The sequence below is a fragment of the Somniosus microcephalus genome, unplaced genomic scaffold (genome assembly GCF_052327205.1).
Source record: "Somniosus microcephalus isolate GS21.2 unplaced genomic scaffold, FLI_Smic_1.0 unresolved_chr1, whole genome shotgun sequence".
Taxonomy (NCBI): Eukaryota; Metazoa; Chordata; class Chondrichthyes; order Squaliformes; family Somniosidae; genus Somniosus; species Somniosus microcephalus.
In genome coordinates, this window is record NW_028225179.1 from 87,448,986 (window position 1) to 87,521,074 (window position 72,089).

Consider the following 72,089-nt stretch of genomic DNA (forward strand, 5'->3'; position numbering starts at 1 on the left):
CGGAGTCTCTGCCTTGGGTTACACTTGGTAATTTATTGGAGGAGACCACCAGCTCAGTGTACCCTTGGGGACAGCCAGTGTGTCCTTTTCCTTTATACCAAGTTTCCTTTAAAATGATAATATCTAGGTCTTTAGTTTCGTCTATGAACTCTGGGGTCCTACTCTTCACTTCTCGCACTGAACAGACCCCCCCCAGTATCACAGACCCCCCCACTATCACAGACCCCCCCCCAATATCACAGACCCCCCACTATCACAGACCCCCCCACTATCACAGACCCCCCCAACTATCACAGACCCCCCCACTATCACAGACCCCCCCCACTATCACAGACCCCCCACTATCACAGACCCCCTCACTATCACAGACCCCCCCACTATCACAGACCCCCCCACTATCACAGACCCCCCACTGTCACAGACCCCCCACTATCACAGACCCCCCCACTATCACAGACAATTCACAATTCAAATCGCTTTATTGGCATGATAAGTTACATCTTATGTTGCGAAAGCATCAAAATACATTTATGGTTGAGCACATAAACGCAGTTCTATTCATACAGTGTATAAAGAGGTATATCCCTGAGTGTATAAATATACATTCGCATTGTTTATATATATTCTTTTCTTAGTTTACTGGTTGTCCCTCTGTTCATGGCAAGCTGTAACATAGTGTGCCGCCAGTGTTACACAGCTTCTCTCCTCTCCCAGTAGGAATGGGAGTTTTTGGTTGTCATTCAGATTTCTGAATTCAGGGCATAATTGTGAGAATTTTTGGTAGAAATTCTCCCTGATGCCCTGATATTTTCCACAGGCTGTGAGGAAGTGCATCTCTGTCTCCACTACTCCCTGACTGCAGTGAGAGCATATCCTGTCTTCTCTTGGCAGCCTGGTCTGCCTGTGTCTGCCTTTTTCGATCGCTAGGCTATGTTCGCTAAGTCTGTACCTTGTCAAGGTTCTTCTCAGTTTGTTATCCTTTACCATGGTCAGGTAATCAGCTATGTTGTATTGTCTGTTTAGGGCCAAGTAGCAAATGAGTTTGCTTTGGGTTTTTGTTGTTTCTGCCCAATATGTCAGATATTTTTCCTTTTGCTGAGCGACGATTGTGTTGGGTCGAATTCTTTGTGTTACCCTGTCACTGTCCTGGGGCTGGTTATTGTTAGTATTGTTAGTAGTTACTTCACTGAGTCCCAGGACTAGTTGACTGAGGGTATTCTTCTTTATGGTCAGCTCTTGGCATTTCAGGGCGTCGTAGTGATAGCATTGGGGGTTGCTCATTTGTAGGTGATTCCAAAATTTGGTGGCTCTTTTTTGGATAGTGATTATTAATGGATATTGGCCTAGTTCCGCCCTGCATGCATTGTTTACTGTTTTCCTTTGAGTCCGGAGGATACTTTTACAGAATTCTGCATGTCGGATCTCAATTGGGTGTTTGTCCCATTTTGCAAATTCTTGTTGAGTTAGCGGTCCCCATACCTCACTGCCATAGAGTGCAATTGGTTCAATTACTGATTTGAAAATTTTGAGCCAAATGCTAATTGGGATTTCTATTTGGATTGATTTTTTGATGGCATAGAAAGCCCTTCTTGCTTTCTCTTTCAGTTCATTCACAGCCAGTTTGAAGTTTCCCGTAGAACTGATTTTTAAGCCCAAGTATGTGTAGTTAGTGGTTTGTTCAATTTTGTTTGTTCCTACTGTGAAATTTATTTTGGGTCCCTGATGTTTGGATCTTTGCTGGAACACAAGGACTTTGGTTTTTTGGGGATTTATTGTCAGGGCCCAAGTCTGGCAGTACGACTCCAGCAGGTACAGAACCCCCACTATCACAGACCCCCCCCCACTATCACAGACCACCCACTATCACAGACCCTCCCCACTATCACAGACCCTCCATGAGGATATAGAATGCAAAAATAGGGTAACAACTCGCTTCGCATGGCCAAGGACCCTGTCAATCTAAAATGGAGGATCCTGTTAGCCTAAAATGGTGGTGCAATGTCGACATCGCTGAGTCACTTGCATATTGTAAGAGATGATCATGTTAACTCGGGAAAAGCTAAACTGATCTGTGGCTGCTAATATGGCTGGCACCCACAATGTCACACCTTGCTGGTGGAAACAGTGTAGGGCGGAGTGCAAAGGGTATACTGACAATAGGCGATCCGAAAACACATTACCACGCATTACCATAATGATTAGGTGATCGTGAAACCATTACCCGCATATTTCCTAAACTATAAACTATTCAGTGAAATGTGACTTCTTTATTTCAAACTGCCAGGCCAGGAAATCAATTTAAATGTGTACGTGCCCAGCTCAGGATTGGTGCAGACTGTAAGATGTGTTAGTGTCTTCTCAAAAGCAAGTATAATAATGTGGTACTCTGTATGAAAGATTACTTGCTCTGGTGGAACCTGTCGAGACTCTGCTGGAGTCAGAACTGTGCTGTATCAGAGTAAGTCTCCTGGGACAACAGAATAAAACAACTGTTGAACTCAACCAGTATTCGACTCAGTGTTTGTACTGAACCAGATTGAGGGCAAAAGAATCCGTTTCAACATTTGGTGTCAGAAGTGGGATCTCAACGGACGATCACCGAGAATTCGCGAAATTAAGAGCCGAACTAGTTTTGGACGTGAGAGGAGGAAATGGGCCCCCGGAGTGAGTATGTTTAAATTTACCACTTCGGTTTTCCTCTGATCCGTAAGTCCGATAAAAGTTTTGCCACTCGCTAATTCTTGTGTGGTGTCCCGACGAGATCTGGGTCAATCTGGCGAATACTGTGTAAATTTAGGAAATAAGTATCCAAGTCGGGTAAAGCGCCGGCCTCGTATTTCACTTGGCCCGCTCAGGCTCCGATTGGACTAAAAAGTAGATAAGTGATTTTAGAGAAAGAGAAAAAGAATACTTGAAAGAAAGTAAAAAGAGAGAGTCGGGGACTCTAGAGGTATAGCAACTTGTACTCGGGGAGTGCAAGATAAGGGTCGTACGATTAGAATAATTAGGCTAAGAATACCTGTACCAGGTGGTGACAGAGGCTAAATTTACGATTTGAATAATTAGGCTAAGAATACCTGTACCAGGTGGTGACAGAGGCTAAGAATACCTGTACCAGGCGGTGACAGAGGCTAAAATTACTATTTGACTATAGACGACTCACTTTTGTTAAGTCTAAGTGTTGTACTGTGTTTTTGTTAAGTCTAAGTATTGTAAGTATTGTAGTGTTGCGTTTCATTTTGTGTGCCGGTATCCGTGAAATATATAAGACACGTGCAAAAAGTAACTCGAATCCTGAAAAAGAACCCTTAGTGTAAGAGAACCATGGGTAATTACCTAGATACCACAAGTGATGAGGGCAGTGCCTTACAAACCTTATGTGACCAATACCCGGACAAAGCCAAACAATTGAGACAACTCTCAGGGGGTTTAAATAAAAAGTTAGGCAGCGAACAATGGCCACTAGGGGGTCCCAAAAGCTTAGAAACGGTTAAACAAGCTCAAGAAGTGATTTGGAAAAAGAATATGGGAAGTAAGACTAAGAAACTAATTGGACTCTGGCGACAGTATTGCCAAGAAATTAAAGACAGTTTCCTATTAGCCAGCTGGCAAGAGAACGCTGTTAAGTTAGGAATAAAGCTAACTGAAGGAGGGAATCCTAAACCCATTGAAATACTTAAGAAAGAATGTGCAAAATGAGAAAAGGTCAAAATCTGAAATGGCGCCAGATAAAAAGGATAAAAATGAACTACGTAGTTCAATGGTTGGCCTTAGGTTGACCGAGGGAGACGGAACAGATGAGGACTTAAACAATTGGACAATTAGAACTCCTACCGCGCCACCTCCTCAGCCACCCCAATATAATAACATTTATCCCGACCAACCTCTTACAAATCAGACTGGCTTGATCCCTATTACGTCCGTTACCAGTCCACCGACACCCTCCCTTACTGTCCCAAGTCACTCCCCAATCACGCCGACTTCTGATGTTTATGTAGACCCTGTTGCTTGTCGAACCCGATCGAAAGATCCAACAAATCCCAAGAAAGACGTGAAACCGGGGAATACCCCTAGTCTGAATTGGCAGAAGAAGAAACGTAGACCCAGACAATTAGTACAACATAAACCAGCAAAAGCAGATGACACTGACTCATGTAGTGACCTTACTGATTCTGAAGACAACCTTTCACCCTTAAACAGTTCCGACTCAGAACCCGAAATTAGCCTTACTAAACCAAAACGAACGCCAAGAAATCTGCCGGTAAGAACAATGCCAAACCCGAATGCAGCGACTGCCGCAGCCAACCCCACCATAGATGTATTTTTCCCTTGGAAACCTAATGAGATAATGGCTATCCTAACCGGTATGCCAGACAGGAAAAAGGCGCCAGCTAGGTTTGTGGACTTTCTTCGAACCACGATACAGGTGTACAATGCAGACTCCCGAGATCTATGGGCTTTGATTCAACAAGTTTTAACTCCTTCCGAACACACTAGATTCTTGGAACATCTGACTCACCCCAATCATGCCGCTTTAGAGACCGCCCACGTCCTCACAGCCGACAGGGAGCGACACATGCTTGCAGCACTCAATGCTACACTTCAAAAACCTATCAATATATCTAATGTCCTAGATACTAAGCCAAAGAAAGATGAGGGACCTGAGGAATTTTTGGAGAGATTCTGTGAGGTTTATCAGGGACAGTCGGGGGACACCAATTATCGAGGAGGAGCCAATTCACCCCAATTCTGCGCCATTCTGATGAACTGTCTTCCGGCTGCTGTGGCGACAGCCATTAAAACCAATAATATGAACTGGGCAGAAAACAGTCCGACTCAAATGACTAGAGCTGCGAAATATTACTGGAAAGAAAGTAAGAGTGCAGAAAGTCAACCCCACGTTAAGGTCAAGGCGGAATATGTAATGAAGCGAGAGGACGTGCCCATACAGCCAAAAGTAGGGCCAGACCTAACCGGATATCAAATGGAACCCCAGTATTGTGTTCCAGGATGGGTAGACTCCCAAAACTATGGGTATTACAATCACCCAACTGGACCCGATGCTGCTGCTTATGGCCGGCCATATGCGCCCCCACAACAAAATTATGGGGGAGGAGGAAGGGGCAGAGGACAAGGACAAGGTCTATGCTTCAATTGTGGTCAGCCTGGCCACTGGAGTAAGGAGTGTCCGGCCAGACAACAAGGAAGGGGAGGTCAGACCCGAGGAAATAGAGGCGGTTGGCAAGGAGGTCGAGGAAGGGGAACATACACTGATTTCTCCCAAACCAATCCGTTTCCACATGTTACAACATGTTACAACCAGATCGAGAACCCCTATTAAGGCTTCAGATTCGAGATCAATGGTATCCCTTTTTGGTCGATACAGGGGCCGCTATGTCATCTGTTCAATCAGACCTTAATCTCCCCAAATCGAAAGAAACTCAAAGCTTATCCAGCTTTCAAGGACAAGTATCTCAGTATGCGATGACGGAAGCAGTCGGAGTAACATACAAAAAGGAATCCGTGATTATGTATACAGATGGCAGTTCTTCAATTGATGAGAAGGGAAAACGAATTTCTGGTTATGCAATTGTGAATCAGGAAGGTGTCACCTTAGAATCAGCAGCCTTTGAATCCCTTTTTTCTGAGAACTGTTTGCACTCATACGAGCTTGTACTTTGGGAGAAGGATTACGAATTAATGTATATACAGACTCTAGATATGCCTTTGGAGTAGTTCACGATTTTGGACAATTGTGGAAAAATAGAGGATTTCTAACCTCTTCGGGCAGTCCGATCTCACACCGTCAGTTAGTTTCAGACCTCTTGCAAGCCCTTTTACTCCCCAAACAGATAGCTGTGATTAAATGCTCTGCCTATACCACTGGCCAAAACCCAGTAGATATAGGAAACCGCCGCGCTGATGAGGCAGCCAAAATTGCTTCTAGGAGTCACCAAATGATTGTGCCCGAATTATGAGGCAGACTAAAAATTTCAAAAAGAATCAGTCTACCTCGGAAAAACTAATGCCAACCATCCAAGAGGTGATTAAGTTGCAGGAGGACGCTCCTGATAGTGATAAGCATTTGTGGAGAGAATTGGGATGTGTATATAACCCTTTATCAAAACTCTGGACTACTCCCGTGGAACAGACTTGCATGTCTGATGAGTTAGCTCTTTGGGTTATTGAATGTGTACACTTTGCTATGTGATGGTTAAGAACTGGACTCGTAAAAGTCTAGATCCAAGGTGGGAAGGTCCATATCAGGTCTTACTAACAACCCCGACTGCAGCTAAGGTCGAGGGAAGAAGCGCATGGGTGCACTTCCACCACTGTAAATTGATTGGAGAAACCAATCAAAAGAGGGGGGGGAGATAATCAGTAGATTTCAGTACAGTATATAGTAGATTTTACGAACAATCATTAATTTTATTTTAATTGATCAGCCATTGATAGGAGACTACAGAACTCGTGCTCGGCCTTGATAAAGGTGACTGCAGTTTTACGAGGTCTGGTGTTGTGTTTGGATTGTTTTGGCCTGCCGAAATCCTACTTTTATTATACTTATTATACGATTTTAATTTTTAATTTTTAAAATTTTAGTTTTAAGTTTTTAACTTTTGATCTTGTGTAAGCACTTTGTTTTCCAGATTAATAGTTAATAAGTAGCATTGATTGATCACCAAGAATCAAGATGAGGACTTTATTACTGCTTCTGAGCGTTATCCTGCTCGCGGGCGGGGCGTTCAATCGACTGAAGAAATGTGCCGAAGAGATATTCTCCAGTGCAAAGACAAGAATCTTAAAGCTTTCGGATCCTGGAACGTGACTAAATGGGACTTCTGTAATGGACTATTAAAAAAAAGGAAATCATCAGAAGAAGAAATTGAATTACTAAATATAGAGGGTGAAGCAAGGGAGATGGTAAAGGAGCAAGTTGAGAAGGAATTAATGGAGGAGGAGTATAATAGACTCAATAAGATAGAGATGGACCAGTAGGATGAAGCCAAGAATCACTGGGTACCTTAGATGGTTATCATGGAATGATAAAAGGGGGGAATGAGTGTTAAGTCTGTGAATTATTTAGTTAATTAAAACAGACTAATGAGTAACAATAAAAACAGGTCTTTACTGGTTGGAGGTAGGGACTATACTGAATACAAGATTACTGCACAGTGCTTATATACCGGTGTGTTCACCTCCGGCATTACATCTACAGCAGCCTGAGAAAGTAGTACATCTCTTAAGGTGGAACAGGCTTAAGCTCTCTTAAGGTGGAACAGGTTACATACACAACACTCCTCCCTTCTTAGCTTTATAGTCATCCCCCCATTTAACATAACGTAATAACATATATACATATATAACTTCATGTTTAACGTAACATATCACAGATTCAGTCTCTGCGGAAAACAGTTCACAGATTCAATCTCTGTGGTGTAGTCGGTTCACGTTACTCATTCAATAGTCCTTTCATGGATTTAACAGCTTGAACTTCCGAACTGATTTGGCTCCGTTCGGAGGGACCACGTGTGTGATCTGGTAGAGGTGATAATGGTTCAGATGGGTCATCTTCTGTTTTTACTTTTCCTTTTCTGCTTCTTGGAGACTCTCTGGGCTCCATTGTCAGCTGCCACAGCTGCCAGCTGCATGCGCAGTTCCTCCTTCTCTTCCTCCTGTTTCCGTCATAGAGCCAGCTTCTCCCGATGTTCCGTAGACTTTTGGTGCTCCTCCATGATTTCTGCACTTTGGGAGTTGAAGTTACAAGCTGGGCAGGACAGGACATCGTAATATTCGGTGTCATCCACCAGGTCATAGTAATATTCGGTGTCGTCCTGAGCTAGACCAGTGAGAGGGTCGTCTATTTCCTCCATACCCAGCTGGACGTTAGCCAGCTCTTGTTCCAAATCCAGACATCTTTCCTGAAGAGACTTCTTCATGTGTACCTCTGCATCCAGCTTTTTCTGGGCTTTGAGCAAGTCGTTTACTAGTGACCTCATTTGTGATTTTAATACTTCAACTTCCTTTGGAGATTGATTGATCGGACTATGCAATCCCTCTACCGGAGCAGCTGTTTCAGCGGTCTGTTGTTCTACGTTGACGTGAGTCAGCGTACTTTTGGCATCCAAGGGCTGCTCTGTTGCAGTCATCTCAGTCTGTGTTGCCACCTCAGCTCTTCCAATAACCTTTGAGAGCTCCGAACCCCTTTCGTTTGAATATTGAAGTTCGTGTTCAAGTTTTTCCCATTTCAGAGTCCTGTCCTTCAGCATATGCAGGAGTTGGCTGACCGTTAACTCCTCTGACATCAGACGTTTTGTGTGCTCCTGCTCCATTTTCTCCATCAGCTGCTTCTGTTGTCTTTCCAGATTCTCCAACTCTATATCAAAGAACTCTTTCGTTGCATTCAACTCTTGCTCAAAACGGCGAAGCATTTGTTCTAATTGCTGTTGTAGTTTGAAATGGAGTTGAGTTCGAGCCCGGTGTCCCTCAGAAATGGGCACATCAGTAGACTTGCCAGACTCAGAATCCACAGTTAACTATGTTGTTGTTGCTCAGTGGAATTCTGTGCTGAAACTTTGTCTTTTGCACCTGAGTTGGGCTTACCATCATCCGTTCCAGAGTCTGGGCTGACTATCTTCACCGAGTTCTCACTCGTTATTGTTTGTAGGAAATGCCAGTCCATATTCATTTTCCTAATCCACTCCCGTCCGAGTAGTGGAGGACCTCCTTCAGATATCACATATAAGTCCATTATTTGACTGTCTTCGCCCTTGTGGACCACTGCAACCTCTATTTTCCCGATGGGGTACACTCTTTGCCCCGTGTATGTTTCCAATATAATCCCCGTATCCTGTAGGGGAATATGTTGGAATAACTTTCCGTAATCTTTCTTATTTATGACCGTCAATGCCGATCCAGTGTCCAATTCCAGTTTTACTTGGACTCCTTCTATCTGAAGAGTGACCCAAATTGTCTGGAGGTCTGCACCCTTACCAGCGTTGAGTACTCTTAAGCTAGCCAGTTCATTACTGCTAGCGTCTGAATCGGACTCCTGTTCGGTCACCTTGTGTACCTTTGCGTATTTTCCTTGCGGTGACTTCTTGTTGCTGGTCTTCTTCGCTGACCTGCATACTCTAGCTATATGTCCAAGCCTACCACAAGTTCTACATTCTTGGTTTTTAAACCAACACTGGTTCTGATCATGCGTTGTCTTTCCACAACGATACCATTTGCCAGAACTCACACCCAATTTGTGTGCACTGAGCTCCGGTGACCGTAGCTGCATTACTGCCGTGCCTCTCGCTGCGGCTTCGTGTGCTGCTGCCATAGTGACCGCCTTCTCAAGCGTCAGCTCATTCTCCTCGAGCAGTCGCTTTTGTGTATCCTGTTTAAATAAACCACACACAAATTTGTCTCGAAGTGCCTCTGTCAGTCCCGTTCCAAACTGGCAATATTTCGCTAATTTACGCAATTCCAGCAAATATTCAGCATTGCTTTCATGCTGTAGCTGCCTTCTGTCATAAAATTTAAATCGTTCCGCTAGCATCAGCGGCGTGGGGTTTAGATGATCTTTCAGGACAGTAACAATCTCATCGAACGTCTTATCCGCCGGTTCATCTGGTGATAACAGGTGTTTCAATTGCCCGTATGTCTTCGCACCCATTAAATTTAATAATGTTAGAGCTTTATCTTGGTCACGAATTTTATTGGCCTTATAATAATTTTTTACTCTTTCAACATATATGGCCCAATCTTCGAGGTCACTATCAAAGGTGCTAATATTCCCGTGTTTAGGCATTGTAGATTTGCAATTTCTCAGATTTTATTTTCTTTACTTGTTATCAAAGATGGCAGCTTCCCGCTCTTGCCGTCGTCCTCCGCCCACAAAATGGCGGTTTTCCCGCGCTTGGCAGTCTTCACCCGTCCCCGATGCCGTCTCCCTTCAGCCCCCGAGTGCGGCCCTTATCAGCGGATGCGATCGATGGCCCGGCTGCGCCTCGCACTTGAAAGCGGCCCGGCCCTTATCTGCCGATCGCTATCGCCCTATACCTCTCTCTTCCCCAATCCTGTCTTCTACTCCGGTTCACAAGCTGATGGAGGCTTCAGGGTCCTAATGCCTGTCACTTCCAGTGGGGTGGTGAGTGGTGAGGTTTGAAACCTCTCTTCAACCGCCGTGGAATAACTGCCGCAGGGTAAGAACCTGACTCGTCGCCAGTGTTAAGTCTGTGAATTATTTAGTTAATTAAAACAGACTAATGAGTAACAATAAAAACAGGTCTTTACTGGTTGGAGGTAGGGACTATACTGAATACAAGATTACTGCACAGTGCTTATATACCGGTGTGTTCACCCCCGGTATTACATCTACAGCAGCCTGAGAAAGTAGTACATCTCTTAAGGTGGAACAGGCTTAAGCTCTCTTAAGGTGGAACAGGTTACATACACAACAATGAGGATATAGAATGCAAAAATAGGGTAACAACTCGCTTCGCATGGCCAAGGACCCAGTCAATCTAAAATGGAGGATCCTGTTAGCCTAAAATGGTGGTGCAATGTCGACATCGCTGAGTCACTTGCATATTGTAAGAGATGATCATGTTAACTCGGGAAAAGCTAAACTGATCTGTGGCTGCTAATATGGCTGGCACCCACAATGTCACACCTTGCTGGTGGAAACAGTGTAGGGCGGAGTGCAAAGGGTATACTGACAATAGGCGATCCGAAAACACATTACCACGCATTACCATAATGATTAGGTGATCGTGAAACCATTACCCGCATATTTCCTAAACTATAAACTATTCAGTGAAATGTGACTTCTTTATTTCAAACTGCCAGGCCAGGAAATCAATTTAAATGTGTACGTGCCCAGCTCAGGATTGGTGCAGACTGTAAGATGTGTTAGTGTCTTCTCAAAAGCAAGTATAATAATGTGGTACTCTGTATGAAAGATTACTTGCTCTGGTGGAACCTGTCGAGACTCTGCTGGAGTCAGAACTGTGCTGTATCAGAGTAAGTCTCCCGGGACAACAGAATAAAACAACTGTTGAACTCAACCAGTATTCGACTCAGTGTTTGTACTGAACCAGATTGAGGGCAAAAGAATCCGTTTCAACAGGAACACAAGGACTTTGGTTTTTTGGGGATTTATTGTCATGGCCCAAGTCTGGCAGTACGACTCCAGCAGGTACAGAACCCCCATTATCACAGACCCCCCCCACTATCACAGACCACCCACTATCACAGACACTCCCCACTATCACAGACCCCCCCCACTATCACAGACCACCCACTATCACAGACCCTCCCCACTATCACAGACCCCCCCACAATCATTGACCCCATTATCAAAGACCCCCCCACTATCACAGACCCCCCCCACTATCACAGACCCCCCCCCACTATCACAGACCCCCCCCACTATCACAGACCCCCCACTATCACAGACCCCCCACTATCACAGACCCCCCACTATCACAGACCCCCCCCACTATCACAGACCCTCCACTATCACAGACCCCCCACTATCACAGACCCCCCACTATCACAGACCCCCCACTATCACAGACACCCCACTATCACAGACCCCCCCACTATCACAGACCCCCCCCCCACTATCACAGACCTCCCACTATCACAGACCTCCCACTATCACAGACCTCCCACTATCACAGACCCACCACTATCACAGACCCACCACTATCACAGACCCACCACTATCACAGACCCCCCACTATCACAGACCCCCCCCACTATCACAGACCCCCCACTATCACAGACACCCCCCACTATCACAGACCCCCCACTATCACAGACCCCCCCCACTATCACAGACCCCCCACTATCACAGACACCCCCCACTATCACAGACCACCCACTATCACAGACCCTCCCCACTATCACAGACCCTCCACTATCACAGACCCCCCACTATCACAGACCCCCCACACTATCACAGACCCCCCCCACTATCACAGACCCCCCCCACTATCACAGACCCCCCCACTATCACAGACGCCCCCCACTATCACAGACCCCCCCACTATCACAGACCCCCCCCCACTATCACAGACCCCCCCCACTATCACAGACCCCCCCCACTATCACAGACCCCCCACAATCACAGACCCCCCACTATCACAGACCCCCCCCACTATCACAGACCCCCCCACTATCACAGACCCCCCACTATCACAGACCCCCCACTATCACAGACCCCCCACTATCACAGACCCCCCACTATCACAGACCCCCCACTATCACAGACCCCCCACTATCACAGACCCCCCACTATCACAGACCCCCCACTATCACAGACCCCCCCCACTATCACAGACCCCCCCCACTATCACAGACCCCCCACTATCACAGACCCCCCCACTATCACAGACCCCCCCCTATCACAGACCCCCCCCATCACAGGCCCCCCACTATCACAGACCCCCCACTATCACAGACACCCCACTATCACAGACCCCCCACTATCAGAGACCCCACCACTATCACAGACCCCCCACTATCACAGACCCCCCACTATCACAGACCCCCCACTATCACAGACCCCCCCCACTATCACAGACCCCCCCACTATCACAGACCCCCCCACTATCACAGACCCCCCACAATCACAGACCCCCCACTATCACAGACCCCCCCCACTATCACAGACCCCCCACTATCACAGACCCCCCACTATCACAGACCCCCCAATATCACAGACCCCCCACTATCACAGACCCCCCACTATCACAGACTCCCCCCACTATCACAGACCCCCCCCACTATCACAGACCACCCCCCTATCACAGACCCCCTATCACAGACCCCCCCCTATCACAGGCCCCCCACTCTCACAGACCTCCCACTATCACAGACACCCCACTATCACAGACCCCCCACTATCACAGACCCCCCCCACTATCACAGACCCCCCCACTATCACAGACCACCCCCACTATCACAGACCCCCCCACTATCACAGACCCCCCACTATCACAGACCCCCCACTATCACAGACCCCCCCCACTATCGCAGACCCCCCACTATCACAGACCCCCCACTATCACAGACCCCCCACTATCACAGAACCCCCACTATCACAGACTCCCCCACTATCACAGACCCCCCCACTATCACAGACCCCCCCGCTATCACAGACCCCCCCCGCTATCACAGACCCCCCCATTATCACAGACCCCCCCCACTATCACAGACCCCCCACTATCACAGACCCCCCCCACTATCACAGACCCCCCACTATCACAGACTCCCCCCACTATCAGAGACCCCCCCACTATCACAGACCCCCCACTGTCACAGACCCCCCCCCACTATCACAGACCCCCCACTGTCACAGACAATTCACAATTCAAATCGCTTTATTGGCATGATAAGTTACATCTTATGTTGCCAAAGCCTCAAAATACATTGATGTTTGAACACATAAACGCAGTTCTATTCAGATAGTGTATAAACAGGTATATCCCTGAGTGTATAAATATACATTCACATTGTTTATATATATTCTTTTCTTAGTTTACTGGTTGTCCCTCTGTTCATGGCAAGCTGTAACATAGTGTGCCGCCAGTGTTACACAGCTTCTTTCCTCTCCCAGTCGGAATGGGAGTTTTTGGTTGTCATTCAGATTTCTGAATTCAGGGCGTATTTGTGAGAATTTTTGGTAGAAATTCTCCCTGATGTCCTGATATTTTCCACAGGTTGTGAGGAAGTGCATCTCTGTCTCCAATACTCCCTGACTGCAGTGAGAGCATTGTGGTAAACCACTGTTATAGTTATCACTGTATATTGTTCTCACTGTTCTCACTGTCACATCACTACACGAGGTCGCCTCTTGTCGCACTGTTATACCTGGGCTGACCACCTCCGACTCCGCCCATTACCTGCCCAGGTATAAAGGTAGCTGACTGGCTAGTATTCCTCCCTGTTGGATCGGATCACCCACGAGGGTGGGCTCTGTTATTTAGCCAATAAAAACCTTCAGTTACGTTCTTAACTCGTCGCCTTTTATTGGACTAATTGATAGGCATATCAATTTTATTGGCTAAATTTTAAAGATGTCTGATAATGAACAGCAACAGCAAGGAGCTCACCCAGCAGCACAGCAACAGCAGCCTCCAGACAACGGGCCACACCAGCCGGCTTGGCTGCAAGCCTTGAAACCACCATACCTGGATCTAAACCCACAGGCACCAAACTCAGCCAACGACTTCAAACACTGGCTGGACTGCTTCGAATCGTACCTGGAGGAAGCCGTCGTCCCTCAGAGATCCAAACTAAGAGTCCTGAAAGCCCAAGCGAGCCCGAGAGTATATACACTCATCCAGGACATGACTACGTACGACGACGCCATCAACCTACTGAAACAGCAGTACCGGAGCCCGGTAAACTACATGTACACTAGGCATCTCTTAAGATCTCGCCAGCAACAGCCAGGAGAATCGATAGCTGAATTTTCACGAGCGCTGAGACAACTCGGCAGGAACTGTGACTTTAAAGCGGTGACGGCTACTGCGAACATGGAAGACAATGTCCGCGACGCCTTGGTGAGAGGCCTACGTTCCGACTACACACGGCAAAGACTGCTTGAAGCTAAGGACATAGACCTGGACAAGGCCGAAGCCCTCGCCCTCACCCTAGAGGCCACCCAGCAAGACCAGGAAGCGTTTGCCAGGTACTATTCGCGACCCTGGGACTCGGGCCCGACCCCCACCCCACCACCCTTCACAGCGCTGCCCCCGGGACCTACCTCAGCGTCTGCATCACGGATCCGACCGGGCCCGCTAGCCCCGGTACCGGCCCCGACATCAGGCAACCCCGATCGGGCCGCTGGCTGCTTCTTTTGCGGCCAGGAGAAGCATCCGAGGTCGCGCTGCCCAGCCAAAAACTCGACCTGCAAAACCTGCCTCAAGAAAGGCCACTTCTCCAAGGCCTGCAGAAGCAAATCCTCAGAAGCCAGCAGTGCCTCATGCGAACCCTGGGGGCGGCCATCTTTGTGCGGGGCAGCCGAAGCCTGCAGAGCCTCATGGGAAAACCAGGGGCGGCCATCTTTGTGCGGGGCAGCCGAAGCCTGCAGAGCCTCATGGGAAAACCAGGGGCGGCCATCTTTGTGCGGGGCAGCCGAAGCCTGCAGAGCCTCATGGGAACAGCAGGGGCGGCCATCTTTGTGCGGGGCAAACGATTTAAACAGAGCCTCATGTGAACTACGGGGGCCGCCATCTTCGCCGCCATCTTGTCATGACAACGACGCGCTCATCTACACCCTAGCTTCCGTGACCCTGGATCAAGCCCGCCCGCACCACCTGGCCAGCTCAATGATGGACATCAAAGTCAACGGCCACGCCATGACCTGCCTGTTCGACAGCGGAAGCACGGAGAGCTTCATCCACCCAGACACGGTGAGCCACTACTCCCTCCCCGTCCTGCCAACGCGCAGCCGCATCTCGATGGCATCGAGGTCGCACGCCACAGACATCAGCGGCTACTGTGTCGTGACATTGTCGGTTAAAGGGACAGAGTATAAAAATTTTAAACTCCTCGTACTCCCCCAGCTGTGCGCTGCCGTCATACTAGGGCTGGACTTCCAATCCCACCTCCAAAGTGTAACCCTAGCATACGGTGGACCCCTCCCCCCACTCACAGTCGACAACCAGCAAAAGTTAAACCGCCCACCGCGTAACACCTGCAGCCTATCCACCCTCAAGGTACCGCCACCTTCCCTGTTCGCTAACCTCACCCCCGACTGCAAACCTGTCGCTACTAAGAGCAGGCGGTACAGCGCTGGGGACAGAGCCTTCATTAGCTCTGAGGTGCAGCGACTCCTGAAAGAGGGCATTATTGAGGGGAGCAGCAGCCCCTGGCGTGCCCAGGTGGTGGTAGTCAAGACCGGCGACAAAAATCGCCTGGTTATCGACTACAGCCAGACCATAAACAGATACACCCAGCTGGACGCATACCCCCTCCCCCGCATATCGGACATGGTCAATGAGATTGCACAATACCGCGTATTCTCGACCATCGACCTCAAGTCGGCCTACCACCAACTCCCCATCAGCCCGGAGGACAGCCAGTACACCGCCTTCGAGGCGAATGGCCGCCTCTACCAATTCCTTAGGGTCCCCTTTGGTGTCACCAACGGGGTCTCGGTTTTCCAACGGGAGATGGACCGGATGGTTGACCAGAACGGACTACAGGCCACTTTCCCCTATCTCGATAACGTCACCATCTGCGGCCGCAACCGGCAGGACCATGACGTGAATCTGGAGAAATTCCTCCGTACGGCCCAACGGCTGAACCTCACCTACAATAAGGAGAAATGCGTGTTTAACACAGCGCGCCTTGCCATCCTTGGCTGTGTAGTAGAGAACGGAGTCATCGGCCCCGACCCCGAAAGAATGCGCCCCCTCATGGAGCTACCCCTCCCCCACTGTCCAAAAGCACTTAGGAGAACCCTGGGGCTTTTCGCCTACTATGCCCAATGGGTACCCAATTATGCGGACAAAGCCAGACCCCTCCTGAAAACCACATCCTTCCCCCTCACGGAAGAGGCGTGCGCGGCCTTCTCCCTCATTAAGGGAGACATAGCCAAGGCCACAATGCACGCAGTGGATGAGTCAATCCCCTTCCAAGTGGAGAGCGATGCATCCGACTTCGCCCTAGCCGCTACCCTTAACCAGGAGGGTAGGCCGGTAGCCTTCTTCTCAAGGACCCTACAGGGCCCCGAGACCCGACACTCGTCGGTCGAGAAGGAAGCCCAGGCAATTGTGGAGGCAGTACGGCGCTGGAGGCACTACTTGGCAGGCAAACGATTTACCCTCCTCACCGACCAACGCTCGGTTGCCTTCATGTTTAATAACAAGCTGAGGGGCAAGATCAAGAACGACAAAATCTTGAGGTGGAGAATCGAGCTTTCCACCTATGATTATGAGATCTTGTACCGGCCCGGTAAACTGAACGACCCCCCTGATGCTCTTTCACGCATTACATGCGCCAGCGCGCAAAGTGATAGACTTCAGACCCTCCACAATGACCTCTGCCACCCCGGAGTCACCAGACTCTACCATTTCATTAAGGCCCGCAACCTGCCATACTCCATCGAGGAGGTCAGGACCATGACCAGGAACTGCCAGATCTGTGCTGAGTGCAAACCGCACTTCTATAAGCCGGACAGAGCAAGCCTGATCAAGGCCACCCGCCCCTTCGAGCGTCTGAGCATCGACTTCAAGGGGCCCCTACCGTCATCCGACCGTAATGTGTACTTCCTCAACATCGTTGATGAGTACTCCCGTTTCCCCTTTGCCTTCCCCTGCCCAGACATGACCAGTAACACGGTCATTAAATGCCTGAACAAACTCTTCGCCTTGTTCGGGTTCCCGAACTATATACATAGTGACCGGGGCGCCTCCTTCATGAGCGAGGAACTCCGTCAGTTCCTATTGGAGAGGGGTATTGCAGCAAGCAGGACCACCAGCTACAACCCCCGAGGGAACGGCCAGGTGGAAAGAGAGAACGCGACGGTATGGAAGGCCACCCTCTTAGCCTTAAAGTCTAAGGGCCTCCCAACCTCCCGCTGGCAAGAGGTCCTCCCGATTGCGCTGCACTCCATCCGGTCACTACTTTGCACTGCCATTAACACCACCCCCCATGCCCGAATGTTTGTCTTCCCCAGGAAGTCGACTACGGGAACCACCCTACCAACCTGGCTGACCTCTCCGGGACCCGTCTTGCTGCGAAAGCACGTGAGGGCCCATAAAACGGACCCCCTGGTCGAGAAGGTGAACCTCCTGCACGCCAACCCCCAGTACGCCTATGTGGCTTACCCAGACGGACGGGAGGACACTGTCTCCTTACGAGACCTCGCACCCTCACCCCCCCCCTCCCAACCCCCCGAGTCCAGCCGAGGTAGACGGCATGCCGGAACCCCACGAGCCTTTGCCAACTACGCAGACACCAGCTTTAACACCGGATAATGTAACACCGCCGCTGCGACGATCGGAGAGGCTAACGAAGCCTCCGGACAGACTGACATACCAGAGCTGGTAATACACTTCACCCCGCCGGACTCTAATCTAAACAAGGGGTGAATGTGGTAAACCACTGTTATAGTTATCACTGTATATTGTTCTCACTGTTCTCACTGTCACATCACTACACGAGGTCGCCTCTTGTCGCACTGTTATACCTGGGCTGACCACCTCCGACTCCGCCCATTACCTGCCCAGGTATAAAGGTAGCTGACTGGCTAGTATTCCTCCCTGTTGGATCGGATCACCCACGAGGGTGGGCTCTGTTATTTAGCCAATAAAAACCTTCAGTTACGTTCTTAACTCGTCGCCTTTTATTGGACTAATTGATAGGCATATCAAGCATATCCTGTCTTCTCTTGGCAGCCTGGTCTGCCTGTGTCTGCCTTTTTTGATTGCTTGGCTATGTTCGCTAAGTCTGTACTTTGTCAAGGTTCTTCTCAGTTTGTTATCCTTTACCATGGTCAGGTAATCAGCTATGTTGTATTGTCTGTTTAGGGCCAAGTAGCAATTGAGTTTGCTTTGGGTTTTTGTTGTTTCTGCCCAATATGTCAGATATTTTTCCTTTTGCTTAGCGACGATTGTGTTGGGTCAAATTCTTTGTGTTACCCTGTCACTGTCCTGGGGCTGGTTATTGTTAGTATTGTTAGTAGTTACTTCACTGAGTCCCAGGACTAGTTGACTGAGGGTATTCTTCTTTATGGTCAGTTCTTGGCATTTCAGGGCGTCGTAGTGATAGCATTGGGGGTTGCTCATTTGCAGGTGATTCCAAAATTTGGTGGCTCTTTTTTGGATAGTGATTATTAATGGATATTGGCCTAGTTCCGCCCTGCATGCATTGTTTACTGTTTTCCTTTGAGTCCGGAGGATACTTTTACAGAATTCTGCATGTAGGATCTCAATTGGGTGTTTGTCCCATTTTGCGAATTCTCGTTGAGTTAGCGGTCCCCATACCTCACTGCCATAGAGTGCAATTGGTTCAATTACTGATTTGAAAATTTTGAGCCAAATGCTAATTGGGATTTCTATTTGGATTGATTTTTTGATGGCATAGAAAGCCCTTCTTGCTTTCTCTTTCAGTTCATTCACAGCCAGTTTGAAGTTTCCTGTAGAACTGATTTTTAAGCCCAAGTATGTGTAGTTAGTGATTTGTTCAATTTTGTTTGTTCCTACTGTGAAATTTATTTTGGGTCCCTGATGTTTGGATCTTTGCTGGAACACAAGGACTTTGGTTTTTTGGGGATTTATTGTCAGGGCCCAAGTCTGGCAGTACGACTCCAGCAGGTACAGAACCCCCACTATCACAGACCCCCCCCACTATCACAGACCACCCACTATAACAGACCCTCCCCACTATAACAGACCCTCCCCACTATAACAGACCCTCCCCACTATCACAGACCCCCCACTATCACAGACCCCCCCACTATCACAGACCCCCCACTATCACAGACCCCCCCCACTATCACAGACCCCCCACTATCACAGACCCCCCCCACTATCACAGACACCCCCCACTATCACAGACCCCCCACTATCACAGACCCCCCACTATCACAGACCCCCCACTATCACAGACCTCCCACTATCACAGACCCCCCACTATCACAGACCCCCCACTGTCACAGACCCCCCCACTATCACAGACCCCCCACTATCACAGACCCCCCCCACTATCACAGACTCCCCCCAACTATCACAAATCCCCCACTATCACAGACCCCCCACTATCACGGACCCCCCACTATCACAGACCCCCTCCACTATCACAGACCCCCCCACTATCACAGACCCCCCCCCACTATCAATTCAATTCAATTCAATTCAAATCGCTTTATTAGCATGACAAGTTACATCTTATGTTGCCAAAGCATCGAAAAATATTAATGTTTGTACACAAAAATACAGATCCATCCATACAGTGTACAAACAGATACATCCCCGAGTGCACAAATATACCTTCACACAATTTATATATACTCTTTTCCTATATCCAGTGGTTGTCCCTCTGTCCATGGCAAGCTCCAACATAGTGTGCCGCTAGTGTTACACAATTTCTCTCTTCCCCTAATAGGCATGGGAGTCCCTGGTCGTCATTCAAATTTCTGAATTCCGGGCATATTTTTGTGAATTTTGGGTAGAAATTCTCCCTTATGCCCTGATATTTTCTACAAGCTGTGAGGAAGTGCATCTCTGTCTCCACCACTCCCTGACTGCAGTGAGAGCATATCCTGTCCTCTCTTGGTAGCCGGGTCTGCCTGTGTCTACCTTTTTCGATCGCCAGGCTATGTTCACTAAGTCCATACATTGTCAAGGTCTTTCTCAGTTTGCTATCCTTTACCATGGTCAGGTAATCAGCCATGTTGTATTGTCTGTTTAGGGCCAAGTAGCAATTGAGTTTGCTTTGGGTCTTTGCCGTCTCCGCCCAATATGACAGATATTTTTCCTTTTGCTTAGCGACGATTGTGTTGGGTCGAATTCTTTGTGTTACGCTGTCACTGTCCTGGGGCTGGTTATTGTTAGTAGTTACTTCACTGAGTCCCAGGACTAGTTGACTGAGGGTATTCTTCTTTATGGTCCTCTCTTGGCATTTCAGGGCTTCATAATGATAGCATTGGGGGTTGCTCATTTCCAGGTGTTTCCAGAATTTGGTGGCTCTTTCTTGGATAGTGATTATTAATGGATATTGGCCTAGTTCTGCCCTGCATGCATTGTTTACGGTTTTCCTTTGAGTCCGGAGGATACTTTTACAGAATTCTGCATGTAGGATCTCAATTGGGCGTTTGTCCCATTTTGCAAATTCTTGTTGTGTTAGCGGTCCCCACACCTCACTGCCATAGAGTGCAATTGGTTCAATTACTGATTTGAAAATTTTGAGCCAAATGCTAATTGGGATTTCTATTTGGATTGATTTTTTAATGGCATAGAAAGCCCTTCTTGCTTTCTCTTTCAGTTCATTCACAGCCAGTTTGAAATTTCCCGTAGAACTGATTTTTAAGCCCAAGTATGTGTAGTTAGTGGTTTGTTCAATTTTGGTTGTTCCTACTGTGAAATTTATTTTGGGTCCCTGATGTCTGGATCTTTGCTGGAACACAAGGACTTGGGGGATTTATTGTCAGGGCCCAAGTCTGGCAGTACGACTCCAGCAGATCCAGGTTCTGCTGTAGACCCTCCTTAGTTGGTGACAGCAGAACCAGGTCATCTGCATAGAGGAGGAATTTAACCTTGAATTCATACAGGGTGAGGCCGGGCGCTGTAGATTGTTCAAGTAGTTTTGCCAATTCATTTATGTAAATATTAAAGTGTCGGTGAGATTGGCGAGCCCTGCGCCAATCACCCCCCACTATCACAGACCCCCCCCACTTTCAGACTCCCCCACTATCACAGACCCCCCCCACAATCACAGACCCCCCCACTATCACAGGCCCCCCCCACTATCACAGACCCCCCCCACTATCACAGACCACCCCCCACTATCACAGACCCCCCCACTATCACAGACCACCCCCCCACTATCACAGACCCCCCCTACTATCACAGACCCCCCCACTATCACAGACCCCCCCACTATCACAGAACCCCCCCCACTATCACAGACCCCCCCCGCTATCACAGACCCCCCCCACTATCACAGACCCCCCAATATCACAGCGACTAAAGCTCCTCCCCCCCGCCCTACGGCTCAAAATGGCGCAGTTTAAGAGGAGCAGATCTGGTGGGGTGGGGAGGGGAGGGTTGGTCAGAGCGACAACCGCCCCCCCCCACCCCGACCCTCTCCCTCGTGTTGTGGGGAGTTAATATCGACCCCAATCTCAATGTATTCTGCTGTGTCTCCAAGTTACTGTGTGAGATGTGCAATATTCGCCCCACACTGGACACATTCTCTCCGCACTCTGACAGCAGTTTAGGAACCTACGGTTTGAAATGGCGCAGTTTAAGAGGAGCAGCATTTTTACCCTCATCGCAACATCCAGGATAGAAATAAGGAAAGAGTTTCTCAGTGAATGTGTCAGTGAAAGTGTAGAGATTGGACATATCATCAGCATTGTAAAAGGTCACCTGTCCTCCCTCATAGTCCAGGTAAACTCCGATGGTCCTGGGCTTCACACTCGGGGTCAGTGGGACAGACCGGTGATCAACAGCTTCATATTCATTCCCATTTCTCAGCCACACAGCCCAGTATCCACGTTCAGGCCCCAGGTATAACTCTCCCTTCCTATTGGCTGACTCTCTGGTCACACCCAATGCCCACTTAGTCTTGTCCCCGACCTCCACCTCCCAGTAGTGTTTCCCTGATGTGAATCCCTGTGACCCCAGGACACATGGACACGTATCGAATCTCTCCGGGTTAGCAGGAAGCTGTAATTCTCTGTTACTGTATCTCACACTGGTCCGATCCTCAGACAGGATGAGCTTACGATGCGCTGTGTTTGGGTCCAGGGTCAATGAGGCTGGAACTGGGGAAATAAAAATGACATCATGTTAAATATTTTAGACAGAGGAAGGTGGACAGACACAGGTTAATATCTGATGTCTGTAGAACTGGACTTGGCACCCAGTCCATAATTTCTGTATCAGTAAATACTGCAGACTGGGTACAGTGTACAGTTAGATATATTCCCAGACTCCAGTATGTACAGTGAACAGATATTACAGACTGGGTACAGTGTACAGTTAGATATATTCCCAGACTCCAGTGTGTACAGTGAACAGATATTACAGACTGGGTACAGTGTACAGTTAGATATATTCCCAGACTCCAGTGTGTACAGTGAACAGATATTACAGACTGGGTACACTGTACAGTTAGATATATTCCCAGACTCCAGTATGTACAGTGAACAGATATTACAGACTGGGTACACTGTACAGTTAGATATATTCCCAGACCAGTGTGTACAGTTAACAGATATTACAGACTGGGTACAGTGTACAGTTAGATATATTCCCAGACTGCAGTGTGTACAGTGAACAGATATTACAGACTGGGTACAGTGTACAGTTAGATATATTCCCAGACTCCAGTATGTACAGTGAACAGATATTACAGACTGGGTACTGTGTACAGTTAGATATATTCCCAGACTCCAGTAGGTACAGTGAACAGATATTACAGACTGGGTACAGTGTACAGTTAGATATATTCCCAGACTCCAGTAGGTACAGTGAAGAGATATTACAGACTGGGTACAGTGTACAGTTAGATATATTCCCAGACTCCAGTAGGTACAGTGAAGAGATATTACAGACTGGGTACAGTGTACAGTTAGATATATTCCCAGACTCCAGTATGTACAGTGAACAGATATTACAGACTGGGTACAGTGTACAGTTAGATATATTTCAAGACTCCACTATGTACAGTGAACAGATATTACAGACGGGGTACAGTGTACAGTTAGATATATTTCAAGACTCCACTATGTACAGTGAACAGATATTACAGACTGGGTACAGTGTACAGTTAGATATATTTCAGGACTCCACTATGTACAGTGAACAGATATTACAGACTGGGTACAGTGTATAGTTAGATATATTCCCAGACTCCAGTGTGTACAGATATTACAGACTGGGTACAGTGTACAGTTAGATATATTTCAAGACTCCACTATGTACAGTGAGCTGATCTGCTGACCCCATATCCTCTCCATCACTAAGACCACTTACATCCACCTGAGTAACATTGTCTGTCTCCACCCCTGCCTCAGCCCATCTGCTGATGAATTCAAGTTCTCAAACTGCCATGGTGGGATTTAACTAACGTTCTCTGGATTATTAGTCCAGTAACACAACCGCTGCACTATCGTACCCTCTACAGTACAATAAGCATTTTCTAAATGACTGTTTCAGTGAGTGCACCTTTAGAAAGTTTATGAAGTATTTGCAATATTGGGTAAGGATAGGAGACATGGTAAATAACATTGAGGTTGATGTTTAAGTTGTTGCCTGCGTTGTTATGATCTGGGACGCACTACCTGAAAGGGTGGTGGAATCAGAATCCATTGGAACTTTCAAAAAGCAATGGGACATGTATTTGAAGAGGAATAATTTGCAGTGTTCTGGGGAAAAGGTTGGGGTGTGGGACTAAATTGGACAGCTTATTCAGAGAGCCGGCACAGGCACGATGGGCCGAATGGCCTCCTTCTGTTCTGCAAGATTCTATGGCCTGGAAATTCACGGACTTACCGTTAAGGCCCGTTTCTTGAAAATAAATGGCAGCTGCCTCACTTCCGCCAGCCTCTGGCGCTGGACTCGGCGGCCGCCATTTTGGTGAGGGCCCTGGACTGCCGTTAGCAGCGCTGGCCCTAGAAATGCAAATCAGCAGCGTGTGACGCTTTGCGAACTTTGACCTTTGCTGATTTTAACGCTGGGTCCTATGATCGCTCAGAAAAGCAAGCATGCAACAGACTGACAGAGACACTGCTACTTAAAGGGACACACACATCTTTCAGTTTGGATTGAAGCTTTTGGACTGGACTTTTTATATTTTATTTAAGTAGTGGCTTGGTGCAATAGCTGTTAAAAGTTCAGGGAGCACTGCTTGATGCTTGCCAGGTATCGGCTGGTAAAGGAAGGCCTCTGAGAAGACAGAAAATGCTGGAAATACCCAGCAGGTCAGGCAGCATCCGTGGAGAGAGAAACAAAGTTCACGTCTCAGGTCGAGATGGTGCCTGACCTGCTGAGTATTTCGAGCATTTTCTGCTTTTATTTCAGATTTCCAGCATCTGCTCACAGAGGGAAGAGGAGGACGCGGAAGAGGAGGACGCGGAAGAGGAGGACGCAGAAGGAAGGATGCAACCCAGACAGTTCCTTTCTGGCCGGGATGGAATCATCCAGCTGTGGTACCAGTGGCCAGAACCCCAATTCCCCTTTCAACATTAGTCCCACATCTTACCTACCCTCTGTTACTGACCATCACAGTGTCTTCTTGGCCACAATAATCAAATAAAAGCCAGCACAAAGCAAAGTTTTCAAACCAACTTTATACATCTACCCATCCAATATGACATCAAGAAATCAACTAATCACCCTTGTGCATTCCCTTAGTGACTGTCTTGTGTGTGCCTTGGCCTATCCTACTAATGTCACACAGTGTTACCCCAGTGATTGCAGCATGCCTGCTGGAAGGCTGCTGACTTTCAGTGGGGGACACTGCAAATGGCCTTGCAGGACGACCTCGAGGAGCTGGTGGCTGGCAGTGTGAAATTCGGTGACGGTGTTTCTTCTTCTTCTTCTTCTTCGTCTTCACTCTCCTCTCCCTCTTCTTGGTCAACCACTGGCGGGGTGGATTGCATTTCTTGGATGTGTGAAATGAGAAAGGCACAAGGTGGAGTTCTGGTGAGGGGAGGGCGGGAAAGCAAGAGGATCATGTGAGAAGGAGGAGAACGTATGAGGATACCAGCATCTTGTATCCTTTCAGCCCCGCAGCTGGCTAAGGGCTCAGCCTTGACCTTCCCAAGAATGGCCTGCACTGTCTCCTCCAAGGGGGTGAGGTGAGGCTAGGAATGGGAGTTGTGCCTTGTGTTTGGTAGAGATTGCTGGTAGGTGAGTGATTGGGGTGGGTGGGGGGTGTCGTGCATTGAGCAGTGTGTGAGGCGAGTGGTGCAGTTGGCAGGAGATGGCTTTTGATAATGCATTCGCTGACCATGATGACTGGTCTGAGGTCATGAAGCTTTATTGGGCACTGGAGCCAGCTGGTGGGGACGAAACTGCTGGCCTCTGTGATCTGGTCCCACATTCTTCTTTCTGGAGGGCCTCCTGGCCCCTGTGGGTAGAGGACCTCTGTTGCAGTGTTGACCCCCTGCACAAAGCTGGAGTGCTGCGTGTGGGACTCTGGGTGCCCCTTCGCTGGGTTGTTGAGCCATTTGTGTCAGTGCTGAAGCACGTTTCCCATTTTTTAGCTGCAGAAGACAATGCAGCTTTTGGAGCTGAAGACTGCCATTTGGGAATTATTCTTAATGTTTATTTTATTCAGAATGCAGTTGAGGTCAAAGGCGAAAAACTGCCTATCTTTAAATTATTTTTATTTTTGTCATTTTAGAAGGCAGTTCTCCTTTAAAGGACTGATGCTGCATTCTAAAATGACAGGCTAGCTTTAAGATAACGCTGTTCTTGCTCCAGGGACATTATGGCCACGCTACATTGGGCCTCCTGCTGAGAGTAGCGCCGGAAAACCAGCGTTTCACGGTAAGTTTAGCGCTGCGCTAATTTAAATACTGGTGCTGCCAGCGCGATGAATTCGGGCGGCCGTTAACTGCGGCCCGCGGTGGCAGCGGGAGGTTTTCAGCACACTGGAATTTCTAGGCCTTCGAATCTGAGAGAAGTGGAGATGGGGATTAGCCTCCCATTAAAGAAACCACCCGCTGAAATCACCACAACAAAACACTCCCAACAAGCCTATTCCACAAAAACCTCCATTAATGGAAAATTAGAACAATCACACCAGTGGAAACTGTAAGAAGGTCCCAGATGGTATGTGGGGGGTGGGGATGTACGGCTCGGTGAAAGTACAAAACCACACAGAGCAGGGGATCGACAGTCAGTATTCCTGGGTCAGAGAGGAACACAATCAGCCCGGGGTCCCAGTCTGATCACTGTCCAGTGAGTCCTGGGTCAGAGAGGAACACAATCAGTCCGGGGTCCCAGTCTGATCACTGCCCAGTGAGTCCTGGGTCAGAGAGGAACACAATCAGCCCGGGGTCCCAGTCTGATCACTGTCCAGTGAGTCCTGGGTCAGAGATGAACTCCATCAGCCCGGGGTCCCAGTCAGATCACTGTCCAGTGAGTCCTGGGTCAGAGAGGAACACAATCAGTCCGGGGTCCCAGTCTGATCACTGCCCAGTGAGTCCTGGGTCAGAGAGGAACACAATCAGCCCGGGGTCCCAGTCTGATCACTGTCCAGTGAGTCCTGGGTCAGAGAGGAACACAATCAGCCCGGGGTCCCAGTCTGATCACTGTCCAGTGAGTCCTGGGTCAGAGATGAACTCCATCAGCCCGGGGTCCCAGTCTGATCACTGTCCAGTGAGTCCTGGGTCAGAGATGAACTCCATCAGAAAGGGGTCCCAGTCTGATCACTGTCCAGTGAATCCTGGGTCAGAGAGGAACACAATCAACCCGGGGTCCCAGTCTGATCACTGTCCAGTGAGTCCTGGGTCAGAGAGGAACACAATCAGCCCGGGGTCCCAGTCTGATCACTGTCCAGTGAGTCCTGGGTCAGAGATGAACACAATCAGCCCGGGGTCCCAGTCTGATCACTGTCCAGTGAGTCCCGGGTCAGAGATGAACACAATCAGCCCGGGGTCCCAGTCTGATCACTGTCCAGTGAGTCCTGGGTCAGAGAGGAACACAATCAGCCCGAGGTCCCAGTCTGATCACTGTCCAGTGGGTCCTGGGTCAGAGATGAACACAATCAGCCCAGGGGTCCCAGTCTGATCACTGTCCAGTGAGTCCTGGGTCAGAGATGAACACAATCAGCCAGGGGTCCCAGTCTGATCACTGTCCAGTGAGTCCTGGGTCAGAGAGGAACACAGTCAGCCCGGGGTCCCAGTCTGATTGCTGTCCAGTGAGTCCTGGGTCAGAGAGGAACACAATCAGTCAGGGTCCCAGTCTGATCACTGTCCAGTGAGTCCTGGGTCAGAGTGGAACACAATCAGCCCGGGGTCCCAGTCTGATCACTGTCCACTGAGTCCTGGGTCAGAGAGGAACACAATCAGTCAGGGTCCCAGTCTGATCACTGTCCAGTGAGTCCTGGGTCAGAGTGGAACACAATCAGCCCGGGGTCCCAGTCTGATCACTGTCCACTGAGTCCTGGGTCAGAGAGGAACACAATCAGCCCAGGGTCCCAGTCTGATCACTGTCCAGTGAGTCCTGGGTCAGAGAGGAACACAATCAGCCCAGGGTCCCAGTCTGATCACTGTCCAGTGAGTCCTGGGTCAGAGAGGAACACAATCAGCCCAGGGTCCCAGTCTGATCACTGTCCAGTGAATCCTGGGTCAGAGAGGAACACAATCAGCCCGGGGTCCCAGTCTGATCACTGTCCAGTGAGTCCTGGGTCAGAGAGGAACACAATCAGCCAGCGGTCCCAGTCTGATCACTGTCCAGTGAGTCCTGGGTCAGAGAGGAACACAATCAGCCCAGGGTCCCAGTCTGATCACTGTCCAGTGAGTCCTGGGTCAGAGAGCAACACAATCAGCCCGGGGTCCCAGTCTGATTACTGTCTACTGAGTCCTACTGGAAAGTGCGAGTGTCTGGATGTCAAATAAGAAGATGTTCTGATGCCCTCATGCTTGAATCGCTCAATGTAAGGACCCACATAAAGAATGGCCCCTTGAGTGAGGCCCCAGAGACTGCTGCCCCAGTGATCTGTACCCAGTAACAGGCAGCACCTTCAGGAGAGGGGGAAGAGAGCAGGACACTACAGGAAGTGGACACAAAGCTGTGGAGTTTCTTACCTGGAGAGATGATCTGTTTCATTTCTTTCCACACTACGTAGAGTAACGGGCCTCGAAACACTGTGTATTTCAGACTTGCAGACACCAGGATCTCTTCATTTCCACCTCTCTCTGCACTTTCACATTCCTCACCTTTGTCCAGGTACCTGTTTGAATGGGATTGATTCAGTCACTCAGTGCAGGATACAAACTGTGGTCACAGTGTCAGACTGTGTGTGGGTTTGGATTGGATACTCACCTTTCTCTCAATCTTTTCAGTTGCTGCAGGACAGAGAATCAGAAACATTTTAATAAATATACGGCAGTGTTTAGATTGTACAGTTTAATGATGTATAATCAGTGGTTTTAGTAAAATGTGAAGGGATCTGGGTGGAGTTTTCACTGACGGGCTCCAGTGATGTGAAACCACGGCAGTTACCCCCGGAATACACTCGACAGGGTTCCCTCTGCTGCTGAAGACTTTGAAGATTCACTGATCAGTTCCTTTTATTTCTGGTCTCTATTTCCCCAGTAACTCAGAGCTTGTCTCTGGTCTGTGCGGCCCTGAGCTGGGGACAGTGGTGTTACACCTAACCTCAGCATCCCCTCGATCGGGAGACAGCAGCCGATGTACCTGCTCCAGGACACTTCCAGGCAGCTCTGGGGCAACACGCACCTGTCTACACATCAGACGAGAGCAGGGTTAGACTCAGTGTGATGCCCACACAGTCAAATAGCCCCCTGTTGCTGACTGGGCTGAGCACCCATGGGACTGAACCCCAACATGTCACTGCTCTCAGGGCCAGCACCCATGGGACTGAACCCCAAAATGTCACTGCTCTCAGGGCCAGCACCCATGGGACTGAACCCCAACATGTCACTGCTCTCAGGGCCGGCACCCATGGGACTGAACCCCAACATGTCACTGCTCTCAGGGCCGGCACCCATGGGACTGAACACCAACATGTCACTGCTCTCAAAGCCAGCACCCATGGGACTGAACCCAACATGTCACTGCTCTGCGAGAGAGCACCCATGGGACTGAACCCCAACATGTCACTGCTCTGCGAGAGAGCACCCATGGGACTGAACCCCAACATGTCACTGCTCTCAGGGCCAGCACCCATGGGACTGAACCCCAACATGTCACTGCTCTCAGGGCCAGTACCCATGGGACTGAACCCCAACATGTCACTGCTCTCTGGGCCAGCAGCCATGGGACTGAACCCCAACATGTCACTGCTCTCAGGGCCAGCACCCATGGGACTGAACCCCAACATGTCAATGTTCTCAGGGCCAGCACCCATTGGACTGAACTCCAACATGTCACTGCTCTCAGGGCCAGCACCCACGGGACTGAACCCCAACATGTCACTGCTCTCAGGGCCAGCACCCATGAGACTCAACCCCAACATGTCACTGCTCTCAGGGCCAGCACCCATGGGACTGAACCCCAACATGTCACTGCTCTCAGGGCCAGCACCCATGGGACTGAACCCCAACATGTCACTGTGCTCAGGGCCAGCACCCATTGGACTGAACCCCAACATGTCACTGCTCTCAGGGCCAGCAGCCATGGGACTGAACCCCAACATGTCACTGCTCTCAGGGCCAGCACCCATGGGACTGAACCCCAACATGTCACTGCTCTCAGGGCCTGCACACATGGGACTGAACCCCAACATGTCACTGCTCTCAGGGCCAGCACCCATGAGACTGAACCCCAACATGTCACTGCTCTCAGGGCCAGCACCCATGGGACTGAACCCCAACATGTCACTGCTCTCAGGCCAGCACCCATGGGACTGAACCCCAACATGTCACTGCTCTCAGGGCCAGCACCCATGGGACTGAACCCCAACATGTCACTGCTCTCAGGGCCAGCACCCATGGGACTGATCCCCAACATGTCACTGCTCTCAGGGCCAGCACCCATGTGACTGAACCTCAACATGTCACTGCTCTCAGAGCCAGCACCCATGGGACTGAACCCCAACATGTCACTGCTCTCAGGACCAGCACCCATTGGACTGAACCCCAACATGTCACTGCTCTCAGGGCCAGCACCCATGATACTGAACCCCAATATGTCACTGCTCTCAGGGCCAGCACCCATTGGACTGAACCCCAACATGTCACTGCTCTCAGGGCCAGCACCCATGGGACTGAACCCCAACATGTCACTGCTCTCAGGGCCAGCACCCATGGGACTGAACCCCAACATGTCACTGCTCTCAGGGCCAGCACCCATGGGACTGAACCCCAACATGTCACTGCTCTCAGGGCCAGCACCCATGGGACTGAACCCCAACATGTCACTGCTCTCAGGGCCAGCACCCATGGGACTGAACTCCAACATGTCACTGCTCTCAGGGCCAGCACCCATGGGACTGAAGCCCAACATGTCACTGCTCTCAGGGCCAGCACCCATGGGACTGAACCCCAACATGTAACTGCTCTCAGGGCCAGCACCCATGGGACTGAACCCCAACATGTCACTGCTCTCAGGGCCAGCACCCATTGGACTGAACCCCAACATGTCACTGCTCTCAGGGCCGGCACCCATGGGACTGAACCCCAACATGTCACTGCTCTCAGGGCCAGCACCCATGGGACTGAACCCCGACATGTCACTGCTCTCAGGGCCAGTACCCATGGGACTGAACCCCAACATGTCACAGCTCTCAGGGCCAGCACCCATGGGACTGAACCCCAACATGTCCCTGCTCTCAGGGCCAGCACCCATGGGACTGAACCCCAACATGTCCCTGCTCTCAGGGCCAGCACCCATGGGACTGAACCCCAACATGTCCCTGCTCTCAGGGCCAGCACCCATGGGACTGAACCCCAACATGTCCCTGCTCTCAGGGCCAGCACCCATGGGACTGAACCCCAACATGTCACTGCTCTCAGGGTCAGCACCCATGGGACTGAACCCCAACATGTCCCTGCTCTCAGGGCCAGCACCCATGGGACTGAACCCCAACATGTCCCTGCTCTCAGGGCCAGCACCCATGGGACTGAACCCCAACATGTCACTGCTCTCAGGCCAGCACCCATGGGACTGAACCCCAACATGTCACTGCTCTCAGGGCCAGCACCCATGGGACTGAACCCCAACATGTCACTGCTCTCAGGGCCAGCACCCATGGGACTGAACCCCAACATGTCACTGCACTCAGGACCAGCACCCATGGGACTGAACCCCAACATGTCACTGCTCTCAGGGCCAGCACCCATGGGACAGAACCCCAACATGTCACTGCTCTCAGGGTCAGCACCCATGGGACTGAACCACAACATGTCACTGCTCTCAGGGCCAGCACCCACGGGACTGAACCCCAACATGTCACTGCTCTCAGGGCCAGCACCCATGGGACTGAACCCCAACATGTCGCTGCTCTCAGGGCCAGCACCCATGCGACTGAACCCCAACATGTCACTGCTCTCAGGGCCAGCACCCATGGGACTGAACCCCAACATGTCACTGCTCTCACGCCAGCACCCATTGGACTGAACCCCAACATGTCACTGCTCTCAGGGCCAGCACCCATGGGACTGAACCCCAACATGTCACTGCTCTCAGGGCCAGCACACATGGGACTGAACCCCAAAATGTCACTGCTCTCAGGGCCAGCACCCACGGGACTGAACCCCAACATGTCACTGCTCTCAGGGCCAGCACCCATGGGACTGAACCCCAACATGTCACTGCTCTCAGGGCCAGCACCCATGGGACTGAACCCCAACATGTCACTGCTCTCAGGACCAGCACCCATGGGACTGAACCCCAACATGTCACTGCTCTCAGGGCCAGCACCCATGGGACTGAACCCCAACATGTCACTGCTCTCAGGGCCAGCACCCATGGGACTGAACCCCAACATGTCACTGCTCTGCGAGAGAGCAACCATGGGACTGAACCCCAACATGTCACTGCTCTCAGGGCCAGCACCCATGGGACTGAACCCCATATTGTCACTGCTCTCAGGGTCAGGACCCATGGGACTGAACCCCAACATGTCACTGCGCTCAGGGACGGCACCCATGGGACTGAACCCCAACATGTCACTGCTCTCAGTGCCGGCACACATCGGACTGAACCCCAACATGTCACTGCTCTCAGGCCAGCACCCATGATACTGAACCCCAACATGTCACTGCTCTTAGGGCCAGCACCCATGGGACTGAACCCCAACATGTCACTGCTCTCAGGGCCAGCACCCATGGGCCTGAACCCCAACATGTCACTGCTCTCAGGGCCAGCACCCATGGGACTGAACCCCAACATGTCACTGCTCTCAGGGCCAGCACCCATGGGACTGAACCCCAACAGGTCACTGCTCTCAGGGCCAGCACCCATGGGACTGAACCCCAACATGTCACTGCTCTCAGGGCCAGCACCTATGGGACTGAACCACAAAATGTCACTGCTCTCAGGGCCAGCACCCATGGGACTGAACCCCAACATGTCACTGCTCTCAGGGCCAGCACCCATGGGAATGAACCTCAACATGTCTCTGCTCTCAGGGTCAGCACCCATGGGACTTAACCCCAACATGTCACTGCTCTCAGGGCCAGCACCCATGGGACTGAACCCCAACATGTCACTGATCTCAGGGCCAGCACCCATGGGACTGAACCCCAACATGTCACTGCTCTCAGGGCCAACACCCATGGGGCTGGACCCCAACATGTCACTGCTCTCGGGGCCAGTACCCATGGGACTGAACCCCAACATGTCACTGCTCTCAGGGCCAGCACCCATGGGACTGAACCCCAACATGTCACTGCTCTCAGGGCCAGCACCCATGGGACTGAACCCCAACATGTCACTGCTCTCAGGGCCAGCACCCATGGGTCTGAACCCCAACATGTCACGGCTCTCTGGGACAGCACCCATGGGACTGAACCCCAACATGTCACTGCTCTCAGGGCCACCACCCATGGGACTGAACCCCAACATGTCACTGCTCTCAGGGCCAGCACCCATGGGACTGAACCCCAACATGTCACTTCTCTCAGGGCCAGCACCCATGGGACTGAACCGCAACTTCTCACTGCTCTCAGGGCCAGCACCCATGGGACTGAACCCCAACATGTCACTGCTCTCAGGGCCAGCACCCATGGGACTGAACCCCAACATGTCACTGCTCTCAGGGCCAGCACCCATGGGACTGAACCCCAACATGTCACTGCTCTCAGGGCCAGCACCCATGGGACTGAACCCCAACATGTCACTGCTCTCAGGGCCAGCACCCATGGGACTGAACCCCAACATGTCACTGCTCTCAGGGCCAGCACCCATGGGACTGAACCCCAACATGTCACTGCTCTCAGGGCCAGCACCCATGAGACTGAACCCCAACATGTCACTGCTCTCAGGGCCAGCACCCATGGGACTGAACCCCAACATGTCACTGCTCTCAGGGCCAACACCCATGGGGCTGGACCCCAACATGTCACTGCTCTCGGGGCCAGCACCCATGGGACTGAACCCCAACATGTCACTGCTCTCAGGGCCAGCACCCATGGGACTGAACCCCAACATGTCACTGCTCTCAGGGCGAGCACCCATGGGACTGAACCCCAACATGTCACTCCTCTCGGGGCCAGCACCCATGGGACTGAACCCCAACATGTCACTGCTCTCGGGGACAGCACCCATGGGACTGAACCCCAACATGTCACTGCTCTCAGGGCCACCACCCATGGGACTGAACCACAACATGTCACTGCTCTCAGGGCCAGCACCCATGGGACTGAACCCGAACATGTCAATGCTCTCAGGGCCAGCACCCATGGGACTGAACCCCAACTTCTCACTGCTCTCAGGGCCAGCACCCATGGGACTGAACCCCAACATGTCACTGCTCTCAGGGCCAGCACCCATGGGACTGAACCCCAACATGTCACTGCTCTCAGGGCCAGCACCCATGGGACTGAACCCCAACATGTCACTGCTCTCAGGGCCAGAACCCATGGGACTGAACCCCAACATATCATTGCTCTCAGAGCCAGCACCCATGGGACTGAACCCCAACATGTCACTGCTCTCGGGGCCGGCACCCATGGGACTGAACCCCAACATGTCACTGCTCTCGGGGCCAGCACCCATGGGACTGAACCCCAACATGTCACTGCTCTCAGGGCCAAAACCCATTGGACTGAACCCCAACATGTCACTGCTCTCAGGGCCAGCACCCATGCGACTCAACCCCAATATGTCACTGCTCTCAGGGCCAGCACCCATGGGACTGAACCCCAACATGTCACTGCTCTCAGGGCCAGCACCCATGGGACTGAACCCCAACATGTCACTGCTCTCAGGGCCGATACCCATGGGACTGAACCCCAACATGTCACTGCTCTCAGGGCCAGCACCCATGGGACTGAACCCCAACATGTCACTGCTCTCAGGGTCAGCACCCATGGGACTGAACCCCAACATGTCACTGCTCTCAGGGCTAGCACCCATGGGACTAAACCCCAACATGTCACTGCTCTCAGGACCAGCACCCATGGGACTGAACCCCAACATGTCACTGCTCTCAGGGCCAGTACCCATGGGACTGAACCCCAACATGTCACTGCTCTCAGGGCCAGCACCCATTGGACTGAAACCCAACATGTCACTGCTCTCAGGGCCAGCACCCATGGGACTGAACCCCAACATGTCACTGCTCTCAGGGCCAGCACCCATTGGACTGAACCCCAACATGTCATTGCTCTCAGGGCCAGCACCCATGGGACTGAACCCCAACATGTCACTGCTCTCAGGGCCAGCACCCATGGGACTGAACCCCAACATGTCACTGCTCTCAGGGCCTGCAACCATGGGACTGAACCCCAACATGTCACTGCTCTCATGGCCAGCACCCATGGGACTGAACCCCAACATGTCACTGCTCTCAGGGCCAGCAACCATGGGACTGAACCCCAACATGTCACCATCTCAGGGCCAGCACCCATGGGACTGAACCCCAACATGTCACTGCTCTCAGGGCCAGCACCCACAGGACTGAACCCCAACATGTCACTGCTCTGAGGGCCAGCACCCATGGGACTGAACCCCAACATGTCACTGCTCTCAGGGCTACCACCCATGGGACTGAACCCCAACATGTCACTGCTCTCAGGACTAGCACCAATGGGACTGAACCCCAACATGTCACTGCTCTCAGGACAGAAGACGGGGAGAAAACTAAGGGGCCGAAAGCACAAACCCTCACTGAGGAAACCTCAGTCACCTGCAGGAGATATTCAGATGGTGAGTTCACAGGATACTTATAGATGAGGGAAGCCATTCGGCCCATCAATTCCTCCATCTAGACAGACTAACGGTGCCCCACCCCACATTACATCATCTAATCGGTTCCTCTCCTAATGCTACCCATTAGCTCATTCCATGTGTTCATCACTGTTGTGTGAGATAAACTTCCTGACATCAGTCCCAGAATTACATTTCCTAGTTTCCCTTGTCCTACTCCAACAATTAAAGTCTGATTTTGATTTGCCGTCTCCATACTGTTTACTCTCCCTTACACCTCAATAAAACCACCTCTCAGACACCTCGGGGGTCATTTTGACACTGGGCGATTATGTAACACGGGCGATATCGGCTCGGCCACCCGTTAAACTCTTCTCCACATTTCCGTTTCTACTGACTTCAAATCGGGAGAGGTGTTTAATGGGTGACTGAGCTGATATCGCACGTTTTACACAAAGTCAAAATGACCCCCTTCCTTTCCAAAGTGAAGGGGTCAAGTGTCTCCAGTCTTTCCTCAGGGCTCAGACCCTGACACTGGGGATTAGCCTCACCGCTCTTCTCAGCACTGCCTTACTTCTCAGTGACCAGAACTAGACACAATCTTACATCGAATTACACAGAGTCTACAGCACAGAAACAGGCCATTCGGCCCAACTGGTCTGTGCCGCTGTTTATGCTCCACACGAACCTCCTCCCACCCCTCTTCATCGAACCTTATCAGCATAACCTGCGATTCCTTTCTCCCTCTTGTGTTTTTCGAGCTTCCCTTAAATGTATCTACGTTATTGGCTTCAACTACTCCTTGTGGTAGTGAATTCCACATTCTAACCACTCTCTGGGTAAAGAAGTTTCTCCTGAATTCCATATTGGATTCATTCCTGACTATCTTGTACTCACGGCCCCTAGTTTTTCCTCCCTCACTAGTGGAAATCTATTCTCTACCTCTACCCTATCAAACCCTTTCATCATTGTGAAGGCCTCTATCAGGTCACCCCTCAGCCTTCTCTTTTCTAGAGAAAAGAGCCCCAGCCTGTTCAGTTTTCTCTGCTTTTCAATTCTTTCCTCTATTCAAGGTGTGGTCTGACCAGTGGCCTGTGCGGTGCAATCACAACCGTCTCTGCCCTGTATGTGTGAGTGAGTCCATTGATGGGACAGTAAATTGGGCGGAATGTAAAGCGAGCTGCCGATTGGCTATCGCCCGTTTTGTGCTGCCGCCCGAGAGGAATTTCTTCCCTTGTGTGTGTGGAACGTCCTGCTGTCCACATTCTGCCCTACGGTTTGTCTCGGCTGGCTCTGGTTTCCCCCCGGCCCTCCCCCCACCTCTCTAGTTTGAATGATTTCCCACTGCTGCCTCAATGCTCCTCGCAAGTCTCTTCGCCCCTCCTTGGGTTAGATGCAGCCACTTTCTTCTCTCACACTCCATTTCTGGACCGTTTACTCTGGTTCCAGTTATACTGCAGCCAGTGTGAGGTCCTGACAGTGTGGGACAGTCTCCTCGACACTCAGAGCTCAATCCTGACTGATACCTGTTTGTCCTCAGTTATACCGCACATTGTGCATTGTTGTGATGGGGTTTGAGCCCTATTATAAAGTGCTGTTTACACTTGCACCAACAGCTTGGGGATTGGGTTATAAAGGGTCACCTTGAGAAAAGAGATACTGTCTTGCTGCTCGATGTCTACACAAAGGTTCAGTCTGTTCTCCTCAAGTGACGTCAGCTCCTCTTCAATTCTTTCCAAGTTCTTCTCCATTGGTCGCAGATCTTCCTCCTTTTGTCTCCTCAGCTCTTCGATTAAATGTTTCTCTTTGTCTTCAAGATGTCGATGGATTTTGGCAAATTGTGCGGAGATGTCTTGCTCCAGGGATCCTGTGAGTTGCTAAGATGGTGAGAGAGATCATTTAAGCAGCGGGTTGTTAAAGGGTGGCAGTGTTTAAAGGTAACAGCAGTAATACTCACATCCAATTCTGAAATCTTCCCCTCCTGCTGCCGTTTTAATTCACTTTTACTTTTCTTTTCCTCCTCCATGGAATCCAAGGCCGATTTCAGCTGGTCCTAAAAATGGAACCAGATCTCACCATAACCCATTGCAATGTCTGCTGTTTATTCCCAAACTGTGGGAGCAGCTGTTCAGGGAATGTTGTCCGTGTCACTAGTGTGGACCCCTTTCTTTACAAAAGGCAGTGTGAAAAGTACTCAATCAGACCAGGCACAGCTTCACACCAACAACTGGTTTATGTTACATTCAATATATGAATGGGTTTGATCGGGTCGACGTAGAGATGGTGTTTCCACTTGTGGGGGATTCCAAAACTAGGGGCCGTCAATAGAAGATAGTCACTAATAAATCAATAGGGAATTCAGGAGAAACTTCTTTACCCAGAGAGTGGTTGAAGGTGGAATTCACTGCCACAGGAGTGGTTGAGGCCAATAACAGAGATACACTGAAGGAGAAGCTGGAAAGTGGTTATATTACAGCCGAATGGCCTGTTCCTGTGCTGTAGACTCTGTGTAATTCTACACAGATTTCACAGGGAGAACAATCAGTTTCCTCACTCCTCAGTTATTAAATACAATAAAGATGGAACACACTTTGAACACTGGCTCATCTTCTCTAGCTAAGCTCTTGAAACAAGCTGGTCCAGAGTTTTAATTCATGGACAGCTTCTCACTGCTGATGTGAGAACACAGTTCATGCTCTGTGTCTGGGAGAGTGAGAGAGACTTATTTGTCACCAGCCTTAAGTCTATGAGAAGGGGAGTTCTGCCCACTGACCTGTCAATCAATGTTTTGATACTGAGTGGAACCCGACCCTTTGATGTGGCAGCAGCAGGACTTTGTGTGTTGGTTTTAGCTAAGCCCCCTGCTGGGTCAATGGAATGGGATGACACTTTGACCCTCAGTTATGGCACAAACTTATGAACTGAATCTAACATTGCAGAAATATAGAATCATAGAGTCCATTTTAGAAAGGAGAGAGACAGAAAGCAGGAAACTATAGACCAGTTAGCCTAACATCTGTCGTTGGGAAAATGCTGGAGTCTTTCATTAAGGAAACAGAAGCAGGGCATTTGGAAAATCATAATGCTGTCAAACAGAGTCAGCATGGTTTTATGAAAGGGAAATCATGTTTAACAAATTTGCTGGAGTTCTTTCAGGAGTTAACAAGCAGGGTGGACAAAGGTGAACCAGTGGATGTGGTGCATTTGGATTTCCAGAAGGCATTCGATAAGGTGCCACATAAAAGGTTACTGCATAAGATAAGAGGTCACGGAATTGGGGGTAATATATTAGCACGGATAGAGAATTGGCTAACTAACAGAAAGCAGAGAGTCGGGATAAATGTGTCATTTTCCGGTTGGCAAACGGTAACTAGTGGGGTGCCACAGGGATCGGTGCTGGGGCTTCAACTATTTACAATCTACATTAATGACTTGGATGAAGGGACCGAGTGTACTGTAACCAAGTTTGCGGATGATACAAAGATGGGTGGGAAAGCAAGTTGTGCAGAGAACTCAGAGAATCTGCAAAGGGATATAGACAGGCTAAGTGAGTGGGCAAACATTTGCCAGATGGAGTATAATGTGGGAAAGTGTGAGGTTATACACTTTGGCAGGAAAAATAAAAAAGCAAATTATTATTTAAATGGAGAGAGATTACAAAATGCTACAGTTCAGAGGGACCTGGGGGTCCTTGTGCATGAAACACAAACAGTTACCATGCAGGTACAGCAAGTAATCAAAAAGGCAAATGGAATGTTGGCCTTTATTTCAAGGGGGTTGGAGTATAAAAGCAGGGAAGTCCTGCTACAACTGTACAGGGTATTGGTGAGACCACACCTTGAGTACTGCGTACAGTTTTGGTCTCCTTATTTAAGGAAGGATATATTTGCATTGGAGGCAGTTCAGAGACGATTCACGAGGTTAATTCCAGAGATGAGGGGGTTGACTTATGAGGAAAGGTTGAGCAGGCTGGGCCTATACTCATTGGAATTTAGAAAAATGAGAGGTGATCTTATTGAAACGTATAAGATACTGAGGGGGCTCGACAAGGTAGATGCAGAGTGGATGTTTCCCCTCGTGGGGAAATCTAGAACTCGGGGGCACAGTTTTAGAATAAAGGGTCGCCCTTTTAGAACTGAGATGAGGAGGAACTTCTTCTCTCAGAGGGTCGTAAATCTGTGGAATTCTCTGCCCCAGAGAGCCGTGGAGGTTGGGTCATTAAATACATTTAAGGTGGAGATAGACACATTTTTGCAAGATAAGGGAGTGAAGGGTTATGGGAAGCGGGCGGGGAAGTGGCTTCGAGCCCAGGATCAGCCATGATCTTATTGAATGGCGGAGCAGGCTCGAGGGGCCAAGTGGCCTATTCCTGCTCCTATTTCTTATGTCCTAGTCATATTGGCACAGAAGGAGACCATTCGGCCCATCAAGTCTGTGCCAGCTCTCTGTAGAGCAATCCAGTCAGTCCCATTCCCCGGCTCTATCCCCGAAGACCTGCAAGTTTATTTCCCTCAAGTGCCTATCCAGTCTCCCCTTGAAAACATTGAGTGTCTCCGCTTCCACCACTTCCGTTGGCAGTGAATTCCAGGTTCTCACCACTCGCTGCGTAAAAAAGTTTTTCCTCACATCCCCCCTGTATCTCTTGCCCAAAACCTTAAATCTGTGTCCCCTAGTCCTTGTACCATCAACCAGTGGGAACAACCTTTCCCCGTCTAGCCTATCCAAACCCGTCATAATCTTGAACACCTCTATCAAATCACCCCTCAACCTCCTTCGCTCTAATGAAAACAAATCCAGCTTCTCCAACCTGTCCTTGTAGCGAAGATCCCCCTTCCCTGGAATCATTCTGGTCAATCTCCTCTACACCTTCTCAAGGGCCTTCACATCCTTCCTAAAGTGTGGTGACCAGAACTGGACGCAATACTTCAGTTGTGGCCTAACCAGCGCTTTATAAAGGTTCAGCATAACTTCTCTACTTTTGTACTCAATACCTCTATTTATGAAAGAAAGAAAGACTTGGATTTATATAGCGCCTTTCACGACCACCAGACATCTCAAAGCGCTTTACAGCCAACAAAGAACTTTTGAAGTGGAGTCACGGTTGTAATGTGGGAAACGCGGCAGCCAATTTGCACACAGCAAGCTCCCACAAACAGCAATGATAATGACCAGATAAACTGTTTTTTTGTGATGTTGGTTGAGGGATAAATATTGGCCAGGACACCGGGGAGAACTCCCCTACTCTTCGAAATAGTGTCATGGGATCTTTTACGTCCACGTGAGAGAGCAGATGGGGTTTCGGTTTAACGTCTCATCCGAAAGACAGCACCTCCGACAGTGCAGCACTCCCTCAGCACTGCACTGGAGTGTCAGCCTAGCTTTGTGTGCTCAAGTCCCTGGAGTGTTACTGGAAGCTGCATTAAACTACAGTAATAGTGTAAATACAGCCTGTAACACACTAGTCCACACACTATTCACAGGTCTTATCTCTCAGATTCTTCAATGTCAAATGTCAGTGTTGAGCTGAAAGTGATCAAACAGGAGGACTGACCAAAAGTACTCTAATTAACTTCAAACAGCGCTAATTACAGCACAGTGAGCAATGGAGACAGGTAACTCACTGTGTCCCCTTACCTTGGACTTTTGAACTGCCGTCTGTAACGACAGGAACCTGTGGGCTGGATGTGCGGGAGAATCTACACAACTGGCACAGATCAGAATCTCATCCACCTCACAGAACAGCATCAGCTTCTCCCCGTGTTCCTCACAGTGAGACCGGCCCTTCTCCGTGTCCCGGTTCAGCTTCTCCTCGTGTTCCTCACAGTGAGACCGGCCCTTCTCCGTGTCCCGGTTCAGCTTCTCGCCGTGTTCCTCACAGTGAGACCGCTCCTTCTCCGTGTCCCGGTTCAGCTTCTCCTCGTGTTCCTCACAGTGAGACCGGCCCTTCTCCGTGTCCCGGTTCAGCTTCTCCTCGTGTTCCTCACAGTGAGACCGGCCCTTCTCCGTGTCCCGGTTCAGCTTCTCCTCGTGTTCCTCACAGTGAGACCGGCCCTTCTCCGTGTCCCGGTTCAGCTTCTCCTCATGTTCCTCACAGTGAGACCGGCCCTTCTCCGTGTCCCGGTTCAGCTTCTCACCGTGTTCCTCACAGTGAGACCGGCCCTTCTCCGTGTCCCGGTTCAGCTTCTCGCCTTGTTCCTCACAGTGAGACCAGCCCTTCTCCGTGTCCCGGTTCAGCTTCTCACCGTGTTCCTCACAGTGAGACCGGCCCTTCTCCATGTCCCGGTTCAGCTTCTCACCGTGTTCCTCACAGTGAGACCGGCCCTTCTCCGTGTCCCGGTTCAGCTTCTCCTCGTGTTCCTCACAGTGAGACCGGCCCTTCTCCGTGTCCCGGTTCAGCTTCTCACCGTGTTCCTCACAGTGAGACCGGCCCTTCGCCGTGTCCCGGTTCAGCTTCTCACCGTGTTCCTCACAGTGAGACCGGCCCTTCTCCGTGTCCCGGTTCAGCTTCTCACCGTGTTCCTCACAGTGAGACCACTCCTTCTCCGTGTCCCGGTTCAGCTTCTCACCATGTTCCTTCTCCAGCTTCATGATCAGGATCAGCTGCCGTACTTTCTCGGAGAGATTGGCCAACACCCTGTTACTGGTGTAGCTTCTCCTGGGCAGAACCACCCGACATTCCGGGCAGGACACGGACTGCTCCTGGTTTTCCCAACACTTCTGGATACAGGATTTACAGAAGTTGTGCTCACAGTCCAGTCGCACCGGCTCCACAAACAGAGACAGGCAGACGGAGCAGGTTAATCCTCGGTCAGGGTGAAGAGCTGTTTACTGACGGCCATCTCAGTTGCTGCTCCTGATTCTGTCGCTCACTTTACTTTCAGTTTCATTTCTCCCAGTTTATTGTGAACTCACTTCACAATCTGTCCTCTTAAAGGGACACTGTCATCAGGCAAACTTGTCTGGCAAATCTTTATTTCTTTGAATGTCAAACATATAAAACACAAATGGTGCATGGATTGACTATACAAGTCTGGGGGGAGGGCTTGAATTTAGATTGGGACCCCTTCCATGGTGACATAACCTTATAATCAGAGCCAGGCCTTTCAGGAGAGAAGTTAGAAAACACTTCTTCACACTAAGGGTGGTAGAAGTGTGGGAGTCCCTCCCACAAACAGCACTAGATACTCGCTCAATGAGTAATAAATCATTTAAAATCTGAGATTGATAGATTTTTGCTCGACAAGTGTATAAAAGGGTATGGAGTCAAGGTAGGTGGATTGAGTTAAGATACAGATCAGCCATGATCTCTGTGGTATCTTGAGGTGGCCATAGATGGAGACGGACACAGGTTAACTCTGTAACATGGTTTAATCAACACTTGCACATAAAAGCTTCTGCCATGAGGCAGCAAAAACAAAGAGTACAACAAGTACAGACCAGACTTAACTCAGGAGACCAATTGCCACAGCACCACCTGGTGGATCAAATGGCATCACAGAGAATAATGAGATGGGCAGTAATACTAAGAGCCTATGAATATGTGATCACGTACCTCCCAGCTTACTACACTCCTCCCCCCTTAAGATTGCCGTATGCAATTCTTAAACAATAACCCTTACTAGGTACTATGTTTTAATTAACCAGTATGCTCTAACCATGGTTAACCCCTGACTAATTTAACAGGTTTGTATAAGTCTTTCTGGTTGCTTGCGAATCCTTTGTGAACGTCTTAATTCCACTTGTGGTGGATTCTCAGATTCACTCGCACTTGAGATTGGAGTAGTCTCTGATGTTGGTTTTACTCTGTCACACTGTGGCCTGGCAGTACCAGTGTCCACTGGCACCTTATAAGCCATGCTGTGTCCTGGAACAGCCTCCTCTACTGCCCTTTGTTCCATCTGAGGCAGTTCCCCCTGCTGCCAGCTGAAAAGCTGATCCACATGCCGACAAACCCCTCGACCATCCCCTAATAACACGGAGTACGGCACAGGTCCTGTAATGTCCTGGATTAGTCCTGGTATCCATTTAGGTCCATAGCCGAAGTTCCGGGTGTACACAGAGTCCCCTATGGCGAAATGGCGAGTTTTAGTATGTTTCTCATGGTACGTTTTTTGGTTTGTTTGTTTTGTCTCAACCTTGCTTTTGAGATCTGGGTGTATCAGGTCAAACGTGCACCGCAACTTTCTCCCCATCATCAACTCAGCCGGAGAAAGCCCCGTGGTAGCTTGGGGTGTTATACGATAACTAAACAAGGCTCTATTGAGCTTGGTCTCCAGGGTGTCACCTGAGCTCTTCCTCATGAGCTCCTTAAAAGTCTGCACGGCTCTGTACGTGATCACATATTCATAGGCTCTTAGTATTACTGCCCATCTCATTATTCTCTGTGATGCCATTTGAGGTACCGCTTTCATCTCATTCAGTAAGCTAATAAGAGGCTTGTGGTCAGTACTGATTACAAACTTCCTCCCATATATGTACTTATGGAATTTCTTTACTCCAAATATAATGGCTAACCCCTCTTTATCAAGCTGTGAATAGTTCTTTTCCGCAGCTGTGAGCATGCATGAAACAAACCCGATGGGCCTTTCTGCTCCATCTGGCATGCGGTGGGCCAACACTGCCCCCACTCCATAGGGTGATGCGTCGCAGGACATTATCAGCTCCTTCTTCTCGTCATAATGCACTAACACCCTGCTGGACTGAAGTAGCTCCTTTGACAGCTGAAACGCTTTCGCTTGCTCTGGCCCCCAACGCCATGGCTCCTCCTTTCTCAGCAGTTTGTGCAGGGGTGCCAGCAGCATCGATAAGTTTGGAAGAAACCGGTTATAATAATTCAGGAGCCCTAGATAGGCTTTCAATTCAGTCACTGAGGTGGGTGCAGGTGCATCCTGCACTGCCCGCACTTTCCCTGGTAATGGATGGAGGCCTGTGGCATCCACCCGATGTCCCAGGAATGTAACTTCCTTCTCCATGAAACTACACTTACTCCATTTCAGGCGTAGCCCCGCCTCTTCCAGCCGCTGTAGCACTTTGTCCAGTGTTTTTACGTGATCCTGATCATCACTTCCTGTTAGCAGAATATCATCTAAGTACACGGCCACCTTTGGAATGCCCTGCAGAATGCCCTCCATAGTCCGTTGGAATATTGCTGGGCTAGAACTGACACCAAATGGTAACCTGGCATACGTGAACAGCCCCTTGTGTGTGTTCACCGTGACAAACTTTTTTGATTCTTCATCTAGCAAGATCTGCTGATACGCATGACTCATGTCCAGTTTGCTGAATCTTTCTCCCCCAGCGAGCGATGTTAACATGTCCTCCATTCTCGGAATGGGGTACTGTTCCAGTGATGATACTCTGTTCACTGTTAACTTATAGTCACCACACACCCTTACGTTACCGTCGGGCTTCAATACGGGGAGTATTGGTGCCGCCCAGTCTGAAAATTTCACTGGTTCTATTACTTTGTCCTTTAGCAGGCGATCTAGTTCCGCCTCAACCTTGGTTTTCATTGCAAAAGGTACCGACCTTGGTTTAAAGAAATGAGGCGTGGCATCACTGGCTACATGAATCTTGGCTGTGGCTCCCCTTAAGGTGCCCAGTTCGTCCTTGAACACTAACTCATGCTTCATCAGCACTTCTTGCAGTGCCTCTGTACTGTCCTCCATTTTATTCATTGCCTGCCAGTCCACACTCAACTCACTGATCCACCCTCGCCCTAACAGGTTTGGCCCTGACCCTGCTACCACTACCACCGTAAGCTCTTTGGTGACTCCTTTGTGTTCCACTTGTACTTCGGCCGCCCCCAAAATGTCCACCTTCTGTCCTGTGTAGGTTTTGAGACTAATGGGGCATGTACCTAGCTCTGGCACTTTCGCTTCCCCCCATAGCTTGGCGTACTCAGTCTGCGACATTATGGTTACACTACATCCGGTGTCAATCTCAAACTTTACTTGACCTCCGTTCACTATCAAATACTGAGTGAGAGGGGGTACGTTGGGCCTTGAAGTGTCTATACTGTATATAGTGAAAACCTCCTCACTAGACTCACTAGACTCTTCCTCCTCTTGTATGTAATTTGCCCGCTTTGTGTACTTCTCCCTCCCCCCCTTTAGCATGCTTTGCCCCTTTAGCACTGCTTCTCTCACTCACTGCCCTTTTACAGACTTTCTTTAAGTGCCCTATTTTTCCACAATTGTGGCACTTTGCCTTTGCAAACCTGCAGTCCTTTGCATAATGGCTCGTCCCGCCACATCGGTAGCAATCCCCAACCCCGACTGGTGGACTTTTCGCGCCAGCTTCCATCTTGAAAACAGTTCCTCCCACTGGTTTACTCCATTTCTCCTTGCTCATACTGTTTAAGTCCTTAATGTCCTTGTTAGCCGTCTCCATGGCTTGTGCTTTTTTAAGTGCCGTCTCAAACGTTAATCCTTCTTCTGACAGCAACCTTTGCTGTATACTGTCGTCGTTAACTCCGCATACTAGTCTGTCCCTTAACATGACTGTGAGCGTATTTCCAAAATTACAGTCCTGTGCGAGCTTCCGAAGCTCCTCCACATACTCAGTAATGCTTTCTTCTGGGCTCCTAATCCTCGAATTGAATTTCCATCTCTGTACTATTTCACTAGGTTGCGGATTGAAATAATTCTTTAGTAGACTCACCAACTCGTCAAAAGGTTTTTCTCCTGGCCGCTCCGGGCTCAGCAGATTCCTCATCCGTGTATAGGTTTGCGCTCCCACACAACTCAGTAAAATGGCCCTTTTCTTTTCAGCACTGTCCACCTCGTTTGCCATAAAGAAATGGCTCAGTATTTCACAATACTCCTCCCAAGACTGCGACTTGCTGTCAAAAGGTGCCATGGAGCCTACCGTTCCTGCCATCCTTGGAGTCCGGTCACTTCAGCCAAAAAATCAAACTCCGTTTCGACTCCCGCGGCCTAGCCTCGTGCTTTTCTGACTAGTTTGCTAACCAACCCGAGCACCTCTTCCGAATACTCCATAACTATGACTGATCCACCAAAACTTTTCCGTCCTTTATTCTCGTCGCCATCTGTGGTATCTTGAGGTGGCCATAGATGGAGACGGACACAGGTTAACTCCGTAACATGGTTTAATCAACACTTGCACATAAAAGCTTCTGCCATGAGGCAGCAAAAACAAAGAGTACAACAAGTACAGACCAGAATTAACTCAGGAGACCAATTGCCACAGCACCACCTGGTGGATCAGGTTACTCATAACCTCCCAGGTTACGACAATCTCATTGAATGACGGAGCAGGCTCGAGGGGCTGAATGGCCGGCTCCTATTCCTATCTCCCTCACAGACTAGCGCAATGACATCTGCTCCCCTCCCCTGCCAGAAATCCCACCAGTTCCACCTTTACTGCAGCCGGAGAAAGTACACCTGCAGGAAGCGGGCGGATTTTTTTATTATTTATTCTGGGGATTTGGGACTCGCTGGCAAGGCCGGCATTTATTGCTGATCCCTAGTTGTCCTTGAGAAGGAGGTGGTGGGTCTTCTTCTTGAACCGCTACAGTCTGTGTGGTAAACGTGCTCCCACAATCCAGACATTTCCTCCAACTAAATACTGGGAAGACCGAAGCCACTGTCTTCTGTCCCCGTCACGAACTCCGTACTCTAACCAGCGAATCCACCCCTCTCCCTGGCAACTGTCTGAGGCTGAACGAGATTGTTCACAACCTTCGTGTCATATTTGACCCCGAGATGAGCTTCCGACCACAAATCTGCACCATCACCAAGACCGTCTATTTCCACCTCCATCCCTGCCTCAGCTCACCCGCTGCTGAAACCCTCATCCATGCCTCTGTTACCTCTAGACTTGACTATTCCAACGTACCCCTGGTCGACCTCCCACGTTCTACCCTACGTAAACTTGAGGTCATCCAAAAATCGGCTGCCCGTGTCCTAACTTGCACCAAGTCCCGTTCACCCTTCACCCCTGTGCTCGCTGACCTACATTGGCTTCTGGTTAAGCAACGCCTCGATTTCAAAATTCTCATCCTTGTTTTCAGAACCCTCCATGGCCTCGCCCTCCCTATCTCAGTCATCTCCTCCAGCCCCACAACCCCCCGAGATTTCTGTGGTCCTCTAATTCTGCCCTCTTGAGCATCCCTGATTATAATCGCTCAACCATTGGTGGCCGTGCCTTCTGTTGCCTCGGCCCTAAGCTCTGGAATTCCCTCCCTAAACCTCTCCGCCTCTCTTCCTCTCTCTCCTCCTTTAAGACGCTCCTTAAAACCTACCTCTCATCTGCCCAAATATCTGCTTATGTGGCTCGCTTTCAAATTCTGTTTTATAACACTCTTGCAAAGCACCTTGGGACGTTTTACTACTTTAAAGGTGCTATATAAATACAAGTTGTTGTTGTGATTATCACTGGGACCCTGTGTCTCCGCCGACTGAGGCAGCTTTATAATGGGGAGTCATCCTGACACAGTGCCATCTAGCGGCCGGGAGGGCGCACTGCAGCCCGGCGGGCCCCTCTGCTTTATAATGGGGAGTCATCCTGACACAGCGCCATCTAGCGGCCGGGAGGAGTGGGAAAGCACAACAGAAAATGCTGGAGACACTCAGCGGGCCCGGATAAACAGAGTTAACGGTTCAGCTCGCTGACCCTTTGTCAGAACTGGAAAAAGTTGGGGATGTAACAGGTTTTTAAGCAGGTGTCGGGGCAGGGAGAGGGGGGAGGGGAGGAAAGAACAAAAGGGAAGGTCTGTGATAGGGCGGAGGGCAGGAGAGAGTCAATGACAAAAGGGATGATGGTGCGAGGCAAGAGGAGATGGGAATGGGACAAGTACAGAAACAAAGGATGGGTCTAGAGGAGGTGTAAATGGCAACGGCAGAATCATCAACCGCTGCCCTCTGAAAAAATAGGAATTCCCATCTAAAATCCCCCACTTCGTGTTGGGGATCCAACCAGGATTACAGAAATCTCCCAGATATTCAGCGTTCCTCAACCCACGGCTCTCGCCGCATCCTGAGGGGCCTAGATAGAGTGGATAGGAAGGACCTATTTCCCATAGCAGAGCGGTCAAGAACCAGGGGGTGTAGATTTAAAGTAATTAGTAGGAGGTGTAGAACGGATTTGAGGAGAATGTTTTCACCCAGAGGGTGGTGGGGGTCTGGAACTCACTGCCTGAAAGGGTGCTAGAGACAGAAACCCTCATCATATTTAAAAAGTACTTGGATGTGCTCTTGAAGAGCTGTAACCTACAAGGCTACAGACCTAGTGCTGGAAAGTGGGATTAGGGTGGGTAGCTCTTTGTTGGCCGGCACGGACAAGATGGGCCGAATGGCCTCCTTCTGTGCTGTAAATTTCTGTGATTCTTCCAATCTCATCTCTTGCCGTGTTTTCACTATCCCCTCTGACCTTCCCGTCATTGACCCGGAACGATCAGTCCTCAGCAAAGGCCTGAGCTTCATCCCCTTACACCCCCACCTCAATGAGTTTTGAGCTCGGCATGACGCTGAGCTCTTTTTCCGTCGCCTTCGTCTCCGTGCCCACTTCTTTGGCCAGGAGTCTTCCCGCCTCACAGCTGAACCTTTCTCCCATTTTTAGAATTCTCATTCTACCTGGACCCCTCCCTCTGGCCTCTTACCCTCTCTAGATCATTCCATTGCAAACTGCTGGCATGACATCGGCCGTCTTCAGTTCTCTGCTCCCGTTATTCACTCCAACCTACCTCTCTCTGAACTTGCAGCACTCCATTCTCTCAGATTCATCCCCAACATTGTCATTAAACCTGCTGACAAGGGTGTTGCTGTTGTTGTTTGGCGAACCGACCTCTACCTTGTGGAGGCTGAACGCCAACTCTCTGACACCTCCTCCTACCTCCCCTGGACCATGACCCCACTACCGAACATCAAACCATTGTTTCCAAGACTGTCACTGACCTCATCTCCTCTGGAGATCTTCCCTCCACGGCCGCCAACCTCATAGTCCCTCAACCCCACACAGCCCACTTCTACCCCCTTCCCAAGATCCACAAACAGGACTGCCCTGGTACACCCATCGTTTCAGCCTGTTCCTGCGCCAGGAACTGATTTCTTCCTATCTCCCGTTCTGCTGTCTCTTCCCACCTACATCCGTGACTCTTCCGACGCCCTCCGCCACTTTAACAGTTTCCAGTTTCCTGGCCCCAATCGTCTCCTTTTCACTATGGACATCCAATCCCTCTACACCTCCATCCTCCACCAGGCTGGTCTGAGGGTGCTCCGCTTCTTCCTTGAACAGAGGCCCAACCAGTCCCCATCCACCACCATCTTCCTCCGCCTGGCTGAACTTGTTCTCACTTTGAACAACTTCTCCTTTGACTCCACTCACTTCCTCCAAATTAAAGGTGTTGCTATGGGAACCTGCATGGATTCCAGCTATGCCTGCCTTTTTGTGGGATGTGTGGAACTTTCTTTGTTCCAGTCCTACTCGGGTCCCCTCGCTAACAACCTCTTTTTCAGGTACACTGATAATTGTATCGGTGCCGTTTCCTGCTCTCTCCCTGAACTAAAAAATTCCATTCACTTTGCTTCCAATTCCAACCCCACCCTCACCTTCTCATGGTCCATCTCCGACTCTTCCCTTCCTCGACTTCTCTGTCATCATTTCTGGGGATAGGCTATTGACAAACATCCACTATAAGCCCACCGACTCCCACAGCTACCTGGACTACACTTCCTCCCACACTGCTCCCTGTAAGGACTCTATTCCATTCTCCCAGTTTCTCCATCTCTATTATCACCTTCCATAATCGTGCTTCCGATATGTCTTCCTTTTTCCTCAACCGAGGATTCCCCTCTACTTGGTTGACACGGCCCGCGACCATGTCTGTTCCATTTCCCGCACTTCTGCTCTCACCCCTTCCCCTCCCTCCCAGAACCACGATAGGGTTCCCTTGTCCTCACCTTTCACCCCATCCACATTCAACGGATCATCCTCCGCCATTTCCGCCACCTCCAGCGTGATCCCATCACCAAACACATCTTCCGCTCCATTCCCCTTTCAGCATTCCGAAGGGACCGCTCCATCCACAACACCCTGGTCCACTCCTCAATCACCCCCAACACCCCTTCCCCTTCCCATGGCACTTTCCCATGCAAGCATAGGAGATGCAACACCTGCCCCTTTACCTCCTCCCGTCCCACTGTCCAGGGCCCCAAACAATCCTTCCAGGTGAAACAGCGATTTACTTGTACTTCTTGCAATTTAATATACTGTATTCGCTGCTCACGATGCATCTACTCTACATTGGGGAGACCAAACGCAAATTGGGTGACACCTCCGTTCAGTCCGTAAGAGTGACCGTGAGCTTCCGGTCACCTGTCATTTTAATTCTCTGCTCCACTCCCACTCTGACCTCTCCATCCTCGGCCTCTTACACTGTTCCAGTGACACTCAATGTAAGCTCGAGGAACAGCACCTCGTCTTTCGATTCGGCACTTTACAGCCTTCTGGACTCGACATCGAGTTCAACAATTTCAGACTATAACCTCTGCCCCAATTTTTTCACATGGCAGCTGTTGATGTTTCTGCCATTGCCATTTACACCTCATCTAGACCCATCTTTTGTTTCTTTACTTGTCCCATTTTCCAGCATTTTCTGCCTTATAATAGGAGACATCCAGACACGGCGCCCCCTAGCGGTGGGAGGAGCGAGGTTGCCGAGTGAGGAGCGCACCAGCTGCCTCAGAAAGGTGTGGCCACTGCACAGAGTTTTCGGAACACAGGCACCCTCCACAGTACAAAGGGTCCTCACAGTGTAAAGCAGCACATTCTATGAGAGTCTGCACCAGGGGAAACATGACTCTCCAGACAGGCGGGGGATCCCAAGGTGACTCTTGTCTGATGTAGAATCAGAGAATCTCACAGCACAGAAAGAGGCCATTCGGCCCCTCGTGCCCATGCTGGCTCTTTGAAGGAGCCATCGTGCTTAGTCCCACATCCCCGCTTTGTGTCCGTAACTCTGTCAGTTCCTCATCCTCAAGAACCCGTCCAACTCCCTTTCTAAATCATTGATGGAATCAGCTTCCACCACCTTTTCAGGAGAACGTTCCAGATCCCCACACCTCCCTGAGTGAAAAATTCCCCTCATCTCCCTCCCAGATCTTTTGCCAATGATTTTGAATCAATGACCTCTGGTTATTGACCCACTCACCAGAGGGAATATTTTTTCTCGATCTCCTCTCTCAAAACCTCTCATCATCCTGAAAACCTGGATTAGGTCACCTCTTAACCTTCTCTGTTCCAAGGAGAACACTCCTAAATTTTCCAACCTCTCCCCATACCTGAAGTCCCTCTTCCCAGGTAACACCCTGGTAAACCCCCTCCGTACCCTTTCTAAGGCCTTTACATCTTTCCTCGAGTGTGGGGCCCAGAATTGTCCACAATACTCCAGCTGAGGCCTAACCAGTGGTTTATAAAGTTCCAGCATGAACTCTTCGCTTTTATATTCTGTGCCTCTATTGATAAACCCAATAACACATATGCTTTTTTAACCACCTTATCAACTTGCTCTGCCACCTTTAAGGATTTGTGTATCTGGACACCAAGGCCTCTCTGCTCATCTACACTTCTCCAAATCGTGCCATTTATAGTCTAGTCTGTCCATATTAGTCCTCCCAAAGGGCATCACTGCACACTTCTCCACATTAAACTCCATCTGCCGTGCTTCTGCTCATTTCACCATCCTATCTACGTCATCCTGAAGACTATAACTATCCTCATCATCATCTTCTACTTAGCCAAGTATCTACAAGAACCAGGTGTACTAGAGATGGGAAAATGCTTGTTGGTCATAAGGAAAGGTTGGTGGTTTTGGAGAGGAAGGTGCAGCACTGAGGAGGGTCGATTGAAGTGAGGGGTCATTGAGGGCGGGGCTCGGGGTCAGTGAGGGCGGGGCTCGGGGTCAGTGAGGGCGGGGCTCGGGGTCAGTGAGGGCGGGGCTGGTGGTCAGTGAGACATCAGCGGTCAGTGAAGTGGCCGGGCTGGTTCTATACCCCGAGAGCCAATGGTCAGGGTTCAGAGCTGGAGGATGGGACAACCAAGGACAGGGAGGCTGTGAAATGGAGGCGAGTGTTGAGGGAAACCAAAAAAGTGGGGACGTGAATGGAGTACAGTTGAAAAAAGTAGATAAAAAGGTGAGGAAACCGGTGACACTGGTCAAGATTTACATTAACAGCCTCTGAAATTGGCCAAGATATTACATTAGCTAAAGGGTTTCACCTTTAAAGTGTTACAAGTCCAAAGCACCTTACAGAGAGGAGCAACAGACGGTAAACAACGGCCGAGAGGTTAGGAGAGGTGACTGAAGGTCAGAACGATGAGTGATGAGGAGGTTCTCAAAGGGAGCGGAGATGTAGAGATCTGGAGGGGTTTAGGGGGGAGTTCCAGGGAGTGTGACTGAGGAGACTGATGTTTCTGCCACTAATAGTGGGATGAAGGGAGGGAGGGATGCAATACGACCCAGAGTCGGAGGGCTGAAGGGTGTGGGAAGGGATGCAACACTGGAGGAGCCTACAGAGGTAGGGGAAAGGAGGAGGATCTCGAAGACAGGGTCAAGGATTTTAAATTGGATCCATATGAGGATGGGGAGCCAGCATAGATCAGTGAGGAGGGGTGTGATGGGCGAGTGGGACTCAGTGTGGGACAGTATACAGGCCGCTGTGTTTTGGGCAGGTTGGAGTTTATGGAGGCTGAATGGTGAAGGCCCACAAGGAGAGCATTGCAGGAATGAAGTCTGGAAGTGACCAACACATGGATTAGGGTTTCAGTGGAAGAGCAGCTGAAAGGGGCAATAACAGGCAATGTTGGGGAGCTGGAAGTGATGGGTCGAACAGGACACTGAGTTTACACATCGCTATGTTCCACCTGAATAGAATGTTGGTTATAGTGCTCTAATAGCTCCAAGGTAAAACCGCCATCACTGAATCACCATCTCTGAATCATGCAGGCCGGGGAGATCCCAGGCTCCTTCACCATCCTGTGTTGACCAAGTTGATATCAACTGGGGAGCAGTACAGATTCCCAGCCTTTCACCAGCTTTACTGCTCCCATTGGCTGCACTACGCCCGGGTTAGAGAGTGGGATTGGCCAGGGGTCCTGCTCCGATCACTGTGCACTATGCAGGGGTGCACTACCCCCGGATTAGAGAGGGGGATTGGCCAGGGATCCTGCTCCGATCATCGTGCACTATGTAGGGGTGCTCTACCCTGGGTTAGAGAGGGGGATTGGCCAGGGGTCCTGCTCTGATCACTGTGCACTATGTAGGGGTGCTCTACCCTGGGTTAGAGAGGGGGATTGGCCAGGGGTCCTGCTCCGATCACTGTGCACTATGTAGGGGTGCACTACCCCTGGGTTAGAGAGAGGGATTGGTCAGGGGTCCTGCTCCGATCACTGTGCACTATGTAGGGGTGCTCTACCCCCGGGTTAGAGAGGGGGATTGGCCAGGGGTCCTGCTCCGATCACTGTGCACTATGTAGGGGTGCTCTACCCCCAGGTTAGAGAGGGGGATTGGCCAGGGGTCCTGCTCCAATCACTGTGCACTATGTAGGGGTGCTCTAACCCCGGGTTAGAGAGGGGGATTGACCAGGTGTCCTGCTCCGATCACTGTGCACTATGTAGGGGTGCTCTACCCCCGGGGTTAGAGAGGGGGATTGGCCAGGGGTGCTGCTCCGATCACTGTGCACTATGTAGGGGTGATCTACCCCCGGGGTTAGAGAGGGGGATTGGCCAGGGGTCCTGCTCCAATCACTGTGCACTATGTAGGGGTGCTCTAACCCCGGGTTACAGAGGGGGATTGGCCAGGGGTCCTGCTCCGATCACTGTGCACTATGTAGGGGTGCTCTACCCCCGGGTTAGAGAGGGGGATTGGCCAGGGGTCCAGCTCCAATCACTGTGCACTATGTAGGGGCGCTCTACCCCTGGGACAGAGAGGGGGGTTGGCCAGGGGTCCTGCTCCGATCACTGTGCACTATGTACGGGTGCTCTACCCCCGGGTTAGAGAGGGGGATTGGCCAGGGGTCCTGCTCCGATCACTGTGCACTATGTAGGGGTGCTCTACCCCCGGGTTAGAGAGGGGGATTGGCCAGGGGTCCTGCTCCGATCACTGTGCACTATGTAGGGGTGCTCTACCCCCGGGTTAGAGAGGGGGATTGGCCAGGGGTCCTGCTCCGATCACTGTGCACTATGTAGGGGTGCTCTACCCCCGGGTTAGAGAGGGGGATTGGCCAGGGGTCCTGCTCCGATCACTGTGCACTATGTAGGGGTGCTCTACCCCCAGGTGAGAGAGGGGGATTGGCTAGGGGTCCTGCTCCGATCACTGTGCACTATGTAGGGGTGCTCTACCCCCAGGTTAGAGAGGGGGATTGGCCACAGGTCCTGCTCCGATCACTGTGCACTATGTAGGGGTGCACGACCTCCGGGTTAGAGAGGGGGATTGGCCAGGGGTCCTGCTCCGATCACTGTGCACTATGTAGGGGTGCTCTAACCCCGGGTTAGAGAGGGGGATTGGCCAGGGGTCCTGCTCCGATCACTGTGCACTGTGTAGGGGTGCTCTACCCCCAGGTGAGAGAGAGGGATTGGCCAGGGGTCCTGCTCCGATCACTGTGCACTATGTAGGGGTGCTCTACCCCCTGGGTTAGAGAGGGGGATTGGCCAGGGGTCCTGCTCCGATCACTGTGCACTATGTAGGGGTGCTCTACCCCCGGGTTAGAGAGGGGGATTGGCCAGGGGTCCTGCTCCGATCACTGTGCACTATGTAGGGGTGCTCTACCCCCGGGTTAGAGAGGGGGATTGGCCAGGGGTCCTGCTCCGATCACTGTGCACTATGTAGGGGTGCTCTACCCCCGGGGTTAGAGAGGGGGATTGGCCAGGGGTCCTGCTCCGATCACTGTGCACTATGTAGGGGTGCTCTACCCCCGGGTTAGAGAGGGGGATTGGCCAGGGGTCCTGCTCCGATCACTGTGCACTATGTAGGGGTGATATACCCCCTGGGTTAGAGAGGGGGATTGGCCAGGGGTCCTGCTCCGATCACTGTGCACTATGTAGGGGTGATATACCCCGGGGTTAGAGAGGGGGATTGGCCAGGGGTCCTGCTCCGATCACTGTGCACTATGTAGGGGTGCTCTACCCCTGGGTTAGAGAGGGGGATTGGCCAGGGGTCCTGCTCCGATCACTGTGCACTATGTAGGGGTGCTCTACCCCCGGGTTAGAGAGGGGGATTGGCCAGGGGTCCTGCTCCGATCACTGTGCACTATGTAGGGGTGCTCTACCCCAGGGTTAGAGAGGGGGATTGGCCAGGGGTCCTGCTCCGATCACTGTGCACTATGTAGGGGTGCTCTACCCCCGGGTTAGAGAGGGGATTGGCCAGGGGTTCTGCTCCGATCACTGTGCACTATGTAGGGGTGCACTAACCCCGGGTTAGAGAGGGGATTGGCCAGTGGTCCTGCTCCAATCACTGTGCACTATGTAGGGGTGATATACCCCCGGGTTAGAGAGGGGATTGGCCAGGGGTCCTGCTCCGATCACTGTGCACTATGTAGGGGTGATATACCCCCGGGTTAGAGAGGGGGATTGGCCAGGGGTCCTGCTCCGATCATTGTGCACTATGTAGGGGTGCTGTACCCCCGGGTTAGAGAGGGGGATTGGCCAGGGGTCCTGCTCCGATCACTGTGCACTATGTAGGGGTGATATACCCCCTGGGTTAGAGAGGGGGATTGGCCAGGGGTCCTGCTCCGATCACTGTGCACTATGTAGGGGTGCTCTACCCCCGGGTTAGAGAGGAGGATTGGCCAGGGGTCCTGTTCCAATCACTGTGCTCTATGTAGGGGTGCTCTACCCCCGGGTTAGAGAGGGGGATTGGCCAGGGGTCCTGCTCCGATCACTGTGCACTATGTAGGGGTGCTCTACCCCCGGGTTAGAGAGGGGGATTGGCCAGGGGTCCTGCTCCGATCACTGTGCACTATGTAGGGCTGCTCTACCCCCGGGTTAGAGACGGGGATTGGCCAGGGGCCCTGCTCCGATCACTGTGCACTATGTAGGGGTGCTGTACCCCCGGGTTAGAGAGGGGGATTGGCCAGGGGTCCTGCTCCGATCACTGTGCACTATGTAGGGGTGATATACCTCCTGGGTTAGAGAGGGGGATTGGCCAGGGGTCCTGCTACGATCACTGTGCACTATGTAGGGCTGCTCTACCCCTGGGTTAGAGAGGGGGATTGGCCAGGGGTCCTGCTCCGATCACTGTGCACTATGTAGGGGTGCTCTACCCCTGGGTTAGAGAGGGGGATTGGCCAGGGGTCCCGCTCCGATCACTGTGCACTATGTAGGGGTGCTCTACCCCCGGGTTAGAGAGGGGGGATTGGCCACGGGTCCTGCTCCGATCACTGTGCACTATGTAGGGGTGCACTACCCCCGGGTTAGAGAGGGGGATTGGCCACGGGTCCTGCTCCGATCACTGTGCACTATGTAGGGGTGCTCTACCCTCGGGTTAGAGAGGTGGATTGGCCAGGGGTCCTGCTCCGATCACTGTGCACTGTGTAGGGGTGCTCTAACCCCGGGTTAGAGAGGGGGATTGGCCACGGGTCCTGCTCCAATCACTGTGCACTATGTAGGGGTGCTCTACCCCCGGGTTAGAGAGGGGGATTGGCCACGGGTCCTGCTCCGATCACTGTGCACTATGTAGGGGTGACATACCCCCGGGTTAGAGAGGAGGATTGGCCACGGGTCCTGCTCCGATCACTGTGCACTATGTAGGGGTGATATACCCCCGGGTTAGAGAGGGAGATTGGCCAGGGGTCCTGCTCCGATCACTGTGCACTATGTAGGGGTGCTCTACCCCTGGGTTAGAGAGGAGGATTGGCCAGGGGTCCTGCTCCGATCACTGTGCACTATGTAGGGGCGCTCTACCCCTGGGTTAGAGAGGAGGATTGGCCAGGGGTCCTGCTCCGATCACTGTGCACTATGTAAGGGTGCTCTACCCCCGGGTTAGAGAGGGGGATTGGCCAGGGGTCCTGCTCCGATCAATGTGCACTATGTAGGGGTGCTCTACCCCCGGGTTAGAGAGGGGGATTGGCCAGGGGTCCTGCTCCGATCACTGTGCACTATGTAGGGGTGCTCTACCCCGGGTTAGAGAGGAGGATTGGCCAGGGGTCCTGCTCCAATCACTGTGCACTATATAGGGGTGCTCCACCCCCGGGTTAGAGAGGGGGATTGGCCAGGGGTCCTGCTCCGATCACTGTGCACTATATAGGGGTGCACTACCCCCGGTTTAGAGAGGGGATTGGCCAGGGGTCCTGCTCCGATCAATGTGCACTATGTAGGGGTGCACTACCCCCGGGTTAGAGAGGGGATTGGCCAGGAGTCCTGCTCCGATCACTGTGCACTATGAAGGGGTGATCTACCCCCGGGTTAGAGAGGGGGATTGGCCAGGGGTCCTGCTCCGATCACTGTGCACTATGTAGGGGTGCTGTACCCCCGGGTTAGAGAGGGGGATTGGACAGGGGTCCTGCTCCGATCACTGTGCACTATGTAGGGGTGATCTACCCCCGGGTTAGAGAGGGGGATTGGCCAGGGGTCCTACTCCAATCACTGTGCACTATGTAGGGGTGATAATCCCCCCGGGTTAGAGAGGAGGATTGGCCAGGGGTCCTGCTCAGATCACTGTGCACTATGTAGGGGTGCTCTACCCCCGGGTTAGAGAGGGGGATTGGCCAGGGGTCCTGCTCCGATCACTGTGCACTATGTAGGGATGCTCTACCCCCTGGTTAGAGAGGGGGATTGGCCAGGGGTCCTGCTCCGATCACTGTGCACTATGTAGGGGTGCTCTACCCCCGGGTTAGAGAGGGGGATTGGCCAGGGGTCCTGCTCCGATCACTGTGCACTATGTTGGGGTGCTCTACCCCTGGGTTAGAGAGGAGGATTGGCCAGGGGTCCTGCTCCGATCACTGTGCACTATGTAGGGGTGTTCTACCCCCGGGCTAGAGAGGGGGACTGGCCAGGGGTCCTGCTCCGATCACTGTGCACTATGTAGGGGTGCACTACCACCGGGTTAGAGAGGGGGATTGGCCACGGGTCCAGCTCCGATCACTGTGCACTATGTAGGGGTGCTCTACCCCCGGGTTAGAGAGGGGATTGGCCAGGGGTCTTGCTCTGATCACTGTGCACTATGTAGGGGTGCTCTACCCCCGGGTTAGAGAGGGGGATTGGCCACGGGTCCTGCTCCGATCACTGTGCACTATGTAGGGGTGACATACCCCCGGGTTAGAGAGGGGGATTGGCCACGGGTTCTGCTCCGATCACTGTGCACTATGTAGGGGTGCTCTACCCCCGGGTTAGAGAGGGGGATTGGCCAGGGGTCCTGCTCCGATCACTGTGCACTATGTAGGGGTGCTCTACCCCGGGGTTAGAGAGGGGGATTGGCCAGGGGTCCTGCTCCAATCACTGTGCACTATGTAGGGGTGCTCTACCCCCGGGTTAGAGAAGGGGATTGGCCAGGGGTCCTGCTCCAATCACTGTGCACTATGTAGGGGTGCTCTACCCCCGGGTTAGAGAGGGGGATTGGCCAGGGGTCCTGCTCCGATCACTGTGCACTATGTAGGGGTGCTCTACCCCCGGGCTAGAGAGGGGGATTGGCAAGGGGTCCTGCTCCGATCACTGTGCACTATGTAGGGGTGCTCTACCCCTGGGTTAGAGAGGGGGATTGGCCAGGGGTCCTGCTCCGATCACTGTGCACTATGTAGGGGTGCTCTACCCCCGGGTTAGAGAGGGGGGATTGGCCACGGGTCCTGCTCCGATCACTGTGCACTATGTAGGGGTGCACTACCCCCGGGTTAGAGAGGGGGATTGGCCACGGGTCCTGCTCCGATCACTGTGCACTATGTAGGGGTGCTCTACCCTCGGGTTAGAGAGGTGGATTGGCCAGGGGTCCTGCTCCGATCACTGTGCACTGTGTAGGGGTGCTCTAACCCCGGGTTAGAGAGGGGGATTGGCCACGGGTCCTGCTCCAATCACTGTGCACTATGTAGGGGTGCTCTACCCCCGGGTTAGAGAGGGGGATTGGCCACGGGTCCTGCTCCGATCACTGTGCACTATGTAGGGGTGACATACCCCCGGGTTAGAGAGGGGGATTGGCCACGGGTCCTGCTCCGATCACTGTGCACTATGTAGGGGTGATATACCCCCGGGTTAGAGAGGGGGATTGGCCAGGGGTCCTGCTCCGATCACTGTGCACTATGTAGGGGTGCTCTACCCCCGGGTTAGAGAGGGGGATTGGCCAGGGGTCCTGCTCCGATCACTGTGCACTATGTAGGGGTGCTCTACCCACGGGTTAGAGAGGGGGATTGGCCAGGGGTCCTGCTCCGATCACTGTGCACTATGTAGGGGTGCTCTACCCCCAGGTGAGAGAGGGGGATTGGCTAGGGGTCCTGCTCCGATCACTGTGCACTATGTAGGGGTGCTCTACCCCCAGGTTAGAGAGGGGGATTGGCCACAGGTCCTGCTCCGATCACTGTGCACTATGTAGGGGTGCACGACCTCCGGGTTAGAGAGGGGGATTGGCCAGGGGTCCTGCTCCGATCACTGTGCACTATGTAGGGGTGCTCTAACCCCGGGTTAGAGAGGGGGATTGGCCAGGGGTCCTGCTCCGATCACTGTGCACTGTGTAGGGGTGCTCTACCCCCAGGTGAGAGAGAGGGATTGGCCAGGGGTCCTGCTCCGATCACTGTGCACTATGTAGGGGTGCTCTACCCCCTGGGTTAGAGAGGGGGATTGGCCAGGGGTCCTGCTCCGATCACTGTGCACTATGTAGGGGTGCTCTACCCCCGGGTTAGAGAGGGGGATTGGCCAGGGGTCCTGCTCCGATCACTGTGCACTATGTAGGGGTGCTCTACCCCCGGGTTAGAGAGGGGGATTGGCCAGGGGTCCTGCTCCGATCACTGTGCACTATGTAGGGGTGCTCTACCCCCGGGGTTAGAGAGGGGGATTGGCCAGGGGTCCTGCTCCGATCACTGTGCACTATGTAGGGGTGCTCTACCCCCGGGTTAGAGAGGGGGATTGGCCAGGGGTCCTGCTCCGATCACTGTGCACTATGTAGGGGTGATATACCCCCTGGGTTAGAGAGGGGGATTGGCCAGGGGTCCTGCTCCGATCACTGTGCACTATGTAGGGGTGATATACCCCGGGGTTAGAGAGGGGGATTGGCCAGGGGTCCTGCTCCGATCACTGTGCACTATGTAGGGGTGCTCTACCCCTGGGTTAGAGAGGGGGATTGGCCAGGGGTCCTGCTCCGATCACTGTGCACTATGTAGGGGTGCTCTACCCCCGGGTTAGAGAGGGGGATTGGCCAGGGGTCCTGCTCCGATCACTGTGCACTATGTAGGGGTGCTCTACCCCAGGGTTAGAGAGGGGGATTGGCCAGGGGTCCTGCTCCGATCACTGTGCACTATGTAGGGGTGCTCTACCCCCGGGTTAGAGAGGGGATTGGCCAGGGGTTCTGCTCCGATCACTGTGCACTATGTAGGGGTGCACTAACCCCGGGTTAGAGAGGGGATTGGCCAGTGGTCCTGCTCCAATCACTGTGCACTATGTAGGGGTGATATACCCCCGGGTTAGAGAGGGGATTGGCCAGGGGTCCTGCTCCGATCACTGTGCACTATGTAGGGGTGATATACCCCCGGGTTAGAGAGGGGGATTGGCCAGGGGTCCTGCTCCGATCATTGTGCACTATGTAGGGGTGCTGTACCCCCGGGTTAGAGAGGGGGATTGGCCAGGGGTCCTGCTCCGATCACTGTGCACTATGTAGGGGTGATATACCCCCTGGGTTAGAGAGGGGGATTGGCCAGGGGTCCTGCTCCGATCACTGTGCACTATGTAGGGGTGCTCTACCCCCGGGTTAGAGAGGAGGATTGGCCAGGGGTCCTGTTCCAATCACTGTGCTCTATGTAGGGGTGCTCTACCCCCGGGTTAGAGAGGGGGATTGGCCAGGGGTCCTGCTCCGATCACTGTGCACTATGTAGGGGTGCTCTACCCCCGGGTTAGAGAGGGGGATTGGCCAGGGGTCCTGCTCCGATCACTGTGCACTATGTAGGGCTGCTCTACCCCCGGGTTAGAGACGGGGATTGGCCAGGGGCCCTGCTCCGATCACTGTGCACTATGTAGGGGTGCTGTACCCCCGGGTTAGAGAGGGGGATTGGCCAGGGGTCCTGCTCCGATCACTGTGCACTATGTAGGGGTGATATACCTCCTGGGTTAGAGAGGGGGATTGGCCAGGGGTCCTGCTACGATCACTGTGCACTATGTAGGGCTGCTCTACCCCTGGGTTAGAGAGGGGGATTGGCCAGGGGTCCTGCTCCGATCACTGTGCACTATGTAGGGGTGCTCTACCCCTGGGTTAGAGAGGGGGATTGGCCAGGGGTCCTGCTCCGATCACTGTGCACTATGTAGGGGTGCTCTACCCCCGGGTTAGAGAGGGGGGATTGGCCACGGGTCCTGCTCCGATCACTGTGCACTATGTAGGGGTGCACTACCCCCGGGTTAGAGAGGGGGATTGGCCACGGGTCCTGCTCCGATCACTGTGCACTATGTAGGGGTGCTCTACCCTCGGGTTAGAGAGGTGGATTGGCCAGGGGTCCTGCTCCGATCACTGTGCACTGTGTAGGGGTGCTCTAACCCCGGGTTAGAGAGGGGGATTGGCCACGGGTCCTGCTCCAATCACTGTGCACTATGTAGGGGTGCTCTACCCCCGGGTTAGAGAGGGGGATTGGCCACGGGTCCTGCTCCGATCACTGTGCACTATGTAGGGGTGACATACCCCCGGGTTAGAGAGGAGGATTGGCCACGGGTCCTGCTCCGATCACTGTGCACTATGTAGGGGTGATATACCCCCGGGTTAGAGAGGGAGATTGGCCAGGGGTCCTGCTCCGATCACTGTGCACTATGTAGGGGTGCTCTACCCCTGGGTTAGAGAGGAGGATTGGCCAGGGGTCCTGCTCCGATCACTGTGCACTATGTAGGGGCGCTCTACCCCTGGGTTAGAGAGGAGGATTGGCCAGGGGTCCTGCTCCGATCACTGTGCACTATGTAAGGGTGCTCTACCCCCGGGTTAGAGAGGGGGATTGGCCAGGGGTCCTGCTCCGATCAATGTGCACTATGTAGGGGTGCTCTACCCCCGGGTTAGAGAGGGGGATTGGCCAGGGGTCCTGCTCCGATCACTGTGCACTATGTAGGGGTGCTCTACCCCGGGTTAGAGAGGAGGATTGGCCAGGGGTCCTGCTCCAATCACTGTGCACTATATAGGGGTGCTCCACCCCCGGGTTAGAGAGGGGGATTGGCCAGGGGTCCTGCTCCGATCACTGTGCACTATATAGGGGTGCACTACCCCCGGTTTAGAGAGGGGATTGGCCAGGGGTCCTGCTCCGATCAATGTGCACTATGTAGGGGTGCACTACCCCCGGGTTAGAGAGGGGATTGGCCAGGAGTCCTGCTCCGATCACTGTGCACTATGAAGGGGTGATCTACCCCCGGGTTAGAGAGGGGGATTGGCCAGGGGTCCTGCTCCGATCACTGTGCACTATGTAGGGGTGCTGTACCCCCGGGTTAGAGAGGGGGATTGGACAGGGGTCCTGCTCCGATCACTGTGCACTATGTAGGGGTGATCTACCCCCGGGTTAGAGAGGGGGATTGGCCAGGGGTCCTACTCCAATCACTGTGCACTATGTAGGGGTGATAATCCCCCCGGGTTAGAGAGGAGGATTGGCCAGGGGTCCTGCTCAGATCACTGTGCACTATGTAGGGGTGCTCTACCCCCGGGTTAGAGAGGGGGATTGGCCAGGGGTCCTGCTCCGATCACTGTGCACTATGTAGGGATGCTCTACCCCCTGGTTAGAGAGGGGGATTGGCCAGGGGTCCTGCTCCGATCACTGTGCACTATGTAGGGGTGCTCTACCCCCGGGTTAGAGAGGGGGATTGGCCAGGGGTCCTGCTCCGATCACTGTGCACTATGTTGGGGTGCTCTACCCCTGGGTTAGAGAGGAGGATTGGCCAGGGGTCCTGCTCCGATCACTGTGCACTATGTAGGGGTGTTCTACCCCCGGGCTAGAGAGGGGGACTGGCCAGGGGTCCTGCTCCGATCACTGTGCACTATGTAGGGGTGCACTACCACCGGGTTAGAGAGGGGGATTGGCCACGGGTCCAGCTCCGATCACTGTGCACTATGTAGGGGTGCTCTACCCCCGGGTTAGAGAGGGGATTGGCCAGGGGTCTTGCTCTGATCACTGTGCACTATGTAGGGGTGCTCTACCCCCGGGTTAGAGAGGGGGATTGGCCACGGGTCCTGCTCCGATCACTGTGCACTATGTAGGGGTGACATACCCCCGGGTTAGAGAGGGGGATTGGCCACGGGTTCTGCTCCGATCACTGTGCACTATGTAGGGGTGCTCTACCCCCGGGTTAGAGAGGGGGATTGGCCAGGGGTCCTGCTCCGATCACTGTGCACTATGTAGGGGTGCTCTACCCCGGGGTTAGAGAGGGGGATTGGCCAGGGGTCCTGCTCCAATCACTGTGCACTATGTAGGGGTGCTCTACCCCCGGGTTAGAGAAGGGGATTGGCCAGGGGTCCTGCTCCAATCACTGTGCACTATGTAGGGGTGCTCTACCCCCGGGTTAGAGAGGGGGATTGGCCAGGGGTCCTGCTCCGATCACTGTGCACTATGTAGGGGTGCTCTACCCCCGGGCTAGAGAGGGGGATTGGCAAGGGGTCCTGCTCCGATCACTGTGCACTATGTAGGGGTGCTCTACCCCTGGGTTAGAGAGGGGGATTGGCCAGGGGTCCTGCTCCGATCACTGTGCACTATGTAGGGGTGCTCTACCCCCGGGTTAGAGAGGGGGGATTGGCCACGGGTCCTGCTCCGATCACTGTGCACTATGTAGGGGTGCACTACCCCCGGGTTAGAGAGGGGGATTGGCCACGGGTCCTGCTCCGATCACTGTGCACTATGTAGGGGTGCTCTACCCTCGGGTTAGAGAGGTGGATTGGCCAGGGGTCCTGCTCCGATCACTGTGCACTGTGTAGGGGTGCTCTAACCCCGGGTTAGAGAGGGGGATTGGCCACGGGTCCTGCTCCAATCACTGTGCACTATGTAGGGGTGCTCTACCCCCGGGTTAGAGAGGGGGATTGGCCACGGGTCCTGCTCCGATCACTGTGCACTATGTAGGGGTGACATACCCCCGGGTTAGAGAGGGGGATTGGCCACGGGTCCTGCTCCGATCACTGTGCACTATGTAGGGGTGATATACCCCCGGGTTAGAGAGGGAGATTGGCCAGGGGTCCTGCTCCGATCACTGTGCACTATGTAGGGGTGCTCTACCCCTGGGTTAGAGAGGAGGATTGGCCAGGGGTCCTGCTCCGATCACTGTGCACTATGTAGGGGCGCTCTACCCCTGGGTTAGAGAGGAGGATTGGCCAGGGGTCCTGCTCCGATCACTGTACACTATGTAGGGGTGCTCTACCCCCGGGTTAGAGAGGGGGATTGGCCAGGGGTCCTGCTCCGATCAATGTGCACTATGTAGGGGTGCTCTACCCCCGGGTTAGAGAGGGGGATTGGCCAGGGGTCCTTCTCCGATCACTGTGCACTATGTAGGGGTGCTCTACCCCGGGTTAGAGAGGAGGATTGGCCAGGGGTCCTGCTCCAATCACTGTGCACTATATAGGGGTGCTCCACCCCCGGGTTAGAGAGGGGGATTGGCCAGGGGTCCTGCTCCGATCACAGTGCACTATGTAGGGGTGCTGTACCCCCGGGTTAGAGAGGGGGATTGGCCAGGGGTCCTGCTCCGATCACTGTGCACTATGTAGGGGTGCACTACCCCCGGGTTAGAGAGGGGGATTGGCCAGGGGTCCTGCTCCGATCACTGTGCACTATGTAGGGGTGCTCTACCCCCGGGGTTAGAGAGGGGGATTGGCCAGGGGTCCTGCTCCGATCACTGTGCACTATGTAGGGGTGCTCTACCCCCGGGTTAGAGAGGGGGATTGGCCAGGGGTCCTGCTCCGATCACTGTGCACTATGTAGGGGTGCACTACCCCCGGGTTAGAGAGGGGATTGGCCAGGGGTCCTGCTCCGATCAATGTGCACTATGTAGGGGTGCACTACCCCCGGGTTAGAGAGGGGATTGGCCAGGAGTCCTGCTCCGATCACTGTGCACTATGTAGGGGTGCTCTACCCCCGGGTTAGAGAGGGGATTGGCCAGGGGTCCTGCTCCGATCACTGTGCACTATGTAGGGGTGCTCTACCCCGGGTTAGAGAGGGGGATTGGCCAGGGGTCCTGCTCCGATCACTGTGCACTATGTAGGGGTGCTCTACCCCCGGGTTAGAGAGGGGGATTGGCCAGGGGTCCTGCTCCAATCACTGTGCTCTATGAAGGGGTGCACTACCCCCGGGTTAGAGAGGGAGATTGGCCAGGGGTCCTGCTCCGATCACTGTGCACTATGAAGGGGTGATCTACCCCCGGGTTAGAGAGGGGGATTGGCCAGGGGTCCTGCTCCGATCACTGTGCACTATGTAGGGGTGCTGTACCCCCGGGTTAGAGAGGGGGATTGGACAGGGGTCCTGCTCCGATCACTGTGCACTATGTAGGGGTGATCTACCCCCGGGTTAGAGAGGGGGATTGGCCAGGGGTCCTGCTCCAATCACTGTGCACTATGTAGGGGTGATATACCCCCGGGTTAGAGAGGAGGATTGGCCAGGGGTCCTGCTCAGATCACTGTGCACTATGTAGGGGTGCTCTACCCCCGGGTTAGAGAGGGGGATTGGCCAGGGGTCCTGCTCCGATCACTGTGCACTATGTAGGGGTGCTCTACCCCCTGGTTAGAGAGGGGGATTGGCCAGGGGTCCTGCTCCGATCACTGTGCACTATGTAGGGGTGCTCTACCCCCGGGTTAGAGAGGGGGATTGGCCAGGGGTCCTGCTCCGATCACTGTGCACTATGTTGGGGTGCTCTACCCCTGGGTTAGAGAGGAGGATTGGCCAGGGGTCCTGCTCCGATCACTGTGCACTATGTAGGGGTGTTCTACCCCCGGGCTAGAGAGGGGGACTGGCCAGGGGTCCTGCTCCGATCACTGTGCACTATGTAGGGGTGCACTACCCCCGGGTTAGAGAGGGGGATTGGCCACGGGTCCAGCTCCGATCACTGTGCACTATGTAGGGGTGCTCTACCCCCGGGTTAGAGAGGGGATTGGCCAGGGGTCTTGCTCTGATCACTGTGCACTATGTAGGGGTGCTCTACCCCCGGGTTAGAGAGGGGGATTGGCCACGGGTCCTGCTCCGATCACTGTGCACTATGTAGGGGTGCTCTACCCCCGGGTTAGAGAAGGGGATTGGCCAGGGGTCCTGCTCCAATCACTGTGCACTATGTAGGGGTGCTCTACCCCCGGGTTAGAGAGGGGGATTGGCCAGGGGTCCTGCTCCGATCACTGTGCACTATGTAGGGGTGCTCTACCCCCGGGCTAGAGAGGGGGATTGGCCAGGGGTCCTGCTCCGATCACTGTGCACTATGTAGGGGTGCACTACCCCCGGGTTAGAGAGGGGGATTGGCCACGGGTCCTGCTCCGATCACTGTGCACTATGTAGGGGTGCTCTACCCCCGGGTTAGAGAGTGGGGATTGGCCAGGGGTCCTGCTCCGATGACTGTGCACTATGTAGGGGTGCTCTACCCCCGGGTTAGAGAGGGGGTTTGGCCACGGGTCTTGCTCCGATCACTGTGCACTATGTAGGGGTGACATACCCCCGGGTTAGAGAGGGGAATTGGCCACGGGTTCTGCTCCGATCACTGTGAACTATGTAGTGGTGCTCTAGCCCCGGGTTAGAGAGAGGGATTGGCCAGGGGTCCTGCTCCGATCGCTGTGCACTATGTAGGGGTGCACTACCCCCGGTTTAGAGAGGGGGATTGGCCAGGGGTCCTGCTCCGATCACTGTGCACTATGTAGGGGTGCTCTACCCCCGGGTTAGAGAGGGGGATTGGCCAGGGGTCCTGCTCCGATCACTGTGCACTATGTAGGGGTGCTCTACCCCGGGGTTAGAGAGGGGGATTGGCCAGGGGTCCTGCTCCAATCACTGTGCACTATGTAGGGGTGCTCTACCCCCGGGTTAGAGAAGGGGATTGGCCAGGGGTCCTGCTCCAATCACTGTGCACTATGTAGGGGTGCTCTACCCCCGGGTTAGAGAGGGGGATTGGCCAGGGGTCCTGCTCCGATCACTGTGCACACTGTAGGGGTGCTCTACCCCCGGGTTAGAGAGGGGGATTGGCCAGGGGTCCTGCTCCGATCACTGTGCACTATGTAGGGGTGCTGTAACCCCGGGTTAGAGAGGGGGGTTGGCCAGGGGTCCTGCTCCGATCACTGTGCACTATGTAGGGGTGCACTACCCCCGGGTTAGAGAGGGGGATTGGCCAGGGGTCCTGCTCCGATCACTGTGCACTATGTAGGGGTGCTCTACCCCCGGGGTTAGAGAGGGGGATTGGCCAGGGGTCCTGCTCCGATCACTGTGCACTATGTAGGGGTGCTCTACCCCCGGGTTAGAGAGGGGGATTGGCCAGGGGTCCTGCTCCGATCACTGTGCACTATGTAGGGGTGCACTACCCCCGGGTTAGAGAGGGGATTGGCCAGGGGTCCTGCTCCGATCAATGTGCACTATGTAGGGGTGCACTACCCCCGGGTTAGAGAGGGGATTGGCCAGGAGTCCTGCTCCGATCACTGTGCACTATGTAGGGGTGCTCTACCCCCGGGTTAGAGAGGGGATTGGCCAGGGGTCCTGCTCCGATCACTGTGCACTATGTAGGGGTGCTCTACCCCGGGTTAGAGAGGGGGATTGGCCAGGGGTCCTGCTCCGATCACTGTGCACTATGTAGGGGTGCTCTACCCCCGGGTTAGAGAGGGGGATTGGCCAGGGGTCCTGCTCCAATCACTGTGCTCTATGAAGGGGTGCACTACCCCCGGGTTAGAGAGGGAGATTGGCCAGGGGTCCTGCTCCGATCACTGTGCACTATGAAGGGGTGATCTACCCCCGGGTTAGAGAGGGGGATTGGCCAGGGGTCCTGCTCCGATCACTGTGCACTATGTAGGGGTGCTGTACCCCCGGGTTAGAGAGGGGGATTGGACAGGGGTCCTGCTCCGATCACTGTGCACTATGTAGGGGTGATCTACCCCCGGGTTAGAGAGGGGGATTGGCCAGGGGTCCTGCTCCAATCACTGTGCACTATGTAGGGGTGATATACCCCCGGGTTAGAGAGGAGGATTGGCCAGGGGTCCTGCTCAGATCACTGTGCACTATGTAGGGGTGCTCTACCCCCGGGTTCGAGAGGGGGATTGGCCAGGGGTCCTGCTCCGATCACTGTGCACTATGTAGGGGTGCTCTACCCCCTGGTTAGAGAGGGGGATTGGCCAGGGGTCCTGCTCCGATCACTGTGCACTATGTAGGGGTGCTCTACCCCCGGGTTAGAGAGGGGGATTGGCCAGGGGTCCTGCTCCGATCACTGTGCACTATGTTGGGGTGCTCTACCCCTGGGTTAGAGAGGAGGATTGGCCAGGGGTCCTGCTCCGATCACTGTGCACTATGTAGGGGTGCACTACCCCCGGGTTAGAGAGGGGGATTGGCCACGGGTCCAGCTCCGATCACTGTGCACTATGTAGGGGTGCTCTACCCCCGGGTTAGAGAGGGGATTGGCCAGGGGTCTTGCTCTGATCACTGTGCACTATGTCGGGGTGCTCTACCCACGGGTTAGAGAGGGGGATTGGCCACGGGTCCTGCTCCGATCACTGTGCACTATGTAGGGGTGACATACCCCCGGGTTAGAGAGGGGGATTGGCCACGGGTTCTGCTCCGATCACTGTGCACTATGTAGGGGTGCTCTACCCCCGGGTTAGAGAAGGGGATTGGCCAGGGGTCCTGCTCCGATCACTGTGCACTATGTAGGGGTGCTCTACCCCGGGGTTAGAGAGGGGGATTGGCCAGGGGTCCTGCTCCAATCACTGTGCACTATGTAGGGGTGCTCTACCCCCGGGTTAGAGAAGGGGATTGGCCAGGGGTCCTGCTCCAATCACTGTGCACTATGTAGGGGTGCTCTACCCCCGGGTTAGAGAGGGGGATTGGCCAGGGGTCCTGCTCCGATCACTGTGCACTATGTAGGGGTGCTCTACCCCCGGGCTAGAGAGGGGGATTGGCCAGGGGTCCTGCTCCGATCACTGTGCACTATGTAGGGGTGCACTACCCCCGGGTTAGAGAGGGGGATTGGCCACGGGTCCTGCTCCGATCACTGTGCACTATGTAGGGGTGCTCTACCCCCGGGTTAGAGAGTGGGGATTGGCCAGGGGTCCTGCTCCGATGACTGTGCACTATGTAGGGGTGCTCTACCCCCGGGTTAGAGAGGGGGATTGGCCACGGGTCTTGCTCCGATCACTGTGCACTATGTAGGGGTGACATACCCCCGGGTTAGAGAGGGGGATTGGCCACGGGTTCTGCTCCGATCACTGTGCACTATGTAGGGGTGCTCTACCCCCGGGTTAGAGAGTGGGATTGGCCAGGGGTCCTGCTCCGATCGCTGTGCACTATGTAGGGGTGCACTACCCCCGGGTTAGAGAGGGGGATTGGCCAGGGGTCCTGCTCCGATCACTGTGCACTATGTAGGGGTGCTCTACCCCGGGGGTAGAGAGGGGGATTGGCCAGGGGTCCTGCTCCAATCACTGTGCACTATGTAGGGGTGCTCTACCCCGGGGTTAGAGAGGGGGATTGGCCAGGGGTCCTGCTCCAATCACTGTGCACTATGTAGGGGTGCTCTACCCCCGGGTTAGAGAAGGGGATTGGCCAGGGGTCCTGCTCCAATCACTGTGCACTATGTAGGGGTGCTCTACCCCCGGGTTAGAGAGGGGGATTGGCCAGGGGTCCTGCTCCGATCACTGTGCACACTGTAGGGGTGCTCTACCCCCGGGTTAGAGAGGGGGATTGGCCAGGGGTCCTGCTCCGATCACTGTGCACTATGTAGGGGTGCTGTACCCCCGGGTTAGAGAGGGGGGTTGGCCAGGGGTCCTGCTCCGATCACTGTGCACTATGTAGGGGTGCACTACCCCCGGGTTAGAGAGGGGGATTGGCCAGGGGTCCTGCTCTGATCACTGTGCACTATGTAGGGGTGCACTACCCCCGGGTTAGAGAGGGGGATTGGCCAGGGGTCCTGCTCCGATCACTGTGCACTATGTAGGGGAGCTCTACCCCCGGGTTAGAGAGGGGGATTGGCCAGGGGTCCTGCTCCGATCACTGTGCACTATGTAGGGGTGCACTACCCCCGGGTTAGAGAGGGGATTGGCCAGGGGTCCTGCTCTGATCACTGTGCACTATGTAGGGGTGCACTACCCCCGGGTTAGAGAGGGGATTGGCCAGGGGTCCTGCTCCGATCACTGTGCACTATGTAGGGGTGCTCTACCCCCGGGTTAGAGAGGGGATTGGCCAGGGGTCCTGCTCCGATCACTGTGCACTATGTAGGGGTGCTCTACCCCCGGGTTAGAGAGGGGGATTGGCCAGGAGTCCTGTTCCGATCACTGTGCACTATGTAGGGGTGCTCTACCCCCGGGTTAGAGAGGGGGATTGGCCAGAGGTCCTGCTCCAATCACTGTGCTCTATGAAGGGATGCTCAACCCCCGGGTTAGAGAGGAGGATTGGCCAGGAGTCCTGCTCCGATCACTGTGCACTATGTAGGGGTGCGCTACCCCCGGGTTAGAGAGGAGGATTGGCCAGGGGTCCTGCTCCGATCACTGTGCACTATGTAGGGGTGCTCTACCCCCGGGTTAGAGAGGAGGATTGGCCAGGGGTTCTGCTCCGATCACTGTGCACTGTGTAGGGGTGCTCTACCCCCGGGTTAGAGAGGGGGATTGGCCAGGGGTCCTGCTCCGATCACTGTGCACTATGTAGGGGTGCTCTACCCCCGGGTTAGAGAGGGGGATTGGCCAGGGGTCCTGCTCCGATCACTGTGCACTATGTAGGGGTGCTCTAACCCCGGGTTAGAGAGGGGGATTGGCCAGGGCTCCTGCTCAGATCACTGTGCACTATGTAGGGGTGCTCTACCCTGGGGTTAGAGAGGGGGATTGGCCAGGGGTCCTGCTCCGATCACTGTGCACTGTGCAGGGGTGCTCTACCCCCGGGTTAGAGAGGGGATTGGCCAGGGGTCCTGCTCCGATCACTGTGCACTATGTAGTGGTGCTCTACCCTGGGGTTAGAGAGGGGGATTGGCCAGGGGTCCTGCTCCGATCACTGTGCACTATGTAGGGGTGCTCTACCCCCGGGTTAGAGAGGGGGGATTGGC

General features: G+C 52.7%; 1 protein-coding gene across 1 annotated transcript; it reads right to left on the reverse strand.

The window, feature by feature from the left end:
- Window positions 1–21,695: 21,695 nt before the first annotated feature.
- LOC147095565 (E3 ubiquitin-protein ligase TRIM39-like) lies at window positions 21,696–42,549 on the reverse strand. Its single transcript, XM_085974693.1, has 6 exons — window positions 41,379–42,549; window positions 37,702–37,797; window positions 37,388–37,621; window positions 28,734–28,756; window positions 28,496–28,641; window positions 21,696–22,498 (listed from the first exon to the last, which is right to left on the reverse strand). Exons 1-6 carry the CDS (start codon window positions 42,330–42,332, stop codon window positions 21,954–21,956), a joined length of 1,998 nt encoding a protein of 665 aa, XP_085830819.1. The 5' UTR covers window positions 42,333–42,549; the 3' UTR covers window positions 21,696–21,953.
- Window positions 42,550–72,089: the final 29,540 nt, after the last annotated feature.

Bases quoted from the DNA above. Each gene is read 5' to 3' on its own strand.
- LOC147095565 (XM_085974693.1), bottom strand. From the start codon at position 42,332: ATGAAGCTGGAGAAGGAACATGGTGAGAAGCTGAACCGGGACACGGAG. The intron at 37,798-41,378 runs GTAAGGGGACAC...TTCCATTTTTAG, and splicing joins CGGCAGTTCAAAAGTCCAAG to GACCAGCTGAAATCGGCCTT. The intron at 22,499-28,495 runs GTAAGAAACTCC...TTATTTCCCCAG, and splicing joins GAAACAGATCATCTCTCCAG to TTCCAGCCTCATTGACCCTG.